Raw genomic sequence first — 72,089 nt, forward strand, 5'->3', positions numbered from 1 at the left:
TAACTTGGTGTGAAAGGATAAGGGAATTGTGGTTATGCAAGAAAATGGCTTTAGTTTTTGAATATGCAGGCTTAAGTGTACAGAGGCAAATTAGCATGATGCCTATAATTTACTTTTAATTCAAATTGAAAAATTACATAAAGAAAACTTGACAAAATATTAACAATTAATTGGATTTAGGTGGTGGTTATGTGGGTGCCCATTTTTTCTACCTTTCTGTAGGCTCCAATGTTTCATAATTAAAAGGGAAAAAACGGGGCCACAAGAGAAGGTACAATTAAACATTAATGGATCCCTTCTCCCAAGCAGTTAGCGCTGAGAGTGTGGAGTGTGCTCTCCAGGATCAGCACATATGTATTATCTTGAAAAATACATTCCCCTGAAAAAAATCCCATGAAAAAAACTTAAAAAAAAAAAAAGGTTTCTGTTTTAACACCCGTCACCCCTGCAAAACACTTTACAAAAAAATCCTTGTCTTCACTACCAGAGACATTTTCCTTTTCTTCTTATATAAGATTACCCGGTGAGGCAGCCGAGAGTGACCCACCCGCCCCCTCGCAGCTCCGAAGCAGCTTCAAGAAGGAACAGGATCCCGAGGCCTGGATGCTGGACCCTACACCGCCACCCTCATCCCAGCCCGCTGCGGGCAGCAGTTCCTCGGCCGTGGAGTAGTTTTGGATTCCAGGTGATTTTGTCTCTCTGCGCTGGCCAAGGCTTCCGCCCCAGCCCTTACTCTCCTTTCACGGAAAGGTCGCAGCCTGTGGCCCTACCGGCAGACAGGTGCAGAGGTGAGCCCAGCGTCCCAGCCATCCTCTGTCCTCGCACCGCACGTGACCAGGCCTGCTGGCCAGTCTTCTCTATCCCGGGCTACAGGAACCACATCACCGGCGCTCCTTGGGAAACGCAGGATGTGGAATGTGCTTAAGACCCCATGAATTTTGATGTTATAAAAGACTAGCCAATACACACTAAGTGGTCTCGGTGTGATCCATCACTCCGCAAAAATGGAGTGGGCAACATGTTCATTAAAAAAATTGGACAAATCTATTGATTATAAAGCATTGCATGATACATCTGCTTCTGGTAACATCTTTTTGTTGCAGAAAAAACCAGGTTCTTGTCACACCACCAGGAAAAGGCACGCAAACACTTGAAGGGTGAGGGGAAATGGAGTTTATTGGGTGGAAAGGAAAAAGGAAAAATAACTCTCAGCAAAGAGAGAAAGAGTCCTGCTAGCGGGTTTCCCGCCTCATAGATTAAATCCTAGGTCACTACATGGGAACAGGCCAGACTCCTCTCCACTGCACACTGCACAAACTTCCCGAGGCTCCACCCCGTAATCCCAGTGCGCAGGTGGGCATTATTCAGAATCAGTGAGGAAAGGGCGGCTCCAACCAGGACCTGCAGTCCAGTTTATCAGCCTTCAGGCTGTTTTAGTCTTGAAGGTGGGGTTTTACCAGGGGACCCTTGGCTGCCTCCTGTCTCTATCACTTTCACATTAGGTGCTCTGTGGTGAAAACGGTTTCAAAGGTGATGGCATTGTACATTTTGAGACACAGAAGCAGCTGAAAGATCTATTCAAAAATGAAATGGATGCTTCTAAATGATAGCAAAGTCTGTTGGATTAAGTCTTGTAAACAATGAGAAGCAGAACTCAGAGCTAAAAAGTTCACCAATGTTTACAGGAAGATTTTTGGAGAAGACATGGATGGTAGGTGCCTTAAAGATCCTTTGGCAAGTTGGGATCTGTCTTAAGTGTGATAGTAGTGGTTAATGAAAGTGGAAAACCCAGAGGTTTTGGATTTGTCAGCTTTGAAAGGCATAAAGATGCGCAGATGAGATGAACAAAAGAAGCTCAATGGAAAGTAAATTGATGTTGGTCAAGCTCAGAAAGAAGTAGAATGGCAGATGGAACTTGTGTGCAAATTTGAAAAGATCAAGCAGTATAGGATCATCAGATAACAAAGTGTTAACATTTATGCAAAAAATCTTGATGGTATTGATGAATGTCTCTGGAAAGAACTTTCTCCACTTGGTACAATCACCAATGCAAAGGTTATGAAGGATGGTTGTCATAACAAAGGGTTTGATTTGTGTATGTTTCTCCTCTCCAGAGGAAGCAACTAAAGCACTTTCAGAAATGAATGGTAGAATTGTGGGCACTGAGCCATTGTATATATATAGTGTTAACTCCATGGGAAGAAAAGCAATGAAGAGCACCAGGCTCAGCTCATTAACCAGTACAGTATGTGCAAAGAATGGCAAGTGTAAAAACTATGCTCAACCTGGGAATCAGTCCCTATCAGCCAGCACCTTCTTCAATTGACTTCATGGCAGTTATCCCACAGAGTGAGAGCCATGCTGCAAAGTATTCTCCTAGCCAAACTGCTCAACTAAGATCAAATCCTCCCTAAATTGCTCAGGGTGCCAGACCTCATCCATTGAAAAATATGTCTAAGCCACTCCTAGCTCACTACATTTAGTAGTAAGAGAACAGCTTCTTCACAGCTTCCACAAATCATGTCAACACAGCTGTTGTAACACATCGACACAGAAAATAGGAGCACATCCTGCAGTTGCCGCTATGGCTACTACAGATACTCCTGCTGTTTGTACCATTTCACAGTATAAATATGCTATGGAAGCTCACAATCCTCAATGGCATTTTCATGCACAGCCCCAGATTACCATGCAGCAGCCTGCTGTTCATGTAGAAGGTCAAGAACCTTTGACTTCCATGATGGCATCTGCTCCTCCTCAAAAGCAAAAGGAAATGAGTGAATGGCTGTTTCCTCTTCTTCAAGCCATGCCCTAGTCGTGCTGGTAAAATCATTGGCAAGTTGTTGCAGATTGGTAATTTAGAACTCCTTCATATGCTTGAATCTCCAGAGCCTCTCTATACTAAGGTTGACAAAGGTATAGCTGTACTACAAGACCACCAAGCTAAAGAGGCTGCCCAGAAAGCAGTTAATGGTGCCACTGGTGTTCCAATTGTTTAAAACTGATCAGGGACCACAGAAAGAAACTTGAGCATCACTGAAGAAAAATATCTCAATATCAAAAACCTTAAATACTATGGAAAAAATTTGTAAAGTATAAAATAAATTTAAAAAGGAAACTTTGAACTTTACATACCAAGCAAATGTCAGATCTAACAAATGCAATGATAGTCCTAGATTACTTATTGATTTGAAAAGAAAAAATCCTCCCAAAATAATAAAATATAAAAACACTGTAATGCTTTTCAGACTCTGTGATAAATAATTTTCAGCAAAGTATAAAAATTTAAAGCATTCCTTTAATTTTGTAATTCATTAGTGTGGAATAGCTAAGAATGTCACTTCTGTTTTAAGTAACAGAATTGATAACTGAGCAAGGAAAGGTAATTTGGATTATAAAATTTTGCTTTAATAAAAATTCCTTAAACAGTGAAAAAAATAGGCAAAGATACAAAAAAAATTTATAAGAAGCAACAATCTTGTATTTATTTGTTATTTTATTTTATTTTATTTTATTTTATTTTTTTGAGATGGAGTTTCGCTCTGTCACCCAGGCTGGAGTGCAGTGGTGTGATCTTGGCTCACTGCAACCTCTGCCTCCCAGGTTCAAGTGATTCTCCTGCCTCAGCCTCCCGAGTAGCCGGGACTACAGGCACCTGCCACCATGCCTGTCTAGTTTTTTGTATTTTTAGTCGAGACAGGTTTTCACCATGTTAGCCAGGATGGTCTCCTTCTCCTGACCTTCTGATCCACCCTCCTTGGCTTCCCAAAGTACTGGGATGGTGTGAGCCACTGTGCTCAGCCTTATTTGTTTAAATACTATAAACACTAATATCATACACATGGTTAACTGGTTGTAATTTTTAAATTATATTAATAAATTTTTATAAAAACTTTTTATAAATAAAAACTTATAATTTCAAATAAATAACAACATCTGCCACACTACCTTAAAATGGCGACTATTTCAGTATAATAAACATATATCACAGACACTTAGAGAAAGTTCAATAAATAAAGAATAAAAAGAATAGGTACAACAATTTTCCTCCTAATCAAAAACACAATTCCTCATTTTGAAAATTATTTCTTATCTCTCTTTTATTAAAATAAACTTTCTACTTTGAAATCTAATACTCTTGTGAATGTAAAATACTATCTTGTAAATAAATATATATATATATATATATATACATATATTTTATTTTTTTTTTTTTTGAGGCAGAGTCTTGCTCTGTCTCCCAGGCTGGAGTGCAGTGGTGTGATCTCAGCTCACTGCAACTTCTGCCTCCTGGGTTCAAGCAATTCTCCTGCCTCAGCCTTCTGAGTAGCTGGGATTACAGGTGCGTGCCACCACACCTGACAATTTTTGTATTTTTAGTAGAGACGGGGTTTCACTATGTTGGTCAGGTTGGTCTCGAACTCCTGACCTCGTGATCTGCACGCATTGGCCTCTCAAAGTGCTGGGATTACAGGCATGAGCCACAACAACCTGCCTATATTTTTATTTTTTTATAAGTGACAATGAGATGTCCTCATGATTTAAATAGTAGTCAAAACACTGGCACAGTTTAAATTTTTAGAATTTGAGTACTAGAATTACAATATTTGAAAATGGAGTCTGTACTTTGTTGTAAAACTATAAAGAGAAAATGTCACTAAAACAGGAGCTATTTTATCTTTTCCCAGAGTTATTCTCCCAGAGTGTATTTTCTAAGAGTTTTTTCCCAGATGGTTTTAGAACGTTTGGCAGTTTCGGTGATATATTCTGTAAAAGCCCTTAGTCTTAATAGGAATAACACATAGTTTTGATTGCCTTAAATTTTAATTGCTTCACTTGGCAAATTTATGTGTAAATTTCATATTCTGTGGTATTTTAATATCTTGCTTGTGGAGAAGAGGAAAAAGAGGAATGAGAGTAATATTCAGTCCTTGCATTGAGCTTTTGCCAAAGAAGTCTAAACAATTTCTAAAATGCCATTCAATAAGGCCATTTTAGAAGTGTTTATATGACTCTTATAACTTTAAAATAAAGAGTCTTGAAGTTAATTAAAACTCACTTTGCTTGTGATGGGTTCTACATAAACATGGCAGATTTAATCAGCCAGAATTAAAAAGTAATTCTATATTACTAAGGAGAAGAAACTGCCACATGACAGTAGTCTCCAAATCTTTCATTTTTGGAGTCTGCCTTTTATGCCTAGATTTTAAAATACTAATTGAAAAAAATATAGTTTACTTCCATTTGTGATTTAATTTTATTTCTAGAAATAAAAATATAGATAGTGTTTCATCTAAAAACTGCTAAACCAGACTTTCATTTTAAGGGCATGGCAGAAATAAGGAAAGACTAACTTGGTTCTATTACTTAACATATTATTTATTCAGGTAGTCACCAAGACCAGAATTTAAAATCTATTCAGTTAACCCATTTAAAGTTGATGTGTTTTACTCCTTTTTTTTTTCTTTTTGTAGTGATCTTTTTAACTGAATTACTGGACATCATGGGGAGTTCTACTCCTCCTATATGGAAACTTAGGCTATCTTACCAAGTTCAATATTCAAAGTTTTTCTTTCTGCCATTAAGTTTGTTTAATTTTATATTAAGCTCAGTTTGTATTATGATATCAAATTCAGCCTGAGGGATTACTTTAAACTTTCCTAGGGTATTTGCAGATTTAATTTGTTCTTACAGTATGTAAATACCAAGAGAGCATTCCATTTAATATTATTTTTATTAAATTAACTTTGGAGTAAAAAGTCCAAGAAAAGCCCTGTACTGAAATCACATGTTTACTAAATCCTGGATTTTCTGTACAGTCCCTACATATTTCTACTTTAAAATTCTTCTGTCTTGTGAAATAATTCATTAAAAGCAGCAGGCAGATGATGACAGGTAAACTTTTTAATGATGTTCTAATGTTGACAATTGCAGTTTTATTTTGCTTGGATCATAATGGCGTGTAAGCAGTTTAGGCCCCAGAATGCCCATAAGTAGAGCTCCATTTGGAGCTGTGATCAAGATGGCTAAAAATGCTACTGTCATCACATCCTTCACATATGGTTCCAAGTGGGGTGCGGAGACTCTTGCTGTTTCTAGAGCCAGAGGACCTAACACAGCCTACATTTAGGGGTAAAAATGGGGCATAAAGAAAAATATTAAACTGAGTTAATATATAATGTAAATGGCTCTGTCAAAATAAACAAAATCTAGTACTAGACTATTAGAAAAAAAAGTACTCAGTAATTTTCATAAGTTACTCATCAGTTCCATGTTCTTCCTAGCAAATATATGTGGAGGAAGAGTACAATAGTGACAAATCAGCATGCAAACATTTTTGGGCTGATTTTGCACTCTTGTCCTCTCAGTGTTCCTCTATTCAAATATCTCTTTTGAGTGTTGCCCTCATAACACCAGGAGTTCTAACGAAACTGGTTTTGCTTAGTTGCCTTTATCGTGTACCAGTGGTTTTTGACTACAAGAAGATAAAATAAAATATTAAGTTTTCTTATGGTTCTCTAGGATTTGTTGCCCTTCTTATCATTGTTCTCCTTATTCAGGGGGCACTGGGTTATAGCAGAACTGACAGCAGGCTTGGAATTTAGCAAACTGAGTTTGAATTCTATTTTTGCTGCAACCAAGCTAGTGACCTTGTACAAATGACTCACACTCTCTAACCTTCTACTTACTTCCGTGTAAAACGAAGAACAAAATACTTATGTTACTGGACGGTTGTGAAAATTAAATATGAGAATGTGAAGAATACCTGGCACAGAGTAGATATTCAGATAGTAGTAAGTTTCTTTCTCCTTCACTCCTCATCCCCTGCCAGGTCAGAGAATGAGTTCCTTTGAAGTTTTTGTTTTAGAATGACTACTGGGTCACAAGTTTTTTCCCTAGTTACCTTCTACCACATTATTTTTAATAACATAAAGCAAATTTCTTGCTAACTCTCTTTCCTTGTGTTTAATAACTAGGCATGAAATTGCCTTAAAATTTGGGGGAATTAAATACCAATATGTAACATATTTTCTATGGAGTTGCAAAGTGACAACATAATGGTAGAAACATTACCTCTGATATGGAAAATTATGGCAAAAGAAGTCCTCAATTTAAGATCAATTTCTATATCCTAAATCAATAATTTAAAATGGTATTATTTTTATATCATAACTTTTAATGTACTGAACATGATCCAGTGTGCTGGAGGATGCTAGGGTGAAAAAAAAAAATCATGCAGAAAACCACCTTGAAAGAATCTTACAGTTTAGAAGAGGATTTGAACATAAAAGAACTGCCAACAGAAAAAAACAAAAACAAAAACCAAACCCATTGATTTTTAAGAGATGATGACGATAATGGTGAAACTAGAAATAATATTTTTATAGTTATATGGCATTCATCATATGTCAGGTATCATTCTTAAAGCTTTCCATTTATCAATTCATTTAATTCTTATGACAACCTTATTATGTGAGAACTTTTATTAGATGATAAATGATTTCCTCCTAGTGACTGAGATTTAATATTATTTCTTTAAAAAAATCCAATTGCCAAGCTGATCTTACATTTGTAAACTAAATTATTTATTTACTCTCCTAGTAGCTTCTATTTTTCCAGTCTAATTTTTATCAGTAACTCGAAACTAAGGAACAAGAGAAAGCTGAACCTTAGCCAATTTTATTTTAGCAGCAGAGAACGGTGGAAGAGGATAAAGGTGAAAATAATTTAAAATTGAAATTTAAATATTTGTTGATCGTATTTACTTGTGACATTATTGTTATCTATTATCGCTGTTGTGACTCTACTTGTATAAATAATTAATTTTTTATGTCTTGCCAGTTCCTGGAACCAGCTTGATATTCTTTGTGTAGAAGCTAGCCTGGAGCCAGCAGACATGAATAGGCAGAAGCAGAATAATACTGCAGGACTCGAGTGAGTGGTCTCTTTCCTCATACCTGCTTTTCTTTTTTCCCTGCTTTATGAAAATTATGAAATAATGAAACAAAATTGCAAGAGTATTGTTGGAAGGAGAGAGAACAGATAAGCCTTTTGTAGATTTATTATTCCCTACAGTAGATATTAAAAATAAAAAGTTATTATTTATATTACTTGAAGGTAAGATAAAATAACAACATTGTTTGTTAACTGAGCACCACCATATGCCAGAGAGAGTGCTAAGCACTTTAAGTGGATTATCTCATTGAATCCTGACAACACTGCTAAGAAACAGATACAGTCATAGACTTCATTGTAAGATGAGAACACTGAAGGACTGAGAGACTAGAAAATAATTTTCCTGAGGTTATAGGCAAGTAACATGGTATTCAAAACAGGTAGTCTGGCCCTAAGAACCTGCTTTTCTAACATGATAATAGGGGTTTTTTTGCATGAAAATTTAGGAGCTTCTGTTTTGGAATAACAACTAAGAAAAGAGCCACAGGAAATTAAGGTATATTATGCTGCCAAGTTAAACAGTCTAACAAGAAGTAGCAATATATTTTAGTAGGAGGAGAATATCCTTGAATAACAGGGCAAAATTACAAGGTTTCCCTTTCCGTTCATTCATCCTTGCAGGCATGCAATACGTATTTGCCTCTTGCATGTCAGGCACTGTGTTAAGTGCCAGGGAGAAATAATGAAAAACAACTGCAACAACCAGACACTGTCCCTGTCCTTACATAGCCTATCAAGGGGGCGGGGGCAGGGATTTAGCCATTAACCAAATAGTATACAAATAAATGTGTAATAAAAAAATATATGTGCATTTGTGTGATGGAGTGAGTGGCAAGGTAGGAAAAGTATTTTTTAAAAAATCAATGTGTCTCTATTTTACTTTACTTTTTTTTGCGACAGGATCTCACTTTGTCACCCAAGCTGGAGTGAAGTGGCATGACCTCAGCTCACTGCAGCCTCAACCTCCCGAGTTCAAGAAATCCTCCTGCCTCAGCCCCCAAGTAGCTGTGACTACAGGTGCGTGCCACCACACCTGACTAATTTTTTTGTATTTCTTGTAGAGACAGGGGTTTTACCATGTTGCCCAGGCTGGTCTTGAACTCCTGAGCTCAAGTGATCTGTCTGCCTCAGCCTCCCGAAGTGCTAGGATTACAGGCATGAGCCACCATGCCTGGCCTGTGTCTCTACTTTTTAAAATCATAACATTTAGCTTTGTTATATTCAGCAAAATATAAAAACTCCAATTTTCAGATATATTCTTATTATATATTTTAGGAAAATAAAAAACATATTTTCATAAACTTAGGAAGTACTTATTGAAAGAATGCTTTTTGATTTCAAAATAATTGCTTTTAAAACTGAGATTTCAAAAGGTTACATTGGCTAGGCCCAGTGGGTTATGCTTGTAATCCCAGAACTTTAGGAGGCTGAGGCAGGAAGATCACTTGAACCTAGGAGTTCAAGATCAGCCTGGGCAACATAGCAAGACCTCCTCTTTACAAAAAAATCAGAAAGAAAAGGCCAGGCGCAGTAGCTCATGCCTGTAATCCCAGCACTTTGGGAGGCTGAGACAGGTGGATCACTTGAGGTCAGGAGTTTGAGACTAGCCTGGCCAACATGGTGAGACCCCATATCTACTAAAAATACAAAAATTAGCTGGGCGTGGTGGTGTGCACCTGTAATCCCAGCTACTGAGGAGGCTGAGGCAGGAGAATCGCTTGAACCTGGGAGGTGGAGGTTGCATTGAGCTGAGATCATGCCACTGCACTCCAGCCTGGACAACAGAGTAAGACTGTCTCAAAAAAAAAAAATCTGAAAAAAAGCAGTTGGGTGTGGTGGCAGGTGACTGTGATCCTAGCTACTCAGGAGGCTGATGTGAGAGGATTGTTTGAGCCCAGGAGGTTGAGGCTGCAGTGAGCCGTGATCATGCCACTGCACTCCAGTTTGGGTGACAGAGTGAGACCTGGTCTCAAAATGAAAATAAAAATAAAAATAGAAAAAGGTTACATTGAGTTTCTTTGTTTGTTTTTGTTTATTTATTTATTTATTTATTTGAGATTGAGTCTTGCTCTGTTGCCAGACTGGAGTACAGTTGTGCCATCTCAACTTACTGCAACCTCTGCCTCCTGGGTTCAAGTGATTCTCCCATCTCAGCCTCCTGAGTAGCTGGGACTGGTTACGTTAATTTTAATGAATAGTTATGATCAATCAAACATTTAAAAAGTAAGGATAATAACTCATATTTTGTGATTGGAGTAACATTTTTCATTTTAAATTTTAAAAGCATCAAAACGAAAGCATTAAGCAATAGGCTTAATATGTTCTTACCTGTACTGTAGCTTTGGGCATCCATGCTAAAGCAATAAATATTTTCTCCTTAAAACTAAAACCAGCAAAGCACATCAATAGATATGTGGTTAAAATTCGAACACATAATGCCAAACTCAGAGTAGCAACAGATATGCCTACAACAGATGAAAACAAACATAAATAACAAAATATTTGTGAAGAAGTGTTCTTTATGCCCAGGAATATGATTTCTAAAACTTTTGAAAGCATTTTAAGGCTATTGTCTCTTCATGTGTTTAATTTTTACATAAAACAATGATAATAAAAAATGAATATGATGGAGGATTCTCTGTAAAGTGCAAGACAGTATCTGATGGTGGAGGTACCATGAAAAATAAGACAGATGACATTTATACAATTCTGAACTAATAGACTTTTTTTGAATATTTTTATTATTATTAATAATAATTTACTTTTTGAGAAGGATTCTTGCTCTGTCGCCCAGGCTGGAGTGCAGTGGTACAATCTCAGCTCACTGCAACTTCCGACTCCCGGGTTCACGTGATTCTCCTGCCTCAGCCTCCTGAGTAGCTGGGATTACAGGCGTGCACTACCACACCTGGCTAATTTTTGTATTTCTAGGAGAGATGGGGTTCCCCATGTTAGCCAGGCAGGTCTTGAACTCCTAACTTCAAGAAATCTGCCCGCTTCAGCCTCCCAAAGTGCTAAGATTACAGGCATGAGCCACCACACCCAGCCAATAGTTTTAAATGAAAGTACTCAAAAAGTGCTGATCGTATCAAATATATTCCCTCAGGAAAGAAATCTTATATTTATTTCCTTAGATAACTCAGGGAAGATATTCAGGGCTGTCCTTGGTTGGTTTAAAAAAAAAAGAGCACACAGTGTAAAGGGAGAGCAATATGAAAATATGATACTGTATCAACATGTGTTTCTGAAGAAGGTCCTTGTAGCCATTCAAAGATATATTGTAAATAAAAATAAATGTATTTATAATTTTCTTAAATATTTTTGAATTTCATATTTTTTGTGCTGTAATTATTCTTACCAAAAATATTTGATTCAAGTGATGAAACAGATACTTCTGCTCCAACTAAACCAAAAAGAAGTGGTTGAAAAATATCCCATACATTTGTAATAATCTTTTGGACTTTCATCTATAGAAAAGAGAAATACATTTATAATTATTTTGGCACATAAATATATTTCAGAAAGTTAAAGTCTCCCTCACCATTTTTTTTTTTTTCACTTTTTAAGTATTTTAGAGATGGGGTCTTGCTCTGTTGCCCAGGCTGGAGTGTAGTGGCATAATCATAGCTCACTGTAGCCTTGAACTCCTGGGCTCAAGTGATCCTCTCACAGTCTCCCAAGTAGAACTACAGTTGTGTACCACCATGCTGGGCTAATTTTTAAATTGTTTATAGAGACGGGGTCTCGCTATATTGCCCAGGATGGTCTAGAACTCCTGTCTTCAAGTGGTCTCTGGCTGTGGCCTCCCAAAGCACTGGCATTATAGACATGAGCCACCATGCCTGGCCTAAAGTCACTTAGCTTTTAATAAATTTAAGACGCTTTATTTTAATAAAAATGTTAAACTTAAATAATAAAAACTGAGCACTTCAATAGTTTTACTCAAACAGGTAGAATTTGATTAAAAGAGACTCACAAAGCAATAAAATAATACTATTTGGCCATTTTGTCACAGAATAAGTGATGTCCTTAGGGTTCTAGCCATGTTTCGTATGAGTTCCAGATTTTGTCTCTAAGTTAACTGAACAGAGATAGAACTACATCATGCCTGATGAGAACATACCGAGTTCATGCAAACATTTGGGTTCTCAGAAGGGGGTTGGGAAGCCTTCCACTAACAACCATCCTGGAACTCAATCCCATTAAAGTGAATCCTGATATATATAGCATATACTACTAGGAAAAACAATTTGGAAGTCTGTAAGGCCTGCTTCCAAAGAACCCATGTTGAATACTTTAAAGTTACTTTTTCCTTAAAACAAAACCAAAATATATATTAGATTCTCATTTAGCTGCCTACCCAGCTTCCCTTTCTGGAAACGAATGCCTCCCAGTGCTACTTCCCCAGTTAAAAGGTTACAGGAAAGGCCCCTATTGGCCTACATTACTCTGGCTCTTCTCCAGGAATTTGGATGAAGAGATTAAACCCAGTCTCAGTCTGGGTTTAATTTTTTTTTAAACAGAAGATACATAAGAACTTTGATGTCTCTTCCTTGAGGCATAAACTATCTTCATAACTATTTCCCTTATGACTGTGTTTTCTGATCCCCACTTATTATAGTTTAAAAAAAGAAAAACAAAGAAAAACGATGTTACTACTCTTTACAGCATAATTATCCTATTTGTTACTTTTAATCTTTAAAACTTGTTTTAGTTCTGTTTCTTTTACCATTTAAAAAAATTCTAGCAGTTTTAATTTTATTTATTGATTTGCATTTCATTCATTTCATTTCTTTTTTAATTATGATTATATAAGAATACTAAGCAAAATGCCACTATGATTTTTGATTAGGGAACTTCTCAAGCTGATTCTAAAATTTATCTAAGAAAGAATATGTGTAGGAACAGCCAAAAAATACTTTAAAAAGAAGAATAATCTATATTAGATTTTGACACATAAAACTGCAGTGATTTAAAACAGTGGTATTGGCATAGAAATAGAGAAGTAGGATTAAATAGACTTCAGAGTTAATATATATGGGAGAATTTAGTTCATGTTAAAAAACTGAATTATTAATGAATTGGTCAATAAATAAACAATTTGGCAAAAAATGACTGTCTAGTTTATGTGCATATATCTGTATGTACATATTCATCACATGCAAGTATATATGTGTGTCTGAATATGTATATATATTATGTGTGTGTATATATACATATATACACACACACATCAGGCATGATGTAGTACTATCTCTGTTCAGTTAACTTACAAACTGTATGTGTGTATGTGTATATATATATATATAGTTTGTAAGATACACATATGTATATATGTATAACCTTACCTTACAGCATTCACAAAGATAAATTCCAGATAGATTAAAAGACTAAATGAAAAAACAAATTAAACAAACAAAAACTACCAAAATATTAAATGATAATACACAAAATAGTATATCTTTGTAATGTTTATATGTTATAATCTTCAGTGAGAAAGTCCTTCTTAAATGAGATGCAGAATCCAAAACCAAAAAAGGAAAACCCAATAGGTTTGGTCATAGGAAATTTTACTTTCATACACCAGACACCATAAACAAAGTTGAAGATAAGCAAAAATTATATCAATATATACATAACAAAGGATCAGTAGCCCTAACACTAAGAGAAACTATAAATTAGAAACAAAAAAATAAATAACCCAATAAAAATGGTCAAAGAAGATCATAGGTATTTTAAAAAGAATATATGAAGAGAAGCTGACTATACTACCAATCAGAGAAATGTAAATAAAGAATAACAACATCACATAATTGTAAGAAACTATAAGAATTGGATGGTGAGGTCATTTAATAGTAAAAAGAATAGAACTAGTGATAATATCAAGTGCTGTTGATGAGTTAAGGTATTAGATATTTTTGTGCACTGTTGGCAGAGTGTAAATAACCAAAATTTTTGGAGGGATAATTTAGCAGTGTCCATCAAAATAAAACACAGATCATTTCCAGCCAGGTGTGGTAGCTCATGCTTGTAATCCTAGCACTTTGCAATGTCAAGTTGGGAGGATCCCTTGAGCTCAGGATTTTGAGACCAGCCTGGGCAACACAGACAGAGACTCTGTCTCAAAAAAAAAAAAAAAAAATCATGTCTGGGACTCTATTCCTACAGATGTACCTGTAATCCCAACACTTTGGGAGGCCGAGGCAGGAGTATCACCTGAGGTCAGGAGGTCAAGACCTGCCTGGCCAACATGGTGAAACCCCGTCTCTACTAAAAATACAAAAATTTGCTGGGCCTGGTGGTGCGCGCCTGTAATCCCAGCTACTAGGGAGGCTGAAATAGAAGAATCACTTGAATCCAGGAGGTGGAGGTTGCAGTGAGCCAAGATTATGCTACTGCACTCCAGCCTGGGTGACAAGAGTGAAACTGTGTCTCAAAAAAAAAAAAAAAAGACATGAACAACACTGTTTATGACAGCACTGTTTGTAAATAACAAAAAGTGGAAACGATCTTAATGTCTATAAATAGAATACTGGTTACTTAAAAAAATGTAAGGGGGTTAGATATTTGACAGTGGTAGGGAATAAAGAAATCTTTTATGTTTTATTCTATATGTTTTATGCTTTTACAAGCATTTCTATTTTTATTATTTATTTGTTTGTTTATTTTTTTGTGTGTGTGTGTGATGGAGTTTTGCACTTGTTGCCCAGGCTGGAGTGCAATGGCATGATCTCGACTCACTGCAGCCTCCACCTCCTGGGTTCAAGCAATGCTCCTGCCTCAGCCTCCTGAGTAGCTGGAATTACAGGTGCCCACCACCAAGCCACCATGCCCAGCTAATTTTTGTATTTTTAGTAGAGATGGAGTTTCAACATGTTGGCCACGCTGGTCTCAAACTCCTGACCCCAGGTGATCTGTCCACCTCGACCTCCCAAAGTCCTGGGATTACAGGCATGAGCCACCGTGCCTGGCCTTTTACAAACATTCTTCATGGATTAATTGTATAATTAAAATTTCAATGAATAAAATAATTAGATTGATATAAGTAATATAATAATATTATATAAAACTTGGGAAAAAGAGAAGCCTGATGTGATTAACTGAACTTCTGATTCCATATTAGTATATTTCTACCTGCTTTTCCTAAATATTTTATTTCCTCAATTGATTCATACACTTTCTTGAGGATAGCAAACCTTTTGGAATATTTTCCAACCAGAATGAGGGGATTTCCTAAATATATGCAAAAAAATTCAGTTGTCTTAGCTTTTAAAATATAGCATATTAAAAATATTCACCTTTTCTTGGGACCATTTTGTCCCTGCAATGAAACTCAACACTAGTGTGCATAATCCTCCAGATCCATGTAAACCAATACGTTGGCTGCCTAAGACAGCAGAAACACACGTAGTCAAAACAAGGAATCCTCTCTTCAATGTAAGTTTTTTCTAGAATTAGATAGATATTTAGAAATTAGTTTATATTAAATATATAAGATTTGACATTATCTATTATATATGTTTGACCCTTTGATATTATGTCTTTAAATGTTATATTAAATGTCTAAAATTTCGATTTTCTTTCTCACCATACATTTTAGCAGACTTACTACCAAGTAACAAAATTTCCGACTAGTAACGTTTCATCTTCTGCCACATCTCTGATACTAGTATCAGTAAAATGGTTAAAGTATTACTTTAAGTGAAGAAGAAAAGAGACCCATAAAATCTCCAGTTTCATATAACATACCCAATGAATTCTTAAAAAATATTTGAATATCTCTTTGGTCAATATGTTACAGCTAAATTTGGATGGAAATTACAGAAATACAAAAGTAATGGCATGTTTTCCTTTAAGGCAGGAAATGGCTAAGTTTGAGTGTTGCCTTTGTCAAAGGATAGCAGGAGTGAATTTCAGTCAGAAAATATGAAGAAATAAATGGGAACCTATCTCCCCCTAAAATGTTTAAGGGAAAATTTGGGGGAAATTATCAAACATCAATAGGCAATTTAGTAGAGAAAGGGAAAGTATAATTCAGAGGGATACTCTGCATTAAGTATATTTTTTGACATTCCTTATTTGCCAAATCAGGAAGCAGAGACTTTAATCAAAGCCATTGACCTGTATCAATCACTGCTGTGCTCAGTTTTAAATACAGAGTAGGCATTGGAGGCTAGTTTTAGAAAAATAGGGTTAAGTATTAAATTTCATGGATCTTACCAAAGTTTAATATTTTGAAAAAAATGTCTAATACTATACTTCTATAAAATAGATTTTGTGTTCACCTGGTCTTCACTTGGAAAATATCGAACAAAAAAATCCCAAAACAATTCCTGCCAGCAGACTAATACATACGTTCCTTATAGAGGCTATGGCGTTATTAAGCATACCACCTGTAGGGGCACACAATAAAAAAAAAAATTCACAAAGAAACATTTTCACATACACTACACATCAGAAAAACAAATCTAGGTGGTTCATGAAGAAAAGTAAGCATTTTATAGAACAAATATATGCAAATGGTCTTTTTATAATGACATGTATGAAAACATGTAGATCTATTTAGTACATTAAAAATATGCTCTCAAATAATTTAATATATACACACAACTCAGAAATGTCCATTATATAAATAGGCAAGAAAACAAAGACTTAACAAGCACAAGATGCTCCCCTTACATTAGCCAATTTAAAAGACAGAGTGAGGTAGTCCGGGTGCAGTGGCTCATGTCTGTAATCCCAGCGCTTTGGGAGGCTGAGGAGGGTGGATTACTTGAGGTCAGGAGTTGAAGACCAGCCTGGCCAACATAATGAAACCCCATCTCTACTAAAAATACAAAAATTAGGTGGGCCTGGTGGCACACAACTGTGGTCCCAGGTACTCAGGAGGCTGAGGGAGGAGAATCACTTGAACCTGGGAGGCAGAGGTTGCGTGAGCTGAGATCGTGCCACCACACTCCAGCCTGGGTGAAAGATGAAGGCTACACCTCCAAAAGAAAAAAAAAAAAAGACCAAGTGAGGTACAAGAATGGAGAGAGACCGAAACACTTGTGGCACTTAGCATATGGCTGGTAAGGGCTATATTAACAATTCTTCTTTGATGTACTATATGAAAAAGAAACAAATGATTTTAACATGAAAAGAACAATGTAATAACAACATGAAAAATTTTGTTCCAGGGTCAGTCCTAGAAACACTCAAGGGTCATTTAAGATTTCAGTGTATTTAAGTTTCTGCTTTTGGTGAAGAAAAAAGGAAAAAAAATACAAAAGATTCCAGTATATTTTATATTAATTAATATTAATATATCCATACTTGTAGTTCATTGTAATAAGTAAAAAGCAAAAAACAAAAAAACAGAATGAGTCACAAAAATAGTTCAGTTAAGCTCTGGGTAGTGGATTCAATATAGTACGTAAGTATATTTTTAGATATATTTTCTACTAAATATAACAGGCAGCGCATGGTGGGCTCACACCTTTAATCCCAGCACTTTGGGAGGCCAAGGCAGAAGGATTGCTTGAGCCCAAGAGTTGAGACCAACTTGGGCAACAGAGTGAAACCCCATCTTCACAACAAAATAAGAAATTAGCCCGGTATGTGGTGTGTGCCTATAGTCCAAGTACTCAGTAGCCTGAGGGAGGAGGTCCCTTGAGCTCAGGAGTTCGAGGCTGCACTCTAGCCTGGCTGACAGAGTAAGATCCTGTCTCAAGAAAATAAAATATAATAAAAATAAAAAATAATATAAACAGAGTGATGTCAGCCAGGTGGTGGAATGGGAAGCTCCAAACCTTGATTCTCCATAAAGATACCAACTGAAAAACTACATATGGTCTAAAAGCCTTTATGGAGTTCCATAAACCATTAAGAAGTTGTAGTAGCACAGACAAGTGCAAAGCCAAGAATAGTGGCATTGAACAAATAAGAAAAGCTGTTGCATTATACTCATGATACCCCTTCCCCAAGCTCGAACAGGTTGGTTTGGCTGGGAAGCACTGAACTTGCAGCTTCTCCGTTAGCAGGGAAAGAGAAGACTGGAATGGAATAGTTTTATGAGGTTACCTGAAGCTCTCTCTCTCTCTAACTTGACGCCCAACTGGCATACTTTGGATGCATGGGAGCCACTGGGAATAAAGGAGAGGTCAGAGATGATGCAGCACCAGGGAACCTGCAGTACCACAGACAGATACCAGAGGGAGCAACAGCTCCAGAAAAAGAAACTGGCAAACCTCTACTTGGGATGTTGCAATGTATAAACCCAAAGAAGATGCATTCCCAGAAAAAGTTTGAGAGGCTGCTGGAACCTATAGCCATGCTGATTCAGGTATGAAGGTCTTCCATATGAAGCCAGCTGAGAAAAACTGGGATAAGTGGCAGTTTTTTCAAACACCCAAATCTGGGCAAAAATAAATAAAAAATAACAAGACATAAGAAGAAACAGAGAAACCCGATGACTAAATTAAAGGAGCAAAATAAATCTCCAGAAACCAACCCTAAAGGAATAGATAAATGAGTTACCTGACAAAGAATCCAAATTAACTCTCTTAATGAAGCCCAGTGACAACAGAAATAGACAACTAAGTGAAAGCAGGAAATAATTCAGAACAAAATGAAAATATTAACAGAGATAGAAACTAAAAAAAAAAAAAAAGGAACCATACAGAGACTCTGGAGCTAAGGAATGCAATAGCTCAATTGAAAAATTCACTATCGGAAATCATCAATAGACTGTGTAACTGCCCAATGGGTTCACCTCATGCCCTGCTTAGACAGAGCTGATTTATCAAGACAGGGGAATTGCAATGGAGAAAGAGTAATTCAGGTAGAGCCGGCTGTGCGGGAGATCAGAGTTTTATTATTCCTCAAATCAGTCTCCCTGAGCATTCGGGGATCAGAACTTTTAAAGATAATTTGGCAGGTAGGGGCTTGGGAAGTGGGGACTGCTTATTCATCAGGTTGGAGATGAAATCATACAGGGTTGAAGTGATGTTTTCTTGCTGTCTTCTGTTTGTGGGTGGGGTGGCAGAACTAGTTGAGCCATATTACCAGTCTGGGTGGTGTCAGCTGATTCATCCAGTGCAGGGTCTGCAAAATATCTCAAGCACTGATTTTAGGTTTTACAATAGTGATGTTATCCCCAGGAGCAATTTGGAGAGGTTCAGACTCTTGGAGCCAAGGCTGCATAACCCCTCAACTGTAATTTCTAATGTTGTAGCTAATTTGTTTATCCTGCAAAGGCAAACTGGTTCCAGGCAAGAAGGGGATCTTTTTGGGAAATGGCTATTATCAACTTTGTTTCAGAGTCAAACCATGAACTGAATATCTTCCCAAAATTAGTTCATCCTACTGCCAGGAATGAACAAGGACAGTTTAAACGCTAGAAGCAAGATGCAGTTGATTAAGTCTGATGTCTTTTGCTGTCATAATTTCTTCAGTTATAATTTTTGCAAAGGCAGTTTCAATAACATCAAGCAGAAGAAAGAATCAGTGAAATGGAAGACTAGTCATTTGAAATTATGGAGTCAGAGGAGCAAAAGGGAAAAGGAGTGAAGAGTGAAGACAGCCTAAGAGACTTACAGGATGCCATCAAGCAGACCAATGTATGCATTATGAAAGTGCCAGAAGGAGAAGAGAAAAATAAAGGGGCAGAGAGCCAGTTAAAAAAATAATGACCAAAAACTTCTCAAACTTAAAGAAGGAAATGGACATACAAATCCAAGAGGCTCAAAGAACTCCAAGTTGGATAATTTGCAAAAGACCTACAATGAGACACATTACAATCAAACTGTCAAAAGTCAAAGACAAAGAGAGAATTTTGAAAGGAACAGGATCAAAGCAACTTGTCACATACAAGGGAGATGCCATATGGTTATCAATGGAATTCTCAGCAAAAACTCTACAGGCCAGAAGAGAATGGGATGATATATTAAAAGGGCTGAAAGAAAAAAAAAAAACTGTCAGCCAAGAACTGTATAGCCAGTAAAACTGTATTTCAAAAATGAAAGACAAACAAAGAGTTCCCCAGAGAAGTAAAAGGTGAGGGAGTTGATCACCACTAGACCTACCTTACAAAACATGTTAAAGGGAGTCCTCCAAGTGGAAATGAAAAGGCATTGGATAGAAATGCAAAAGCATACAAAATATAAACTTCTTTGGTAAAGGTAAATATATGAGTGAACATAGAATCCTTTAATACCCTAATGGTGGTAAGCAAAACACTTTTTTTCCTTTACTTTTTTTTTTTGAGACAAAGTCTTGCTCTGTTGCCCAGGCTGGAGTGCAGTGGTTTGATCACGGCTCACTGCAGCCTTGCAGTCCTGGGCTAAAGTAATCCTCCCACCTCAGCCTCCCGAGTGGCTGGGACTACAGACATGCACCACCACACTCAGATAATATTTTTAAATTTTTAGCAGAGATAAGGCCTTGCTGGTCTCAAACTCCTAGGATCAAGTGATCCTCCCATTTGGCCTCTCAAAGTGCTGGGACTACAGGTATGAGACACCACACCCAGCCTGTAATTCACTTTTAATTGAAGCATAGAATTTAAAAGGTAAAAGCATAATATTACTGTATTAAATGATGTGAATAAACAATATAAAATATATAGTGTGACATTGATAACAAAGTGAGAAGGAGGTGTAAAGACGTAGAGTTTTTGTATGTGATTAAAGTTAAGTTGTTGTCAATTTAAAATAGATTATTATAACTATAAGATGTTTTCATGTAATTCTACAGTAACCACAAAGAAAAGACCTACAGAAGATACACAAATAAAAATGAGAAAGGAACCAAAGCAAGTCCCTACCAAAAAAAGAAATCAGTGAAACATAAAGGGAGGCAGAAAGAGAGGAAAAGTGGAAAAAAATATCTGCAAGACATGTATAAAACAATGAACAAAATGACAATAGTAAGCCCCTCCCTATCAGTAACTACTTTAAATGCAAATAGGCTAATTTTCCAATCAAAAGACAGAGAATTGGCCGAATGGATTAAAAAAATCTAAATATATACTATATGCAAGAGACTTATGTTAGATCTAAATATGCACAAAGGTTGAAAGTGAAAAGATGGAAAAAGATATTCAATGCCTTTGGTAACCAAAAGAGAACAAGGATGGCCATACTTAGACAAAATAGAGTTTAAGTCAAATAATAGCACAAGAGACAAGGATATTACATAATAATAAAACGGCCAATTGACCAAGAAGATATAGCAATTATAAATGTATATGCAACTAACAGTACAGCATCTAAATGTATGAAGCTAACATAGACAGAATTGAGGGGTAACATAGATAACAACATCATAATAACAGAAAACTTCAATATTCCACTTTCAATTATGGATACAATAACCAGACAGATCAACTGGAAAACACAGAACTTGAACAACATTGTAGACCAATTGGACCTGTCTGACATATACAGAACACTTCACCCAATAATAGCAAAATATGCTTTCTTCTCAAGTACATACCAAGACTTTTCCAGCATAGATGGCATGCTAGTCCACAAACAAGTTTTTAAAAATTTAAGAAAACTGAACTCATACCAAATATCTTTTCTGACCACATTAAATGAAATTACAAATTCATAGCAGAAGGAAAAAGGAAAAGTAATAAATATGTGGAAATTACAAAAATATACTCTCTTAACCAATTGGCCTGTGTGGTTAATATTAATTGTCAATTTGATTGAGGGATGCTTAGATGCCTGATGAAGCACTGTGTGTGGGTATATCTGTGAGGGTGCTGCCACAGGAGAATGATGGATGAGTTAGTGGACTGAGAGAGAAAAACCCATCCTCACTGTGGGTAGGCATCATGCAATTGGTTGCAAGTGTGACTAGAACAAAAAGGCAGAAGAATGGGAACATTCAGCTTGCTTGGATTTCTTTTTTATGCACTTTCTCTCCCTTCCAGAGCAGTAAGCCTTTTTCTCCTCTTGCCCTTGCACATCAAACTCTAGGTTCTTTGGCCTTTGGACCCTGGAACTTACATCAGCAGCCTTTTGGGAGCTCTCAGGCCTTGGGCCTCAGACTAGTGGCTGCACTGTCAGCTTCCCTGGTTTTGAGACTTTCAGATTTGGACTGAGCCATGTCACTGGCTTCCTTGGGAGCCATGCTGTAGGCTTCTCTCATTTTCCAGCTTATAGATGGCCTATTGTGGGACTTTGCCTTTGTAATTATGTGAGCCAATTCTCCTTAATAAATTATATTTCATATATATGTAAATATATTCTCTTTTAGATGCATGTATATGTATCTATATCTATTATCTATATCTATATCTATATCTATATTTCCTATTAGATCTGACCCTCTGGAGAACTCTGATTAATACATAGTCAAAGAATAAGTCACAAGGAAAATTGGAAAATGTCTTGAGACAAATAAAAATGGAAACACAACATTCCAAAGCTTGTGGGATGCAGCAAAATTAATATGAAGAGGACAGTTTATATATCTAACTACCTACCTTAAAAAAGAAGATCTAAAATCAGCAACTTAGCTTTACACCTCAAGAAACTGGAAAAAGAAGAACTCAACCCAATGTTAGCAAAAGGAAGGAAATAATAAAGTCTAGAGCAGAAGGCCGGGTGCAGTGGCTCACGACTGTAATCCGAGCACTTTGGGAGGCCGAGTCAGGTGGATCACCTGACGTTGGGAGTTCGAGACAAGCCTCAGCAACATGGAGAAACCTGTCTCTACTAAAAAATACAAAATTAGCCGGGCATGGTGGTGCATGCCTGTAATCCCAGCTACTCTGGAGGCTGAGGCGGGAGAGTCACTTGAACTGGGAGGCGGAGGTTGCAGCGAGCGGCGATCACGCCTTTGCACTACAGCCTGGGCAATAAGAGCGAAACTCCTTCTCAAAAAAAAAAAGGCTAGAGAATAGAAAAAAAACCCAATGAAACTAGTAGTTGTTTCAAAGTTCAACAAAACTGACAAATCATTATCTAGAATATTTAAGAAAAAAAATAAAGAAGACTCAACTTCTTTTAGGATCAAAGAGAAGACACTGCAACAGATATTACAGAAATAAAAAGGATTCTAAGAGTCTACTATGAATGATTATATACTGACAAGTTGGATAACCTAGGAGAAATGAACAGATTCCTAGTAACATGCAAGTTACGAAGACTAAGTCACAAAATAAAAAATCTTAATAAACCTATAACTAGTAACTGAATCAGGAATCAAAAACCTCCCAGCAAACCAAATACCTGATAAGGGGTTAATATCTAAAATATTTACAGAACAACAACTCAATAACAAAACAACCTAAATGGGAAATGGTCAGTTGACTTTGCTATGGTCCAAATGTTCTCCCAATATTCATATGCTGGAGCCTAATATTCAATGTGATAATATTAAGAGGTGGGGCATTTTGGAGATGATTAGTTCATGAAGTCATAGCCCTCAGAAATGGGACTAGGGCCTTTATAAAAGAGGCTTAAGGGAGTTTGTTTTCCCTTTTGAACATGTGAGGACACAGAGAAGGTGCTATGTATAGTGAATATAGTGACCTCACCAGTCACTGAGTCTGTTGTAGCCTAAATCTTGGACTTCTCACACTCCAGAACGCAATAAATAAATTTCTGTTGTTTATAAATTACCAGCCTAAGGTGTTTTGTTATAGCAGCAGGAGTGGACTAAGATAGACTTGAATAGACATTTTTTCCAAAAAAAAAATACAAATGGCCAACTAGCATATCAACCCAACACTACATGGAAGCTGCCAAGGCTTGGGGATTGAACTCTGAAGCAATAGCCTGAGCTGCACGTTGGCTCCTTTTAACCATGGCTGGGACACAGGACACCAAGTCCCAAGACTGCACAGAGCAGCAAAGTTCTGGGCCTGGCCCACAAAACCATTTTTTCCCTCCTAGGCCTCCAACTCTGTGACGGGAGGGGCTGTCATGAAGAACTCTGACATGCCCTGGAGACAATTTCCCCATTATCTTGTCAATCAACATTTGGCTCCTTGTTACTTCTGCAAATTTCTGCAGTCAGCTTGAATTTCTCCCCAGAAAATGGGTTTTCTTTTCTATCACATCATCAGGCTGCAAATCTTCCAAACTTTTATGCTCAGCTCCCTTTTAAACATAAGTTCTAATTCAAAACCATATTTTTGTGAATGCATAAAACTGCACACTTTTAAGAGCACTCAGGTCATAAATTGAACACTTTGCTGCTTACAAATTTCTTCTACCAGATGTCCTGGATGAGTTCCAAGATGGCCAAATAGGAACAGTTCCGGTCTGCAGCTCCCAGCATGATCGACAGAGAAGATGGGTGATTTCTGCACTTCCAACTGAGGTAACTGGTTCATCTCATTGGGACTGGTTGGAGAGTGGGTGCAGGCCCACAGAGGGTGAGCTGAAGCAGGATGGGGCGTCGCCTCACCTGGGAAGCACAAGGGGTTGGGGGATTTCCCTTACCTAGCCAAGGGAAGCTGTGACAGACTACCTGGAAAAACAGGGCACTCCCGCCCAAATACTGCACTTTTCCCAAGGTCTTAGCAACTAGCAGACAAGGTGATTCTCTCCTGTGCCTGGCTCAGTGGGTCCCACACCCATGGAGCCTTGCTCACTGCTAGCGAAACAGTCTGAAATCCATCTGCGAGGTGGCAGCCTGGCTGGGGGAGGGGCGTCCACCATTGCTGAGGCTTAAGTAGGTAAACAAAGCGGCCAGGGAAGCCTGAACTGGGTGGAGCCCACCACAGCTTGACAAGGCCCGTTGCCTCTAGACTCCACGTCTGTGGGTGGGGATAGCTGAACAAAAGGCAGCAACTTCTGCAGACTTAAATATCCCTGTCTGACAGCTCTGAAGAGAGCAGTGGTTTTCCCAGCATGGCGTTTGAGTTCTGAGAATGGACAGACTGCCTCCTCAAGTGGGTCCCTGACCCCTGTGTAGCCTAACTGGGACACACCTCCCAGTAGGAGCTGACAGACACCTCATATAGGCGGCTGCCCCTCTTGGACGAAGCTTCCAGACGAAGGATCAGGCAGCAATATTTGCTGTTCTGCAATATTTGCTGTTTTGCAGCCTCCACTGGTGATACCGAGGCAAACAGTGTCTGGAGTGGAACTCCAGCAAACTCCAACAGATCTGCAGCTGAGGGTCCTGACTGTTAGAAGGAAAACTAAAAAACAGAAAGGAATAGTGTCAACATTAACAAAAGATCATCTACACCAAAACCCCATCTGTAGGTCAACAATATCAAAGACCAAAGGTAGATAAAACCAAAAGGATGGGGATAAACCAGAGCACAAAAGCTGAAAATACTAAAAATCAGAGCACCTCTTCTCCTCCAAAGGATCACAGCTCCTTGTCAGCAATGGAACAAAGCTGGACGGAGAATGACTTTGACGAGTTGACAGAAGTAGGCTTCAGAAGGTTGGTAATAACAAACGTCTCCAAGCTAAAGGAGGATGTTGGAACCCATTGCAAGGAAGCTAAAAACCTTGAAAAAAGATTAGACGAATGGCTTACAAGAATAAACAGTGTAGAGAGGACCTTAAGTGACCCAATGGAGCTGAAAACCATGGCACGAGAACTTTGTGACGCATGCACAAGCTTCAATAGCCAATTCAATCAAGTGGAAGAAAGGGTATCAGTGATTGAAGATCAAATAAATGAAATAAAGTGAGAAGACAAGGTTAGAGAAACAAGAGTAAAAAGAAATGAAGAAAGCCTCCAAGAAATATGGGACCATGTGCAAAGACCAAATATATATTTGATTGGTGTACCAGAAAGTGATGAGGAGAATGGAACCAAGTTGGAAAACACTCTTCAGGATATTATCCAGGAGAACTTCCCCAACCTAGCAAGGCAGGCCAACATTCAACTTCAGGAAATACAGAGAACAACACAAAGATACTCTTTGAGAGGAGTGATTCCAAGACACATAATTGTCAGATTCACCAAGGTTGAAGTGTAGGAAAAAGTGTTAAGGGCAGCCAGAGAGAAAGGTCAGGTTAGCCACAAAGGGAAGCCCATCAGACTAACAGCTGATCTCTTGGCGGAAACCCTACAATCCAGAAGAGAGTGGGGGCCAATATTCAACATTCTTAAAGAAAATAATTTTCAATCCAGAGTTTCATATCCAGCCAAACTAAGATTCATAAGTGAAAGAGAAAATAAAATTCTTTACTGACAAGCAAATGTTGAGAGATTTTGTCACCACCAGGCCTGCCTTACAAGAGCTCCTGAGGGAAGCACTAAACATGGAAAGAAACACCCGGTAACAGCCAGTGCAAAAACATGCCAAGTTGTAAAGACCATCAATGCTAGGAAGAAACTGCATCAATTAACAGGCATATAACCAGCGAATATCATAATGACAGGATCAAATTCACACATAACAATATTAACTGTAAACGTAAATGGGCTAAATGCCCCAATTAAAGGACACAGACTGGCAAATGGGATAAAGAGTCAAGATCCATCAGTGTGCTGTATTCAGGAGACCCATCTCATGCGCAAAATCACACATAGGCTCAAAATAAAGGGATGGAGGAAGATCTACCAAGAAAATGGAAAACAAAAAAAGGCAGGGGTTGCAATCCTTGTCTCTGATAAAACAAACTTTAAACCAACAAAGATCAAAAGAGACAAAGAAGGCCATTACATAATGGTAAAAGGATCAATGCAACAAGAAGAGCTAACTATCCTAAATATATATGCACCCAATACAAGAGCACCCAGATTCATAAAGCAAGTCCTTAGAGACCTACAAAGAGACTTAGACTCCCACACAATAATAATGGGAGACTTTAACACCCAACTGTCAGTATTAGAAAGATCAAGACAGAAGGTTAACAAAGATATACTGGACCTGAACTCAGCTCTGCAACAAATAGACCCAATAGACATCCACAGAACTCTCCACCCCAAATCAACAGAGTATACATTCTTCTCAGCACCACATCTCACTTATTCTAAATTTGACCACATAATTGGAAGTAAAGCACTCCTCACCAAATGTAAAAGAACAGAAATCACAACAAACTGTCTCTCAGACCACAGTGCAATCAAATTCGAACTTAGGATTAAGAAGCTCACTCAAAACTGAACAACTACATGGAAACTGAACAATTTGCTCCTGACTAACTACTGGGTAAATAAAAAAATGAAGGCAGAAATAAAGATGTTCTTTGAAACCAATGAGAACAAAGACACAATGTACCAGAATCTCTGGGACACATTTAAAGCAGTGTGTAGGGGGAAATTTATAGCACTAAATGTCCAGAAGAGAAAGCAGGAAAGATCTAAAATTGACCCCCTAACATCACAATTAAAAGAACTAGAGAAGCAAGAGCAAACACATTCAAAAGCTGAGAGAAGGCAAAAAATAAGATCAGAGCAGAGCTGAAGGAGACAGAGACACAAAAAAACCCTTCAAAAAAGCAATGAATCCAGGAGCTGGTTTTTTGAAAAGATCAACAAAATTGATAGACTGTTAGCAAGACTAATAAAGAAGAAAAGAGAGAGGAATCAAATAGATGCAATAAAAATGATAAAGGGGATATCACCACTGAGCCCAGGGAAATAAAAACTACCATCAGAGAATACTATAAACACCTCTACACAAATAAACTTGAACATCTAGAAGAAATGGATAAATTCTGGGACACATACACCCTTGCAAGACTAAACCAGGAAGAAGTTGAATCTCTGAATAGTTCAATAACAGGCTCTGAAATTGAGGCAATAATTAATAGCCTACCAACCAAAAAAAAGTCCAGGACCAGATGGATTCACAGCTGAGTTCTACCAGAGGTACAAAGAGGAGATGGTACCATTCTTTCTGAAACTTTTCCAATCAATAGAAAAAGACAGAATCCTCCCTAATTCATTTTATGAGGCCAACATCATCCTGATACCAAAGCCTGACAGAGACACAACAACAAAAAGAGAGAATTTTAGACCAATATCCCTGATGAACATTGATGCAAATATCCTCAATAAGATACTAACAAACTGAATCCAGCAGCACATCAAAAAGCTTATCCACCATGATCAAGTTGGCATCCCTAGCGTGCAAGACTGGTTCAACATATGCAAATCAATAAATGTAATCCAGCATATAAACAGAACCAAAGACAAAAAACACATGATTATCTTAACAGATGCAGAAAAAGCCTTTGACAAAATTCAACAGCCCTTCATGCTAAGAACTCTCAATAAACTAGGTATTGATGGGACGTATCTCAAATAATAAGAGCTATTTATGACAAACCCACAGCCAATATCATACTGAATGGACAATAACTGGAAGCATTCCCTTTGAAACCTGGCACAAGACAAGGATTCCCTCTCTCACCACTCCTATTCAACATAGTCTTGGAAGTTCTGGCCAGGGCAATCAGGCAAGAGAATGAAATAAAGGGTATTCAATTAGGAAAAGAGGAAGTCAAATTGTGCCTGTCTGCAGATGACATGATTGTATATTTACAAAACCCCATCATCGCAGCCCAAAATCTCCTTAAGCTGATAAGCAACTTCAGCAAAGTCTCAGGATACAAAATCAATGTGCAAAAATCACAAGCATTCCTATACACCAATAACAGACAAACAGAGAGCCAAATCATGAGTGAACTCCCATTCACAATTGCTTCAAAGAGAATAAAATACCTAGGAATCCAACTTACAAGGGACGTGAAGGACCTCTTCAAGGAGAACTACAAACCACTGCTCAGCAAAATAAAAGAGGACACAAACAAATGGAAGAACATTCCATGCTCATGGATAGGAAGAATCAATATCATGAAAATGACCATACAGCCAAAGGTAATTTATAGATTCAATGCCTTCCCCATCAAGATACCAATGACTTTCTTCACAGAATTGGAAAAAACAACTTTAAAGTTCATATGGAACCAAAAAAGAACCTGCATTGCCAAGTCAATCCTAAGCAAAAAGAACAAAGCTGGAGGCATCACACTACCTGACTTCAAACTACACTACAAGGCTACAGTCACCAAAACAGCATGGTACTGGTGCCAAAACAGAGATACAGACCAATGAAACAGAATAGAGCCCTCGGAAATAATACCACACATCTACAACCATCTGATCTTTGACATAAACAAGAAATGGGGAAAGGATTCCCTATTTAATAAACGGTGCTGGGAAAACTGGCTAGCCATATGTGGAAAGCTGAAACTGGATCCCTTCCTTACACCTTATATAAAAATTAATTCAAGATGGATTAAAGACTTAAATGTCAAACCTAAAACCATAAAAACCCTAGAAGAATACCTAGGCAATACCATTCAGGACATAGTCATGGGCAAGGAATTCATGACTAAAACACCAATAGCAATGGCAACAAAAGCCAAAATTGACAAATGAGATCTAATTAAATTCAAGAGCTTCTGCACAGCAAAAGAAACTACCATCAGAGTGAACAGACAACCTACAGAATGGGAGAAAATTTTTACAATCTACCCATCTGACAAAGGGCTAATATCCAGAATCTACAAAGAACTTAAACAAATTTATATGAAAAAATCAAACTACCCCATCAAAAAGTGGACAAAGGGTATGAACAGACACTTCTCAAAAGAAGACATCTATGCAGCCAACAGACACATGAAAAAATGCTCATCATCACTGGCCATCAGAGAAATGCAAATCAAAACCACAGTGAGATACCATCTCACACCAATTAGAATGGCGATCATTAAAAGGTCAGGAAACAACAGGTGCTGGAGAGGATATGGAGAAATAGGAACACTTTTACACTGTTGGTGGGAGTGTAAACTAGTTCAATCATTGTAGAAGACAGTGTGGCAATTCCTCAAGGATCTAGAACTAGAAATACCATTTCACCCAGCCATCCTATTACTGGGCATACACCCAAAGGATTGTAAATCATGCTGCTATAAAGACACATGCACACGTATGTTTATTGCGGCACTATTCACAATAGCAAAGACTTGGAGCCAACCTAAATGTCCATCAATGATAGACTGGATTAAGAAAATGTGGCACATATACACCATGGAATACTATGCAGCCATAAAAAGGATGAGTTCATGTCCTTTGTAAGGACATGGATGAAGCTAGAAACCATCATTCTGAGAAAACTATTGCAAGGACAGAAAACTAAACACCACATGTTCTCACTCATAGGTGGGAATTGAACAATGAGAACATTTGGACACAGGGTGGGGAACATCACATGCTGGGGCCTGTCATGGAGTGGGGTGAGGGGGGGATAGCATTAGGAGATATATCTAATGTAAATGACGAGTTAATGGGTGCAGCACACCAACATGACACATATATACATATGTAACAAACCGGCACATTGTGCACATGTACCCTAGAACTTAAAGTATAGTAATAGAAAAACTATGATACTCTCCTACATACCATATCTGTACAAAAATTATAAATTTTAGATAACCATCCAGAGATATTTCTCTAATTCTTGGAAAAAATATCAACATTGAAAACATCAAAAAAATTAAACAGTTCTTTTTTCGTCCAAAAAACAAAAAAAGAACAATAGGTAATCCTCCCTAACTCATTTTATGAGGCCAGCATCATCCTGATACCAAAGTCTGGCAGAGATACAACAAAAAAAGATAATTTTAGACCAATATCCTTGATGAACATCGATGCAAAAATCCTCAATAAAATACTGGCAAACCAAATCCAGCAACACATCAAAAAGCTTATCCACCACGATCAAGTGGGCTTCATCCCTGGGATGCAAGGCTGGTTCAACATATGCAAATCAATAAACGTAATCCATTACATAAACAGAACCAAAGACAAAAACCACATGATTATCTCAATAGATGCAGAAAAGACCTTCGACAAAATTCAACACTCCTTCATGCTAAAAACTCTCAATAAATTAGGTATTGATGGGACGTATCTCAAAATAATAAGAGCTATTTATTACAAACCCACAGCCAATATCATACTGAATGGGCAAAAACTGGAAGCATTCCTTTTGAAAACTGGCGCAAGAGAAGGATGCCCTCTCTCACCATTCTTATTCAACATGGTGTTGGAAGTTCTGACCACTGGAATCAGGCAGGAGAAAGAAATAAATGGTATTCAGTTAGGAAAAGATGAAGTCAAATTGTCCCTGTTTGCAGATGACATGTTTGCATATTTAGAAAACCCCACCGTCTCAGCCCAAAATCTCCTTAAGCTGATAAGCAACTTCAGCAAAGTCTCAGGATACAAAATCAATGTGCAAAAATCACAAGCATTCCTATACACCATTAATAGACAAACAGAGAGCCAAATCATGAGTGAACTCCCATTCACAATTGCTACAAAGAGAATAAAATACCTAGGAATCCAACTTACAAGGGACGAGAAGGACCTCTTCCAAGAGAACTACAAACCACTGCTTAACGAATTAAAAGAGGACACAAACAAATGCAAGAGTATTCCACGCTCATGGATAGGAAGAATCAATATCATGAAAATGGCCATACTGCACAAAGTAATTTATAGATTCAATACCATCCCCATCAAGCTACTAATGACTTTCTTCACAGAATTGGAAAAAAAACTACTTTAAATTTCATATGGAACCAAAGAAGAGCCTGCATTGCCAAGATAATCCTAAGCAAAAAGAACAAAGCTGGAGGCATCACACTACCTGACTTCAAACTATACTACAAGGCTACAGTAACCAAAACAGCATGGTACTGGTGCCAAAACAGATATATAGACCAATGGAACAGAACAGAGGCCTCAGAAATAAGACCACACACAACTACAGCCATCTGATCTTTGACAAACCTGACAAAAACAAGAAATGGGGAAAGGATTGCCTATTTAATAAATGATGCTGGGAAAACTGGCTAGCCATATGTAGAAAGCTGAAACTGGATACCTTCCTTACATCTTATACAAAAATTAATTCAAGATGGATTAAAGACTTAAATGTTAGACCTAAAACCATAAAAACCCTAGAAGAAAACCTAGGAAATACCATTCAGGCCATAGGCATGAGCAAGGACTTCATGACTAAAACACGAAAAGCAATGGCAACAAAAGCCAAAATTGACAAATGGGATCTAATTAAACTAAAGAGCTTCTACACGGCAAAAGAAACTGCTATCAGAGTGAACCAGGCAACATACAGAATGGGAGATAAATTGCAATCTACCCATTTGACAAAGAAAGAATTCAAACAAATTTACAAGAAAAAAACAACCCCATCAAAAAGTGGGCAAAGATATGAATAGACACTTCTCCAAAGAAGACATCTATGCAGCTAACAGACACAAGAAAAAAAGGTCATCATCACTGGTCATCAGAGAAATGCAAATCAAAACCACAATGAGATACCATCTCACCCCAGTTAGAATGACAATCATTAAAAAGTCAGGAAACAACAGATGCTGGAGAGGATATGGAGAAATAGGAAAGCTTTTACACTGTTGGTGGGAGTGTAAACTAGTTCAACCATTGTGAAAGACATTGTGGTGATTCCTCCAGGATCTAGAACTAGAATTACCATTTGACCCAGCAATCCCATTACTGGGTATATACCCAAAGGATTATAAATCAAGCTACTATAAAGACACATGCACATGTATGTTTATTGCGGCACTATTCACAATAGCAAAGACTTGGAACCAACCCAAACGTCCATTAATGATGGACTGGATTAAGACATGTGACACATATACACCATGGAATACTATGCAGCCATAAAAAATGATGAGTTTATATCCTTTGCAGGGAGATAGATGAAGCTGGAAACCATCATTCTCAGCAAAACTATCACAAGGACAGAAAACCAAACACCGCATGTTCTCACTCATAGATGGGAATTGAACAATGAGATCACTTGGACACAGGGCTGAGAACATCACACACTGGGGCCTGTTGGGGGGTGGTGGGCTGGGGGAGGGAGAGCATTAGGAGAAATACCTAATGTAAATGATGAGTTGATGGGTGCAGCAAACCAACATGGCACATGTATACCTATGTATCAAACCTGCACGTTGTGCACATGTACCCTAGAACTTAAGGTATAACAACAACAACAACAGTTTCTTCTACCAGATGTCCTCAGTCATCTCTCTCAATTTCAAAGTTCCATAAATCTGTAGGGCAGGGGCAAAATGCCACCAGTCTCTTTGCTAAAGCATAGCAAGAGTGACCTTTACTTCAGTTCCCAACAAGTTGTTCATCTCCATCTCGGACCTCCTCAGCCTGGACTTCACTGTCCAAGTCACTATCAGCGGTTTGGTCAAAGCCATTCAACAAGTCTCTAGGCAGTTCCAAACTTTCCCACATCTTCTGGTCTTCTTCTGAGTCCTCCCAACTGTTCCAAACTCTGCACATTACACACTTCCAAAGTCACTTCCACATTCTCAGGTATCTTATAGCAATATTCCATTACCTCAGTATCAAAATCTGTATTAGTCATGGTTCTTTAGAGGGATAGAACTAATAGTATATATATATATGAAAGGGAGTTTATTAAAGAGAATTGAATCACACCATCACAAAGTGAAGTCCTACAACAGGCCGTCTGCAAGTTGAGGAGCAAGGAATCTAGTATTGGCTCAGTCCGAGAACCAACACCTCAAAAGTAGGGAAACCGACAGGCCAGCTTTGAGTCTCTGGATGAAGGCCTGAGAACCCCTGGAAAACAACTGGAGTAAGTCCAAGAGTCCAAAAGCCAAAGAACCTGGAGTCTGATATTTGAGTGCAGGAAGCATCCAGCATGGGAGAAAGATGAGGGCCAGAAGGCTCAGCAAGTCAGCTTCTCCTAACCTTCTTCTGCCTGCTTTATTCTAGCCATGCTGGCAGCTGATTGTATGGTGCCCACCCACATTGAGGGTGGATCTGCCTTTCCCAGTCCACTAAATAAATGTTAATCTCCTTTGGCAACACCCTCACAGACACAACCGGGAACAATACTTTGGATCCTTCAATCCAATCAAGTTGACACTTACTTCATATTAACCTTCACAATGTAATATTCATCCCATTTGTAATTTTTCTTTAATATACAAGCTCCTTGAGAACATGCACCATTTGATCTTGTCTCTCTGTTGTGTTGGGCGGCAGTGGAGAAGAGAAGAGTTAAATGTGTGGGTGTGGAATGAGACTGTCAGATCTGCATCTTGGCTCCCCTACTTATTGGATCTCTGTCCTTGAGTAAATTACTTAACATCTTTCTCAGTTTCCTTACCTGTAAATGAGTGGTGACATATATGGAACGTAGAACAAGAGCCAAGCAAGTATTCAGTAAAAGCTGATGTTGTTGCCTACCGTTTATTCTCAGTGTTTGGCATAGTAGCCGGCAAAAGGAAGAGGATTTTTTTTTCTTTTTTTCAGACAGTCTCCCCCTGTCAACCAGGCTGGAGGGCAGTGGTGTGATCTTGGCTCACTGCAACCTCTGCCTCTTGGGTTCAAGCGATTCTTCTGCCTCAGCCCCCTGAGTAGCTGTGATTACAGGCCTGTGCCACCACACCCAGCTAACATTTTGTATTTTTAGTAGAGATGGAGCTTTGCTATGTTGGCCAGGCTGGTCTTGAACTCATGTCCTCAAGTGATCCCCCCGCTTTGGCCTCCCAAAGTGTTGGGATTATAGGCGTGAGCCATTGGGCCCAGCCTGGAAATATTTTTTTGAAACATAACTGATAACAATATTTTTTGAAAGAATGACAGATACCAATCATGAAGGAAAAGATTTTCACAATTGACAATAAAAAACTTTAAGCTCTGAATGGTAAAAAGTGAGAAAATTAAAAGCCAAATTACAAATTGAAAAAACTAAAGTATATAAAACAAAGGTTTTCATTCTCAATTTGATGCAGAATCTTGACAAATCAAAAAGAACAAAAGGTGAACCCACCTAAAAGAAATAGGCAAAAAACTTTCAAGAAAAGCAGTTTACAAAATGCCAATGACTAATAAACATGGATATTTAACATCACTAGTATTCAAAGTACTTCATTTATAGAGATCCCTCCTTCACCTATCAAATTAGCAAAGATGAAAAAGGCTAGTAATACCAAGTTTTGAAGAGAGGTGAGAGGAAATGACAAGTTTATGTACCTTGGTAGGACATGATATTGTGGCAATATGTTTCAGAATACTCATAAATGTATATACCTTTTAGATCAACAATTACACTTTTAGGCTTAAGAAAATATGAAAATTAGGTACAAATATTTCTCTATATGTTCAACTAAGTATTATTTTTTTAATTAAAAAAAAATTTTTTGAGACAGAGTCTCGCTCTGTTGCCCAGGCTGGATAGCTCACTACAGCCTCTGCCTCCTGGGTTCAAGTGATTCTTCTGCTTCATGCTCCTGAGTAGCTGGGATTACAGATGCCCACCACCATGCCCGGCTAAGTTTTGTATTTTTAGTGGAGACGGGGTTTCACCATGTTGGTTGGCCAGGCTGGTCTTGAACTCCTGACCTCAAGTGATCCACCCTTCTTGGCCTCCCAAAGTGCTGGGGTTATAGGTGTGAGCCACCCATGCCCGGCCAATTTTTTAATTTAAAAAATATTTTTATAGCAGCCCAACTAAGTATTATTTTAATAGTAAATATTGGAGTTAACTTTAATTTTGAACAGGATAAGTAATCATGATGCAGCACATTGAATACTCTTTCATTAAGCTAAACAACTATTAAAAATGATTTACAAATACATTTACTGAAAAGAAACATGTTTGTGATATACAGTTAAGTGTAAAACAATTCAGGTTATAAGAACATATTAGGCCGGGTGCGATGGCTCATGCCTGTAATCCCAGCACTTTGGGAGGCCGAGGCAGGCGGATCACGAGGTCAGGAGATCAAGACCATCCTTGCTAACACGGTGAAACCCTGGCTCTACTAAAAATACAAAAAAAAATTAGCCGGGCGTGGTGGCGGGCGCGTGTAGTCCCAACTACTTGGGAGGTTGAGGCAGGAGAATGGCATGAACCCGGGAGGCAGAGCATGCAGTGAGCCGAGATTGTGCCACTGCACTCCAACCTGGGTGATAGAGCAAGACTCCTCCTCAAAAAAAAAAAAATAAAAGAACATATTGGTCAATATTCACTGATTTTTATAAGAATATTTGACAGAGAGAGGGGGAAGGGAAGGGAAGGGGGAGGAGAGGGGAAGGGAAGGGAAGGAAAGAAGGGAAGAAGGGAAGGGAAGGGAATATGGGTGGATTTATATCAAAAGGTTCAGAAGGAAATGATTCTTTTCTTCTGGATGTGACTATTGCAGATTTTATTTTTAACTTTTCCTCTTTTTCTTATTTATTTATATTTTCTTATTTTAAGAGAAACTATAAAACTATATATATTACTTTTCAACTTAAAAATAGTTTAGCGCTTCAATAATACAGAAGACTCAAACATTACAGATAATTAAAGCATTACTAAATGTGGAAATGTTTAGTTTCACAATTTCTGTAGTGATATTCAAGACCAGATATCACCTTGGGAATCAGAACTGGTGCAGGATCTTGTCCTAACACTACCAAAAAAGCATATGGCTGTCCCAGCTCTGTATGTTTATGTTGTCTTATAATAGAGCAACCAGTTGTTTATTAGGATGGCCAAAAAGGCACATTTCAAAAATGCCTATTGAAATATTAGTAGTACAAATAATACTGCTGCTTAATTTTTTCTAATTAGAACTGATAAAATTCAAAAGCAACATAAGCAGACAAATAGTAATAATATGGTTTATCAAATTAATTGTCACATGATTATTAAAGTGAGATCATGTGTGTTAAGTAGTGGTATCTTAAGCCACTGAAATATCTTCCTTGGTCTGGAATGAGCTTTCTATGGAGATTAAAAAGATGTTAAATTGAACAGTCTTGGTTATTAAATGAAGAAGCAAAGCCAGAAACCCTGTTTAAAGAACTAACAAAAAAGGTCATGAATGATCTGGTGGTTGTTATATTTTCTTGTTTACCCGAGGAGAAGACTATGCTCAAGCATGTATTGAATCCAGTGATAGCCAGAATGTCATCCATACTGCTAGCAGCCATTAGTAAGGTTGGAATGTCTTCCTCAACACCATATCCATTTTCTTGCGACACCATTGTGTAAAGGACAACAACAGCAGGAGAGACAGCACCTAGAACAAAACTGAAAGAAAGAATGAAAATTAATTTAAAAGCATCTTTTTAATCAAGTAGTGTTTTTTAAGTACAACTAGTTTATAATAAATTTATAACAAACATTGTTTAGAAGAATTTCAAATTTGAGTGAATGCAATTTAATGGTGATAAAACTTTTCATGCATTGTTTAGTGCTGGCTAAAATTTTATACAGACGTGGTTTAAAATGTTGGGCTGAGCACAGGTTGCAGCCTTTCCCTCTATTCCTAAATCCTTTGAAGTGAAGATGTAAAGGTAATAGAAAAATTCATAACCTAACTAGAAAGCAAAAGGTGAATCATCAATGGACAAGAAACTAAGTATATGCCAGAAAGAAAAGAGACAGACAATTTAGGATTGAAAAAAGGAAACCATAAACCAAAATGTGTGTAAATAAGATTGCCTCAAAAGATACATGTGCTTCTAAAAGTGGTCCAAGCCCTGAAATGACAGATGCTGGGAGCAGGAGAGACCTCTGGGGAAACCAAATAGTTGATTATTTGGAGTACCACTGTAAGAATGGTCAGACAAATCTACCTTCCACACATTTCCTACCTCTTGAGTAAATAAGTAAGTAAGGAAGGAAGGAACAGAGTTGTCTGCCCAAAAAAACAAGTGTGGCCACCTAAGTTACAAAGGCAAATGAGAACATTTCTGGAGTGGTTGATGACACCCATGAGAAATGGGGAGGCTCCTGCTCAGAATACCTTCTATTGGCATATCTTATCCAGAATTTCACCTCATCTCTTCTACATTTACTTTATAAAGCGTGAAGTATATCCTGTGTAGAAATGCTTTTGGTGCTCCTGCCAGAATCCATTTACCAGGTCAATGAACACATCTCCCAGTGATTCTTGTTGGCTGCTAATATCTGCAGGTTTCTAGAACCCTTGTCCTGCTGACAAGCACCTACCTGGGAATACTAGGAAGGTTGTGTACCCCTCTACTTTCCCTCCAGACAGCATCTGCCAATGACGGACTGATGTGAGATTTGCTTCTGGCTGTACAACTCTATGGCGCAGTTTATGCTACAGATTTCCCTGTGCGCTCAAGAAGAGACTAGACTTCTCTAAGACCACATACTGGTCTAGTTCAGTGGTTCCTGAACTCTGCTGCACATTGTAATCACCTGTTGTATTATTTTTCTCATTTTGCTTAACAAGTCATCCCCAAACATAGCAGCTTAAAACAACAAATATTTATTGTCTTATGAGTTCTGTGGGTCAGGAATCTGGGCATGGCTTAGTTGTATGCCTTGACTTAAGATTTCCCATGAGGTAGGGTGGGGTGGAGAAGATCTGCTTCCAAGTTTACTCATGTAGCCATTGCAGGCTTCAGTTTTTTCCAGTGGGGTTTTCTCCACAGGGCTGCCTCAGGACATGGCAGCTGGCTTCCCCAGGAATAAGTGATCAAAGAGAATTTAATCCACAACATCAATTAAAAACACAAAGTATCTAAGAACAAAACTGTGAAGACAGTCTATACTTTTATAAAAATTGTGAATATAATAATATAATAATTAAGATAATACCTGAATACTTAGAGAGACATTTCACAAGTGTGAAATAAAAAGCCCCAATTTTACCATCGCCCAACACCACGCCTGGCTAGTTTTTGTGTTTTTAGTAGATACGGTGTTTCACCATTTTGGCCAGGCTGGTCTTGATCTCCTGACCTCAAGTGATATGCCTGCCTTGGCCTCCCAAAGTGCTGGGATTATAGGTGTCAGCCACCACGCCCAGCCAAAGCCTCAATAATATAAAGATGTAATCTCTCCCCCAAATGAATTAATCAGAGATACACCAATCAAAATCATTGCAGGGATTTTTACTGAGCTTGACAAGCTGATTATAAAATTCATTTGGAAGAATAAGATCTTAGAATGAAAGATCAAGTAAACTTAAGAGAACAAGATACTGTTTTTGTAAAGGTAAAATAGTTAAAACTAAATAATAGTGACATATAAATAGACAAAATAAATTGGAAGAAAAGAGAATACAAAGTGTGGAAACAAATCCATGGGATTTGTTACATCATACAATTGGTATTTTAAATCAGTGGGAGAAAGAAAGAAATCTTTCACAAATGGTGTTGAGATAACTATTTATGTGGAAAGGAATATAGATAGATCCTTACACATAATAAATGTTAAAAGCTCAAAAGGAAAAGTAGTAATAAGAAAATGTTGTGGGCTAGGCGTGATGGCTCACACCTGTAATCCCAGCACTTTGGGAGGCTGAGGTGGACAGATCAGGAATCTGAGACCAGCCTGGCCAACATGGTGAAACCAATAGCTGGGTGCAGTGGTGCATGCCTGTAGTCCCAGCTACTTGGGAGGTTGAGGCAGAAGAATCACTTGAACCTGGGAGGTGGAAGTTGCAGTGAGCTGAGATCATGCCACTGCACTACAGCCTGGGTGACAGCAAGACTCTGAACAACAAAAAAAAGATGTAGAATAATATATTTGTGATCATGAGGTAAAAAGGACCTTTTGAATGATACATACAAAGGCATTAGACATAAAAAGAGATTTTGATACATTCAATTATATTAAAGTAGTACTTCAAAAGCAACTTCAAAAGTACTATAATAAAGTGCTACTTCAAAAGCAATTCTGCTCTTTCTCCCCCTTTTTCTCTTTTTCATTTTCAAAGTCAAGTGAACGGTGTTGTGTATTGGCAATTCTGTCTGTTGAAAATAACAAAATACACTTCTTAGAGTGAAAAAAAAATCATCACAAACAAAATTAAATATCTACTGATATTTGCAATACATATAATTTACAAATGCACATAACAGATATAATTAATAAAGAAGACCAACTCAACAAAAAAATAGACAAAAGATATGAACAGGCTAGTTACAGATAAGGAAAAGCTGAAGGACAACACATATATAAAAGATATTCAAGCTTGTGAATAATCACAGAAATGCAAATTAAAATAACAAAAATATGCCATTTTTTCAATTATCAGACTGGAAAACATTATAAAATTTAATAATATCAAGGATTTGCAAGGATTTTCAAGAACAACAGGTATGCTCATAAGCTATTGGTATTAGGGCAAATTAAAGTGGCCATACCGAAAGGATTTTCGCAGTATACATCAAACTAAAAATGCATGTAACCCAGGTAACTATTCTAGACAAACTTATATTTATGTAAAATGAGACAAATAAAATGCTATTTTTGTGATAACATTGTAAATAAAATCTGCTGTTGACATACAATGTAATCTTATACAACTAAAAGGAATAAACTACATGTGTATCCATCTTGAGATGGATAAACCTCAAGACTATTGTTGAGTGAAAAGAACAAATTGTAAAGTAAAATTTTCTTGGGTATGATTACGTAAAAATGTGCAAAATAATACTCTTTTTTTCTCTGGGTTCACAAATACATTTGTTAGAAGTCCAGAACATTATTTTTAAAGATCTAGAATGATAACATAAAACTCATGAAGATGCTGCCACTCTGTCTGCAGCAGCACATGAGTGCACCCCACAACACCATTGCCCCGGCTGGCACGTGCAAGTATGCAGAACACCCCATCCCACTCCTGCCGGCGCTGCACCCCTGCCAACACATGCATACCTGCTGTGTGCTGCTGCTGCTGGCACATATGTGTGAGATCACTACAATGAAGCACTTTGGCTGGCACACCCCATCAGAGTGTTGTTGCCAGTGGACTGGGAACACCTCAGTGCTTAACATTGAAGGGCCAGACAACAAATCTGTGAGTATGGTACCAGCCTTGCAAAGTTAGAGCACGCCGTTCAGGAGTGCTGAGCTGAGCCTTTGCCCCCTGAAATCTTCCAGAAATGAAGCCATTTGATTGAAACTACCTTGTGCCACAGTCAAACCCTCAAGGGCATTAAAGAATATAAAAAAGGAAAAAGCTCCATCCAAAGGACAGTGATTCAAAACATTAAAGGAACCTTAGCCCACACAGATGTGAAAGAACCAGTGCAAGAACTCTGGCAATGTAAAAAGCCAGAATGTCTTCCTGTCTTCAAGCAATCATACTAACTCTTCAACAATGGTTGTTAACCAGGATTAAATGACAGACATAGAATTCAGAATCTGGATAGAAACAAAGATCATTGAGATTCAGAAGAAAGTCAAAATCCAATCCAAATAATTTAAGGAATCCAATAAGATGACATAAGAGCTGAAAGATGAAATAGGCATTTTAAGAAAGAACCAAACTAAACTGATAGAGCTGAAAAATGCACCTCAAGAATTTCATAAAACAATAACAAATACTAACAGCAGAACGGACCAAGCTGAGGAAAGAATCTCAGATCTCAAAGACCACTTCTTTGAATCAACTCAGTCAGACGAAAATAAAGAACAAAAAAGAATGAACAAAACCTCTGAGAAATCTGAGATTATGTAAAGAGACCAAACATATGACTCAAGGCATCACTCAAAGAAAGGGAGAAAGAACAAGCAAGTTGGAAAACATATTTGAGGATACTGCCCACAAAAATTTCCCAAATCTTGCTAGAGAAGTCACCATTTAAATCCAGGAAATGCAGAGAATCCTGTGAGATACTATACAAGATGACCATCCCCAAGACAGACAGACATCAGATTCTCCAAGGTCAACATGAAATAAAAAAATATGAAAGGCAGCTAAAGTGAAGGGGCAGGTCACATACAAAGGGAATCCCATCAGGCTAACAGTGGAACTATAAGATACTCTACAATCCAAAAGAAATTGGGGGCCTATATTCAGCATTCTTTTTTTTTTTTTTTTGAGACGGAATCTCACTCTGTTGCCCAGGCTGGAGTGCACTGGTGCTATCTCGGCTCACTGCAACCTCCACTTCCCGGGTTCAAGCAATTCTTCTCCCTCAGCCTCCCAAGTAGCTGGGACTACAGGTGCGCACCACAACACCCGGCAATTTTTTGTAATTTTAGTAGAGACAGGATTTCACCATATTGGCCAGGGTGGTCTCAAATTCCTGACCTCGTGATCTGCCCACCTCGGCCTCTCAAAGTGCTGGGATTACAGGTGTGAGCCACCATGCCCGGCCTTCAGCATTCTTAAAAAAAAAAAATACTTGGCCGGGTGTGGTGGCTCATGCCTGTAATCCCAGCACTTTGGGAGGCTGAGAGGGGTGGAACACAAGGTCAAGAGATCAAGACCATCCTGGCCAACATGGTGAAACCTCATCTCTAATAAAAATACAAAAATTAGCTGGGCATGGTGGTGCGTGTCTGTAGTCCCAGCTACTCGGGAGGCTGAGACAAGAGAATCACTTAACCCAGGAGGTGGAGGTTGCAGTGAGCCGAGATAGCACCACTGCACTCCAGTCTGGGGACAGAGCAAGACTCTGTCACAAAAAAAAAAAAAAAAAAAAAAAAAAAATTCAACCAAGAACTTAATATCCAGCCAAACTAAACATATGTGAACGAGAAGTAAGATCCTTTTCAGACAAACAAATGCTGACGGAATCTGTTACCACCAGACATGCCTTACAAGAGGTCCTTAAGGGAGTGCTAAGCGTGGAAGTGAAAGACTGTTAATGGCCACCACAAAAATACATTTAAGTACATAGACCATTGACGTTGTAAAGCCTGCATAATAACAATCAAGTCTGCATAATAACCAGCTAACAACATAATGGCAGGACCAAAGCTATAAATACCAATATTAACTGTGAATGTAAACAGTATAAATGCCCCGCTTAAAACTCACAGAATGGCAAGTTGGTTAAAGAAGCAAAGCCCAACCGTATCTGTTGTCAAGAGACCCAGCTCATATGCAACAATACCCATTGGCTTGAAGTAAAAGGATGGAAAAAAATCTACCAAGCAAATGCAAAACAAAAAAAGGTAAGCATTGTTATTCTAATTCAGACAAAATAGACTTTAAACCAACAACAATCAAAAAGACAAAGAAGGGCACTACGTAATGATAAAGGGTTCAATTCAACAAGAAGACTTAACTGTCTGAAACATAAATGTGCTCAAAACTGGAGCATTCATATTAGTAAAACAAGTTCATAGAGACCTATAGAGAGAATTAGATAACCACAGAATAATAGTGGGAGACTTCAACATCTCACTGACAGTACTAGACAGATCATAGAGACAGAAAATGAACAAAGATATTCAGGACTTGAAGTCAACACTTGGCTAAATGGACCTAACAGCCATCTACAGAACACTCCACCCAACAACAACAGAATATATCTTCCTCTCATCTGTACATGGCATATATTGTAAAATTGATCACACTATCAGTCTAAAATTATTTTCAATAAATTAAAAGAAACCCCTGAAATCATGCCAACCACACTCTTGGACCACTCAGTGTAACAAAAATAGAAGTCAACACTAAGAAGAACTCTCAAAACCATACAATTACATGGAAATTAAACAACCTGTGCCTGAATGACTTTTGGGTAAACAGTGAAATTAAGGCAGAAACCAATAAATTCTTTGAAACTGATTAAAACAAAGATACAACATTCTAGGCTCTCTAAGACACAGGCAAAGCATTGTTAAGGGAAAAGTTTATCGTGCTAAATGCCCATATTGAAAAGTTAGAAGGATCTTAAATTAACAACCTAATATCATACCTAAAGGAAATAGAAAAACAAGAGGAAAAGAAACCCAAAGCTAGCAGAAGAAAATAAATAACCAAAATCCGAGCAGAATGGAATGAAACTGAGTCATGAAAAGCCATACAAAAGATAAATGAAACTAAAAGCTGGTTCTTCAAAAGAATAAATAAATTTGATAGGTCACTAGCTAGACCAATAAGGAAAAAAAAAAGAGAAGATACAAAAAACACAATCAGAAATGGTAAAGTGGACATTACCGCCAACCACACAGAAATATAAAAAACTCTCACAGACTATGATGAACATGTTTATGCAAACAAAGTAGAACACCTACAAGAAATGGGTAAATTTCTGGAAACATACAACCTCCCAAGATTGAACTAGGAAGAAATTGAAATCCTGAACAAACCAAAAACGAGTTTTGAAACTGAATGAGTAATAAAAAGTCTCTGAGCCAAAAAAAAAAAGCAAGCCCAGGACCCAACAGATTCACAGACAAATTCTACCGGAAGTGTAAAGAAGAGCTGGTACCAATGCTACTGAAATTATTCTGAAAAAAATGAGGAGGAAGGATCCCTCCCTAACTCATTTTATGAGGTCAGCATCATTCAGATATGAAAACCTGGCAGAGACACAACAAAAAAGAAAACTTCAGGACAGTTATCACTGATGATCATAGATGCAAAAATCCTCAACAAAATACAAGCCAACTGAATCCAGCAGCATATCAAAAAGCTAGTCTACTATGATCAAGTAAGCTTTATCCCTGGGATGCAAGTTTGGTTCAAGATATACAAACCAATAAATGTGATTCATCATAAAATAGAACTAAAAATAAAAACATCCCTTCATGATATAAACCCTCAACAAATGAGTTTCTGAAGGAGCATACCTCAAAATAATTGGAGCCATTTATGACAAACCCACAGCCAACTTCATACTGAATGGGAAAAAGCTGGAATATTCCCTTTGAGAACTGGAACAAGACAAGGATGCCCACTCTCACTACTCCTATTCAACATAGTGCTGGATGTCCTAACCAGTGCAATTAGGCAAGAGAAAGAAACACAGACATCTAAATAGGAAGAATGGAAGTCAAACTATGCCTCTTCATAGGTGAAACAGTTTTATACCAAGAAAACCCCATAGTAGCCTCTCGAGAGCTCCCAGATCTGATAAATGACTTCAGCAAAGTTTCAGGATACAAAAATCAATGTACAAAAATCTGTAGCATTTCTATACACCAACAACATCCAAGCTGACAGCCAAATCAAGAATGCAATCCCATTCAGAGTAGCCACAAAAAAACCACAAAATACCTTGGAATACAGCTAAGCAGGGAGGTGAAAAATCTATAAAATGAAAATTACAAACGAGTGCTCAAAGAATCAGAGACAACAGAAACAAAAGGAAAACATTCCATGATCACAGATAGGAAGAAGCAATATTGTTAAAATGGCCATACTGTCTAAGGCTATTTACAGAGTCAATGCTATTCCTATCATAACACCAATGACATTTTTCACAGGATTAAAAAAAAGCATTCTAAAATTCATTTGGAGCCAAAAAAAAAAAAAAAAAAAAAAAAAGCCCAAATAGCCAAAGCAATCCTAAGCAAAAAGAACAAAGTCGAAAGCGTCACACTACCTGACTTCGAACTGTACTACAATGCTACAGTAAGCAAAACAGCATGGTTATGCTCAGCAAAAGAAATAATCAGCAGAGTAAAAAGACAACCTACAGAGTGGGAGAAAATCTTTACAAACTATGCATCCAGCAAAGTACTAATATCCAGAATCTATAAGGAACTCAAAAACAGACATAGACCAGTGGAACAGGTTACAGAACACAGAAATAAAGCTGCACAGCTATAGCCATCTACTCTTCAACAAACTTGACAAAAACAAGCAATGGGGAAGGGAATCCCTACTTGGAAATTGTGCTGGGATAACTGGTTAGCCGTATGCAGAAAATTGAAACTGGACTCCATACATTTCACCGTTTACAAAAATCAACTCAAGGTAGATTAAAGACTTAAATGTAAAACCCAAAACTATAAAAACCCTGGAAGATAGCCTAAGAAATACCATTCTGGACACAGGCCATTCTGGACATATCCTAGGAAATTTCAATTCTGGAAAACACTTTATGACAAAGATGCCAAAAGCAATTACAACAAAAACAAAAATTCACAAATGGGACCTAATTAAACTAAAGGGCTTCTGCACAGCAAAAGAAATCATTAACAAACAACCTATGGAATGGGAGAAAATATTTGCAAACCATGCATTCGACAAAAGTCTAATATCCAGAATCCAAAAAGAACTTAGAAAAATCAACAAGCAAAAATCTAACAACCCCATTAAATGGGCAAAGGACAGGAAAAGACACTTCTCAAAAGAAGACAAACAGGTAGTCAACAAGTATACGGAAAAATATTCAACATCACTAATCATTAGAGAAATGCAAAACAAAAGTGCAATGAGATACAACCTCACAGGAGGCAGAATGGCTATTATTAAAAAGTCAAAAAGTAATAGATGCGGGCAAGCTTGGGGAGCTACTCCCAGGTTTTTGGAAGGCTGAGGCATGAGAATTGCTTGAACCTGGGAGGCAGAGGTTGCAGTGAGCTGAGATTGGGCCATTGCAGTCTAGCCTGGGCAACAGAGCAAGACTCCATCTCAAAAAAAAAAAAAAATACAGAAAAAGAAAAAAAGAAAAACCCACAGTCAACATTATACTGAATGGGGAAAAGATGAAAGCATTCCCCCGAGAACTGGAACAAGACAAGGTTGCCCACTTTCACCACTTCTATTCAACATAGTACTGGAAGTCCTAGCCAGAGCAATCAGACAAGAGAAAGAAATAAAGGGCATCTAAATCAGTAAAGAGGAAGTCAAACTGTTGCTGTTCCTGATGATATGATCATATAATGAGAAAACCCTAAAGACTCATCCAAAAAGCTCCCAGATCTGATAAATGAATTCAGTAACGTTTCAGGATACAACATCAATGTACACAAATCAGTAGCACTGGTATACACCGACAGTGACTGAGCTGAGAATTAAATCAAGATCTCAACCCCTTTTACAACAGCTACAAAAAAAAAACAAAACAAACAAACAAACAAAACCAAAGAAAAAACCCCAAGCAAACCAACTTAGGAATATACCTAACCAAGGAGGTGAAAGACCTCTACAGTGAAAACTACAAAACACTGCAGAAAGAAATCATAGATGACACAAACAAATAGAAACACATCACATGCTCATGGATAGGTAGAATCAATATTGTGAAAATGACCATACTGCCAAAAGCAATCTACATCATCATTCTTCCCCGAACTAGAAAAAGCAATCCTAAAATTCATGTGGAACCCAAAAATAGCATGCATAACGAAAGCAAGACTAAGCAAAAAGAACATATGTGGATGCATCACATTGCTTGACTTCAAGCTATACTATAAGTCTATAGTCACCAAAGCAGCATAATACTGGTATAAAAATAGGCACATAGACTAATGGAACCGAATGGAGAACCGAGAAATAAAGCGAAATACTTAAGCCAACTGATCTTTAACAAAGGAAACAAAAACATAAAGTTGGGAAAGGACACCATATTCAACAAATGGTGCTGGGATAATTGGCAAGCCATATGTAGAAGAATGAAACTGCATCCTCATCTCTCACCTTACACAAAAATCAACTCAAGATGGATCAAAGACTTAAATCTAACACCTAAAACTATAAAAATTCTAGAAGGTAACATTGGAAATACCCTTCTAGATATTTGCTTAGGCAAAGATTTCATGACCAAGAACCCAAAAGCAAAGGCAACAAAAACAAAGATAAATAGATGGGACTTAATTAAACTAAGAAGCTTCTACACAGCAAAAGAAATAATCAGCAGAGTAAAAAGACAACCTACAGAGTGGGAGAAAATCTTTACAAACTATGCATCCAACAAAGTACTAATATCCAGAATCTATAAGGAACTCAAACAAATCAGCAAGAAAAAAACAAATTATCCTATCAAAAAGTGTGCTAAGGACATGAATAGACACTTCCCAAAAGCAGATATAAATGGCCAAGAAACATGAAAAAATCCTCAATATCACTAATTATCAAGGAAATGCAAACAAAACCACAATGCGATACCATCTCACTCCTCCAAGAATAGCCATAATCAAAAAATTAAAAAAAAATAGATGTTGCCATGGGTGTGGTAAAAAGGGAACACTTTTACACTGCTGGGGGGAATGTAAACTAATATAACCACTATGGAAAAGAGCATGAAGATTTCTTAAAGAATTAAAAGTAGATCTACCATTTGATCTAGCAATCCCACTACTGGGTAGCTACCCAGAGGAAAAGAAGTCATTATATGAAAAAAAACACTTGCACACACGTTTATTGCAGCACAATTTGCAATTGTGAAAGATATGGAACTAGCTCAAATGCCTATCAATCAATGAATGCATAGAGAAAATGTGGTGTATATATATATGTGTGTATATAGACACATATATGTGTATGTGTGTATATATATATACACACACAGACCAGGGACGGAATACTACTCAGCTATAAAAAGGAATGAAATAATGGCATTCACAGCAGCCTGGAAGGAGTCAGACACCATTATTCTAAGTGAAGTAATTCAGGAATGAAAAAACCAAACATTGTATGTTCTGACTTATAAGTGGGAGTTATGCTATGAGGATGCAAAAGCATAAGAATGATACAATGGACTTTGGGGACTTAGGGGGAAGAGTAGGAGGAGGGTGAGGGATAAAAGACTACACCTCGGGTGCAGTGTACACTGCTCTGGTGATGGGTGCACCAAAATCTCAGAAATTACCACTAAAATATTTTCCATGTAAACAAACACCACCTGTTCCTTAAAAACTAATGAAAAAAATAAAAAAGACATGAGATCAACCTAAATGCCCATCAATGGTGAACTGGATAAAGAAAATGTGGCACATATACACCATAGAATAATACACAGCCATAAGAAAGAACGAGATCATGTCCTTTGGAGCAACGTGGATGGAGTTGAGGCCATTATGCAAAGTGAATTAACACAGGAACAGGAAACCAAATATCCCATATTCTCACTTATAAGTGGGAGCTAAACACTGAGTACACATGGACAGAAAGAAGGGAACAATCGTCACTAGGTGAATTTGAGGGTGGAGGCTGGAAGGAGGGGGAGAATAGAAAAACTACCTATTGGGTATTATGCTTACAACCTGGGTGACAAAATAATCTGCATACCAAACCCCTGTGACATGCAATTTCTCCATATAACAAGCCTGCTCATGTACCACTTGAGCCAAAATAAAAATTGGAGAAGAAAAAAACTCCTAAGGGTTGTCATTTTGGGTAGAGTTATGGGCATTATGATTTGAAGCCATAGTTTAAGGTCATTCCTCCTTTATTTATAAAGTTCTAATTTTTAAAATAAAAGTGCATTTGAGTATTTTATCATAAACATTAATTTAAAAATTCACTGGATTTTGTAGTAACTATGTAATGGATGAACTTTGCTATGAGTGTCATTGGAATGGATAAGCAGAGACAAAAGTTGATGAATTAAGAAGTGAAAAGGAGTTAGGATCTAGAGACAGTAGTTATAGACTTATTTTGAGGAATTCAAACATGAGACAAATGGATGGTAGATAAAGATGGATGGGGCACTGGATATACAGCAAGAGTTTTTGTTTGCTTTCTTTAAAATGGGAGAGTTTATATTTATACACCTATGTCTATATAAAATGTTTATCATATATATATACACACATACATATATATGAAATGTGCAACTGTATTTACATATAGCTATGAGGAAGAGGCCATTAGATAGATTAAAACATACAGATATGTTATAATACAGACGAAAAGGAATAAATTGATCACGTGAATTTTCTTGATGATAAACATTTAGGGGCTATGAATGTTTGCTAAAAAAATTTCGTGCAATTTGGGACATGCTCTGCTTTTAATCAACTGCTTTCCAAGGATTTTAACACTGTGAAATGAATTTTAATAGAGCTTTTCTATACAATATTCTGAATATTTTAACAGTTTTAACCAAGCATCCTTAATTGAATATTTTCACAAGAAAAAATGAGAAAGAAATTACACTAATAGAATTGCCAATTGACAGGGAAATTTCATAATGAAGTGGGAAAAAACAGCAGCTGCACTTGCCTCCATAAGGCGTGGACCTACAGCCAATCTGAAACAAACCACCTTCAAATGCCTCAAAGCCTGAAACAGAAAGCAGTCACATTTGATACATTTACAATGGCCAACAAGAAAATTATTTTAACAAATGTTGGACTATAAAGTCTTTTTTCATAAGAAGCTTTCACTAAACAAAATCTCATTTCAACAGATTGTCCCACTGGACTTTGAACTCTATTATATTTTATATGTCATCATAGGTTGGATTATAAACAATTTCATCTTTTATAAAATATTACTGTATTTTAATTATTAAAAGATCAATTTTACTGTGATTAAATAGCTAAAGCTACCTTCCTGAACTTTCCTAATACGTAGTATAATAATAGTGTCCTATTAGTGTTTTCCCATTAACTTTTTGATATGAACTGTTTGATTAACTTAATAAGTATAAATACAATACTAACATGCCAAAGAAAATAGCTTAAAAACTGCATAATTCATTTTAAAAGGGAGAACTTTTCAATTTTCTCCTTGGTTCATACTTTCTACTGGAGAATATAATCTCATTGGCTATAATTATTTATGCTCTTGAGCTATTTCTATTAAACCACATTTGCCACATTTATTTGAGTGGCTGTCATATTCATGAATAGTCATCTTCTTATAGATGGGATTTATGATCCCTAGAATGTAATATTTTAAGAAATGCTTTAAAAGATTAGATTTTACAATAATGCAAAGATAATCAGGAAAATAATCCTGTAGAGAAAACGTCATAAAAAATTACTGAAATCCTTCATCTCCCTAAGAAAAGAAAAAGAATTGTATAAGGTTTTTCTTATAAAACCTTTGTTTGTTTTGTTTTGTTTTTTGAGACGGAGTCTCACTCTGTCCCCCAGGCTGGATTGCAGTGGCACTATCTCAGCTCACTGCAACCTCTGTCACTCAGGTTCAAGCGATTCTCTTGCCTCAGCCTCCCGAGTAGCTGGGATTACCAGGTAAATGCCACCATGCCCGGCTAATTTTTGTAGATTACAGGCATGAGCCATCATGCCCGGCCTTTTTTTCTTTATCTTAGGTTTGTTTACAGACTCCACTTGGAACAGGTAAATAAAATATGTGCTTCTTTTTCTTTCTCACCATCCTCTAATATTTGAAATAACCTTACTCGATTTGTAATTGTAAAATCTACCTGTGGATCGAGTCCAAGCCCAACTCGTATTAGAATAATGTTAAGGGCAATGCTTCTTAAAATTGAAGACCATGCGTTAGGAACATGGACATGTTCATTGATGAATGGAACATTCCTAATTGTAAAACCAGCCAGTAACATCCCTTAAAAGAAAGAAAATAAACATACATGACAGTTCATTTTTCTGAGAAAGAAAACAGAAATGTTTACTTTATTTTCTAATGCACTATGTCTCTCATTATTTTGGTAAAGGACAGGTTACAAGCAAGTAGAGAAGGCAGCATGAATAAAGGAATGGTGATAAGAAACAATACACCTAAATGGGGTTCAACAAGTAATTTAGTGTTGCTGGAACATACAGGACAAGGAAAGGAGGGAGGAGAATGAGCTTGGTGGGCCAGATCATAGAAAGGTCTCCCCCCACTTTGGCAAAGTAAGGCACCATGGGAAGGTTTTAGGCAGGAAGTAACATAATGAGTCTTGCGATTTTTATATGAGGGTCTTGGTGAATTAGTTAGGGATAAAACTGGAGACAGAGACCAAATTGAAGGCTCTGCCACAGTCCACGCAAAAGTTGGAAACAAATAGCCTAAGCTAGAGCAAAAGAGAAAGTTTGGAGAGGAGGAAAATGATTCAATAAATACTGAGAAGGTGTTGCAAGAAAACTGTGGATACAGAAGGGACAGCAGAGATAAGATGTAGAGATTATCTCTACTGACAGTGTACTGAATATATATTTATTTTTGGGGACAGGGTCTCATTATTTTGCCCAAGCTGAGTGCAGTGATGCAAACATGGCTCACTGTAGGCTTAACCTCCTGAGCTCAAGTGATCCTCTTGCCTTAGCCTCCTGAGTAGCTGAGACCCAGAAAAATTTTTAATATTTTGTAAAGACAAGGTCTGCTATGTTGCCCAGGCTGGTTTTGAACTCCTGGGCTCAGGTGATCCTCCTGCCTTGGCCTCCCAAAGTGCTGGGATTATGGGCATGAGCCACCATGCCTGGCCCACTGTACTGAATATTTAGATATATTTGAATACAGTAAGTTCTCACTTAACATCGTCGATAGGTGATTGGAAATGGCAACTTTGAGTAAGATGGTATATAACAAAACCAATTTTAGCATAGGCTAAATGATATAAACAAGAGTCAATTTCCTATAGCATATTTCTGGTCACAAAACATCACCAAACTTCTAAATAAAGATCCAAAACACTTCTAGTATTAAACAATGAAATAAATGTGAGCTCTACATACATTTTACAAAGTTTTATAAAAACAAATAAGATAATTCTTTACTTAATTTTTGGTGAATCCACGAGTGATGGTGGTTATAGCAGTGATGGTTAAAATCAAAGAATAAATGTTTACAAAGTGAAAATTTTAAGGAGCACCTCCTCCCACTATGCAGTTCAAAAACAAACACAAATATGGTAGGCTGGCTGAGAGTTTTCATATCACATTGTTTATTGTCTTGCATTTGTATGGTTATCATATACTTAACAAAATTTTATTTTACAATAATTTATATTCATTCATTTATTCATTGTACAATCCACTAGTTCAGGGTCATTGTACAATCCACTAGAATGCTAGTTCAGGGTCAAAGGTGACTGAAACTCAATCCAAAAAAATCAAGGAGGGACTCCCTCCCTAACACATTCTATGAATCTAGTATCACAATTGTACCCAAATCAGGCAAAGCCATACACACACACACACACACACACACACAACTGGTCAATATCCCTGATGAACATAGATGCAAAAATTCTCAACTAGCAAAATGAATTCAATAGTACATCAAAAAGATAATATAGTTAAGTGGGTTTTACTCCAGAAATACAAGGATGGTTCAACATGTGAATCATTCTTCCATAAAGACATATACACACATATGTTCATTGTGGCACTATTCACAATAAAAAGACATGGAATCAACTTAAATGACTAAATAAAGAAAATGTGGTACATATACACCATGGAATACTATGCAGTCATAAAAAAGAATGGCATCATGTCCTTTGCAGCAACATGGATAGAGCTGAACACCATTATCCTAAGTGAAATAACTCAGAAACAGAAAAATCAAATACCACATGTTCTCACTTATATGTGGGAGCTAAACAATGGGTACATATGGACATAAAGATGTAAATAATAGACACTGGGGAGTCCAAAAGGAGAGAGCGTTGGAGGGTTAAGGTTGAAAAATTACCTATTGGGTATAGTATTCACTGTTTGCTGATGGGTTCACTAGAGCCCAAATCTCACCATTATGCAATATATCCATGTACCAAACCTGCACATGTACTCCATTTATCTAAAATTTTTAAAGATTCTATTAAACAATAAAGCAACAGGAATAATGTACTAAGGATATTAAATTTACTTTAAAAATAAATTTTGGATAAAACTTGTGTGTGTATATATGTAGACAGAGAGAGAAATAAATGCCCCTATAAAGGAGCTGTACACACACACACACACATGAAGAAACTATATAAAACATACTACATTGAAATATTTCTGAATTATAACTAATTCAACAAGAAAATGTTCAAAATTTGCATATAGTCAATAATAAAGAAAAGAGAGCTAATTATATACTTACCAAGAAGAGGTGGAAGTGGAGGCACTAAAGGTATTCTAATGAGTTGTAAAATTTTTCCCCCACTAATGGCACTATAAAAAATAATTAACAATCCAAATAAATTTCCACCAGGGAGAGCTTCAGAGCCTAAGATTGACCAGGTCATACACCATATCACAAACAGTGTAACTCCTGAAATACAAAGAAGTGTACAGCTATATATCTACATACACATAGATGTATACAAACAAAGGATCAATTCTCTTTTATCATATATACTAATAGCCAGTTCTATAAAATGATACATGGTATAGATCAACATTGCTTACTAGTTTGGTGAAAGAGATATCTGCTTAACATATATTCCAAATAACCTGTCAATTTATGAAGTAGGTTTTAAACAAAGTGTTTTCACTTTAAAAATATTTAAAAACTATATGTGGGCCAGGTGCAGTGGCTCACGCCTTAATCCCAGCACTTTGGGGGGCTGAGGCAGGCTGGATCACATGAGGTCAGGAGTTTGAGACCAGCCTGGCCAACACAGTGAAATCCCGTTTCTACTAAAAACACAAAAATTAGCCATGCGTGGTGGTGCATGCCTGTAATCCCAGCTACATGGGAGGCTGAGTCAGGAGAATTGCTTGAACCCAGGAGGTGGAGGTTGCAGTGAGCCAAGATTGTGCCACTGCACTCCAGCCTGGGTGACAGAGTGAGACTCAGTCTCAATAAAAAAATTAAAAAAATTAAAAAAAAACCTATATGTGAACTCTTGAAAATGCTAACTTATAATATATGATAGTTAAAAACATCATGGCAATATGATGAGATTTACTTCATTTTATATTTTAAAATAGCTTTTTCATCAGGATGGAAAATAAGAGGATGATTGGCTGTGATAAGAATTCACAACCTTATTGAAGATCACAGTGTCAAGGTGCCAAATCTTTTAACAGGAACCTGCTAAATCTTTTTATTGAAAGGATAATTCAACTGATATTTGGCATAAATGTATTATAGGAGGTAATGGCTGGAAGAAATGAACCTAGATTTTGTGGGAATAAATATAAAGTATCTTAGATTATGTGTAGGAGGTAGAGGTAGATTAAGATGAGTAGGTATAAGTTACTAGACATCTTGTTTCTGGCAACTAGGTGCTACTCACTGAGGAATCCACAGGTTTCTGTAAAGGACAGACAATAACATGGTAAATTTCCATTTGCTAATTAAATGGCTACCTTTATTTGCCATGAATCATAATTGCTAATGCTTTTAATATTCTTAAAACAGCTTACATGAATTTTTTAGCTATGATCCCTTTCTGGCTGTATAGAATTTGCCAGGGTAGAAGAGGAGGATTTTGACTCACTCCAGGCAGAAAGTTAGAACAAAGTTTCTTTCCTCCTCCCGTCTGATTATTGTCATCCTGCAAAACTGGAAGCCTTGGAGGGCTAAACTCTTACTAAAATAATGGACCAGGCTGGGCATGGTGGCTCACGCCTGTAATCCCAGCACTTTGGGAGGCCGAGGCGGGTGGATCACCCGAGGTCAGGAGTTCAAGATGAGCCTGACCAACACGGTGAAACGCTGTCTCTATTAAAAATACAGACAATTAGCCTGGCCTGGTTGTGTATGCCTGTAATCCCAGCTACTTGGGAGGCTGAGGTAGGAGAATTGCTTGAACCCAGGAGGCGGACATTGTAGTGAGCTGAGATGGCGCCACTTCCCTCCAGCCTGGGTAACAAGAGCAAAACTCCATCTCAAGAAAAAAAAAACAAAACAAAACAAAAAAATAAAATAAAAAACACGGACCAGAAAATGTCATCCTACTGACAAATTGAGAAGACAAGGCAGTTTGTCTTAGCTGGTCTCTGTGCGGCCAAGTCTTTTTTGAGAATTCATATGTAAAACTGGCCTCATCCAACTTATGCGTAGGGCTCAAATTATATTACGTGCACAGGTTAGGGATCCCAAAGTTCTAAACCTACCATAAAAGTGTCCCTGCATAGAAGTATCCCTAGAACACTTAGTAGATGCTAATTCAAAAAATCTCTAATAGACACTCCTGATCCCAGACTGCATAAAGTCTCAAAGGTAAAGCCAAGTGAATCTGAACTTAAAATAAGAAGAAATATTCCATGAGCAAAAGTTAACAGATACAACAAAGAATGGGATTAGATGTCTAAAAACCTCAGCTAATAGAACCACTAGATAGACACTATAAAATATGTATTTTCAAAGAGACTAGAGACAATTTTTAAAAATTGGAGACATGAGAAGAAGAAATTACTTCATGTCCAAAACACCAAAAGCAATGGCAACAAAAGCCAAAATTGACAAATGGGATCTATTTAAACTAAAGAGCTTCTGCACAGCAAAAGAAACTACCATCAGAGTGAACAGGCAACCTACAACATGGGAGAAAATTTTCGCAACCTACTCATCTGACAAAGGGCTAATATCCAGAATCTACAATGAACTCAAACAAATTTACAAGAAAAAAACAAACAACCCCATCAAAAAGTGGGCAAAGGACATGAACAGACACTTCTCAAAAGAAGACATTTATGCAGCCAAAAAACACATGAAAAAATGCTCATCATCACTGGCCATCAGAGAAATGCAAATCAAAACCACTATGAGATATTATCTCACACCAGTTAGAATGGCAATCATTAAAAAGTCAGGAAACAACAGGTGCTGGAGAGGATGTGGAGAAATAGGAACACTTTTACACTGTTGGTGGGACTGTAAACTAGTTCAACCATTGTGGAAGTCAGTGTGGCGATTCCTCAGGGATCTAGAACTGGAAATACCATTTGACCCAGCCATCCCATTGCTGGGTATATACCCAAATGACTACAAATCATGCTGCTATAAAGACACATGCACACGTATGTTTATTGCGGCATTATTCACAATAGCAAAGACTTGGAACCAACCCAAATGTCCAACAATGATAGACTGGATTAAGAAAATGTGGCACATAGCATATCTACAACTATCTGATCTTTGACAAACTTGAGAAAAACAAGCAATGGGGAAAGGATTCCCTATTTAATAAATGGTGCTGGGAAAACTGGCTAGCCATATGTAGAAAGCTGAAACTGGATCCCTTCCTTACACCTTATACAAAAATCAATTCAAGATGGATTAAATATTTAAACGTTAGACCTAAAGCCATAAAAACCCTAGAAGAAAACCTAGGCATTACCATTCAGGACATAGGCGTGGGCAAGGACTTCATGTCCAAAACACCAAAAGCAATGGCAACAAAAGCCAAAATTGACAAATGGGATCTAATTAAACTAAAGAGCTTCTGCACAGCAAAAGAAACTACCATCAGAGTGAACAGGCAACCTACAACATGGGAGAAAATTTTCCCAACCTACTCATCTGACAAAGGGCTAATATCCAGAATCTACAATGAACTCAAACAAATTTACAAGAAAAAAACAACCCCATCAAAAAGTGGGCGAAGGACATGAACAGACACTTCTCAAAAGAAGACATTTATGCAGCCAAAAAACACATGAAAAAATGCTCATCATCACTGGCCATCAGAGAAATGCAAATCAAAACCACTATGAGATATCATCTCACACCAGTTAGAATGGCAATCATTAAAAAGTCAGGAAACAACAGGTGCTGGAGAGGATGTGGAGAAATGGGAACACTTTTACACTGTTGGTGGGACTGTAAACTAGTTCAACCATTGTGGAAGTCAGTGTGGCGATTCCTCAGGGATCTAGAACTAGAAATACCATTTGACCCAGCCATCCCATTACTGGGTATATACCCAAATGACTATAAATCATGCTGCTATAAAGACACATGCACACGTATGTTTATTGCAGCATTATTCACAATAGCAAAGACTTGGAACCAACCCAAATGTCCAACAATGATAGACTGGATTAAGAAAATGTGGCACATATACACCATGGAATACTATGCAGCCATAAAAAATGATGAGTTCATGTCCTTTGTAGGGACATGGATTAAATTGGAAACCATCATTCTCAGTAAACTATCGCAAGAACAAAAAACCAAACACCGCATATTCTCACTCATAGGTGGGAATTGAACAATGAGATCACAAGGACACAGGAAGGGGAATATCACACTCTGGGGACGGTGGTGGGGTCGGGGGAGGGGGGAGGGATAGCAGTGGGAGATATACCTAATGATAGATGACACGTTGGTGGGTGCAGCGCACCAGCATGGCACATGTATACATATGTAACTAACCTGCACAATGTGCACATGTACCCTAAAACTTAAAGTATAATAAAAAAAAAAAATTAAAAAAAAAAAAAAAGAAAATGTGGCACATATACAACATGGAATACTATGCAGCCATAAAAAATGATGAGTTCATGTCCTTTGTAGGGACATGGATGAAACTGGAAACCATCATTCTCAGTAAACTATCACAAGAACAAAAAACCAAACACCGCATATTCTCACTCATAGGTGGGAATTGAACAATGAGATCACATGGACACAGGAAGGGGAATATCACACTCTGGGGACTGTTGTGGGGTGGGGGGAGGGATAGTATTGGGAGATATACCTAATGCTAGATGACGAGTTAGTGGGTGCAGCGCACCAGCATGGCACATATATACATATGTAACTAACCTGCACAATGTACACATGTACCCTAAAACTTAAAGTATAATAAAAAAAAAGAAAGTATTGTAAAATAATTAAATAGAACACCTAGAAAAAACTTTAAAATTTACTCAACTGAAAAAAAACCCACTAAGTACACAAATAGCAATCTAGACAAAGCTGAAGAGAGAACACAGCAAAGTAGTAGATATGAGGAAATTATTTAAGAGCATAGCACACACAAAAAAAAACGAGGTGGAAAATGAGAGATTTAGATTATGGAAAAGATCTAAAACACAACTAATGGTAGTTTCAGAAACATAATTGAAAGAATGAAGAAGATGTAATATTTGAGAAGAAAACTGGCTTCAAATTTTACAGAATTGATTAGGGTTTTTATTGATTTGGACACAGGAAGTCAAATGAGTTCTAATCACGATTAAGTAAAAATAGATACTTAGATAAAATGTTGAGAAACTATAGACTACCAAAGGCAAAAATAAAATCTTAAATAATCTAGACAGAGAAAGAGAGATTAATCATAATTGAATAAACAATAGAGCAGATTCTCAATTCTTATCAGCAACAATAGAAGATGGAAGATAATTAAATAAAGTCTTCAAAGTACAGAGATAAATAAAACATTCAATGTTGAATTCTGCAGTCAGTTAACTTTCACTCGAACAAAAGACAAATGAAAGATATTGTCAAACAAACACATTTAAGAACATATGCCATTTTTTACCAGGGAAAAATCTACTGAAAGATATGCTTTAGAAATATGACATAGAACCAAAAAAGATGGAACAATGTGCAAAGAAATTGGTAAAATGTAGGTTAGTCTAAACAGGTATTTGTTGTGTAACACATTACTAACGAAAATTGTTAATCAGAGGATATAAAAATAAGGTTGGGAGGTGACATGAAAAGGTTGGCAATTTATTTCCACACCAAAACTCCCCCCAGAAATTGCAGAAATACCAAAAACAATCATTTCAGGACCCTGAAAACTCATCAAAGGCAGTTATCAAATTTAAGAAGCATTTATTCTTGAAAAAAGTGTTAGGGTTTTGGGTAGGTTTGGTAAAAGTCTGAGCCCTTCCTGACTGGGGTTGCTCCCTGATATGGTTTGGCTTTGTGTCCCCATGCAAATCTCATCTTGAATTGTACTCCCATAATTCCTATGTGTTGTGGGAGGGACCTGGTGGGAGATAATTAAATTATGGGGGTGGCTCCCCCCCCATACTGTTCTCGTGGTAGTGGATAAGTCTCACAAGATCTGATGGCTTTATCAGGAGTTTCTGCTTTTGCATCTTCCTCATTTTCTCTTGCCGCCACCATGTAAGAAGTGCCTTTCACCTCCCGCCATGATTCTGAGGTCTCCTCAGCCACCTGGAACTATAAGTCCAATTAAACCTCTTTTTCTTCCCAGTCCTGGGTATGTCTTTAACAGCAGAATGAAAACGGACTAATACACTCCCATCTCTCTTCTCACCCCCAACCTCAGTTGGGAAAAACTAGTTTGACCAGTTTGAAGCTGGATGTAAAACCCAGCAGCTTTCCTGTTAGGGCTGGGGGCACGGGTGGATTTGGTATGGAGTAGAGGGAAGAAATCAATGGTTTTGCCAGTTAAATACAGCAGAGTGGTTTGGGAATGAACAGAGAGAATTGCAGATTTGCTAGTCTGAGGTTGCAGTTTCAATTGGGGAGGTGGAAGACAAGACAAAAATTTAAATGAGAGATCCTGAGGGTCAATAGGTGCAGCAAACCACCATGGCACATGTATACCTGTGTAACAAACCTGAATGTTCTGCACATGTATCCTGGAACTCAAAGTAAAATTAAAAAAGAAAGAAAGAAAGAGAGAAAGAAACAAAGGAAGAAAGAGGAAGAAAGAAAGAGAGAGAAAGAGAGAAAGAAAGAAGAAAGAAAGAAAGAAAGAAAGAAAGAAAGAAAGAAAGAAAGAAAGAAGAAAGAAAGAAAGAAAGAAAGAAAGAAAGAAAGAAAGAAAGAAAGAAAGAAAGAAAGAAAAGAAAAGAAAAGAAAAGAAAGACCCACATGCAAGGCTAGACTTTTCCAGTTCCAAGTTCCAATTCTCTCACTGAGAAGAGTGGCTCACTCTGCCTAAACTGTTTATACAAACAATGTGGTTTACTCTGAACAGCTGCTCTTCCTCTGGGAGTCTGGAATTCTGGCACATGTGAAGGAGAGTAACTTCCATAAAATCCTGAGTACTGAGTCTCTAATGAGACTCTGGTCCTGGTAGATGACATTGCACATGTGCTGTCAAAATTTCATGCTGGGAAAGAGAAACACATCCTTGTAACTCCACAGGAGATGATTCCGAAAGTTTGAGAAAAGTTCTCCACACATATGGCCAATTGGAAAAGTATGGAAGTGCAGGAAAGACTCAAGAGAGTATGACAAAAAGTAAAAATGAAGTAAGACTTGAGTATTAATTGCAACTTTGAATGCATTCACCCACCCACCCATAGATTATTTGGCAGAGAGTGAAAGCCTTACTAGCTTTAATATAATGTCTCTCCAAAATCAAGCTATGCAACAGACACAAAGGAAATCCCTAGAAAGACAGGCTAAAACAACAATAACAACAACAACACAATATAAAAGACATCAATGCTGAAAAACACTGGGCAGAAGGATTACACAGCACAAGTATAAGCCAATTACCAAAACAGAACAACAACAAAGACAATAACAAATAAAAACCAAATCCAGATTTGCTATAATGTGTAATTAAAGAGTTTAGTTTTCAATTAAAAATTATCAGACATGTAAGGAAACAGGAAAATATGGCTCATACTCTGGAAAAAAAAGCAGTGAATAGAAACTGTCTCAATTCAGATATTGGATTTAGAAAGAAAGTTTTCAAAGTATATATTATAAATATGTTCAAATTAAAAATATGATAATGTGCTGTCTAGTAGAGAATGTGAATAAGGAGACAGAATATGTTTAAAAATAGAATCTAGAATTGAAAAGTACAACAGTTAAAGTGAAAAAATCACTAGCGAGGTTCAATAGCATATTTGACCTTGTGAAAGAAAGTATCAGTGACCTTGAAGATAGACCAATAGAGGTTAATCAATCTGAAGAACAAAAAGAAAAAAGAATGAAGGATAATAAACAGATCCTCAGAAACTTATGGGATACCATCAAGAGCACTAACATATGCATAATGGGGATTCCAGGAGAAGAGAGAGATAAGAGGGCAGAAAAATATTTGAAAACATAATGTCTGAAAACTTGAAAAATGCTATGTAAAACATTAATCTTCAGATATAAGAAGGCAAACAAATCTCGAGTAGGATAAACACAAAGAGATTCACACCTAGAGCCATCCTTGTCAAATTGGTGAAAACCAAGGATAATAAGAAAATCATGAAAGTAGCAAGAGATGACTTATCACATACAGGGGAACAATAATATTATCAATACTGGCATTTTTATCTGAAAAAAATGGAGGCCTTATGAGGCGACATTTCAAAAGTGGAGGGAAAAATTACTGTCAATTAAGAATTCTGTATCCAGTTAAATGATCCTTCAAAAATGGAGCTGAAATAAAGACATTTCCAGATAAATAAAAATAAAAAGAACTTATCCTTGCTAAAGAAACACTAAAGAAAATGATTTTAAGATAAAAGAATATGACACCACATGGCAACTTGAACCTATAAGGAATAAACGGCATGGGAAATGGTAAATAAATTTGTAAGTATAAAAGATTGTATGTGTGTGTGTGTGTGTATTCTGATTTCATCTCTTTTTTTAAAAAAGCATCTGATTATTATAGGCAATAACTATAACAATACTGCTGAGTTCATAGCATATAAGAGATACATTGGATCAAAGTTGCTATATAACACTGGAATTAAGTAAAAATTATTAAACCAAAGTAGATTGTAAAAAGTGAAGATGATTGATTATTATAATCCCCAAAGGTACTTGGGAGGCTGAGATAGAAGTATTGCTTGAGGCTAGGAGTTTGAGACTAGCCCAAGCAACACAATGAAACTCTGTTGATATAGTTTGGATATGTGTCCCTGCCCAAATCTCATGTTGAATTGTAATCCCCAAAATTGGAGATAGGTCCTGCTGGGAGGTGAATGGATCATGGGGGCAGATTTCTCATGAATCATTAGCACCGGCTAATTTGGTATTTTTAGTAGAGACAGAGTTTCTCCATGTTGGTCAGGCTGGTCTTGAACACCTGACCTCAGGTGATCCACCCGCCTCAGCCTCCCAAAGTCCTGGGATTACAGGCATGATCCATTATGACTGGCCTAATCTTTACTTTCTAAAAATTATATTAAAATTGATATTTCTCTATTATCTAATCATAAATTATATCAAATATGCTGTTTTGAATTTTATTTTTCCCTTTAAACATAAAGACACACATTCAGTTCATTGTGCTAGATAAATTACCAGTGCGATCACAAATTAAGAAATGCAATTCAAAGAATTTTGCATACAAGGAGTCCTGAAAGTGTTAATAACTTTTGATGCAAAGATAATTTTATGAAAGTAATAGAAGACTAAAAAAGGTACAAAATAACTATTATGTAAGTATTTTCCTTTTTCTGAATCACCCATGATTACTTTTTCCACCAAGCAAAAACTAACTGCATACTTCAGACCTGTCTCAAATCTCCCCAGCCTCTTTTCCTAAACCTCCCCAGCCTCTCAGGACAGACAGGCTGCTCCTGTATTTTGTGCATTCTGCTATTTTTAGCAAGAGGCCTATTTTGTCAGTGTTGTCTGAATAGTATTTGCCAACTCTCAGACTTTCAGTCACTTATTTGTTTATTTATTTATTTATTTGTCTCCTTTTCTTGTATTTCTCTTTTCCTTTTCTTTCCTTTCTTTTTCCCTTTCCTCCTCCCTTCCTTTGCTTACTTATTTTTTTTCCCTTTAATTCCCATTCACTATTTCCATGACTGTCAAATAGTAGGTTGATCCTTTAAAATATTCCTTTTTTAAAATTTATTGTACTTTAAGTTCTGGGATACATGTGCAGAACGTGCAGGTTTGTTACATAGGTATACACGTGCCATGTGGTTTGCTGCACCCATCTACAATATATCTTAAAATGAATAAAAGTGGAAACACACAGGAGACAGGGTGTATGGGGTGAGTGGGTTGCCAAGTGGATGGTGGCAGGGTGCTCCAGGGTGGCCAGTGGGGCTAAGTGTTGTGTATTCCAAGCATGGTGGGGTTCCTGCCTTCCTGTGTGGCAGACTGTGGCATCAGGTAACAGCCACTCAGTGCCCACCCTGGCTCCTCCATTGCCTTGTTCTCAGCCCCTGACATCCAGCCCACACCTGGAGATTGAGCTGCACCCACTGCTCTGGGTCTCAGCCCTGTGATCACCTCAGTAGATATTCCGAGCTTGGCTATACAGGCAACACTGAGCCATAGTTTACTATTCTTTCATGCATTTCTATCAGAGAGTCAGCAAAGGTAGTTGACAAAGCCCAAGGGAGAATGTTGAGGGGAGTTGATGACCTGGACTTTTTCATACAGGATGAAGCCATTGATAAATCTATGTATGCTACAAAGTGGTCAATATGACATGGAATCACTGAAGACTGGGATATTATGGAAAGGTTCATGGAGCAAGTGGTTTTTAAATGTCTTTGAGCAGAATCTGAGGACCATTATTTTTTAATGACAGAACTTCCACTGAATACACTAGAAAATACAGAGCATTTTTGCAGAAATTATGTTCGAATTATTTAATGTACCAGGATTCTACATTGCAGTTCAGGAGGTACTAGCCCTGGAAGTATCTTGGACATCTCAACAAGTGGGTGAATATATGTTAATGAGTATAGTCATTGACAAAGGAGATGGAGTCACCCTTGTTCTCCCAGTTGTAGAAGGTTATGTAATTGGGAGCTGCATCAATCACATCCTGATTGTAGGTGATACTGTGTATTTCATTCAACAGCTGCTAAGGGAGAGGGAGGTAGGAATCCCTCTTGAGCAGTCACTGGAGAACACAAAAGCCATTAAGGAGAAATACTGTTACATTTGCCCTGATATAGTCAAGGAATTTGCTAAGTATGATGTGGATCCCTGGAAGTGGATCAAACAGTACACAGGTATCAATGTGATCAACCAGGAGAAGTTCATAATAGACGTTGGTTACAAAAGGTTCCTGCAACCTGAAATATTTTTTTACCCAGAGTTTGCCAACCCAGACTTTATGGAATCCATCTTGAATGTTGTTGATGAATACAAAACTGTCCCATTGATGTGCATTGTCCACTGTATAAGAATGTTGTTCTTTCAAGGGGTTTGACCATATTCAGGGATTTGAATCTCAACTACAGAGAGATTTGAAGAGTGGTACATGCCAGATTAAAACTCAATAAGGAGCTCAGTGGCAGGAGAATCAAACCTAAGCTTACAAAGGTTCGGGTGGTAATCAATCACATGCAGCACTATGCCTTATGGTTTGGAAGCTTAATGCTAGCCTCAACTCTGGAGTTATTTCAGGTCTGTCACACCAAGAAGGACTATAAAGAATATGGCCCCAGCGTCTGCCACCAGAGCCTTCTCTTTGGAATAATGTCTTAGTGTCTGCCTTGAAAGCATCATTTAATAGTGTCATGTTGGGGAACAAGTGTCCTTCAGAACCCAGAGAAGACTACCATTTCTAAATGACATTTGGTGTTGATGTCTGAGCAGCATGCTTGCACCACCTAGTGCATGAGGCACAGGGCAGAGTCATTTCAGTAAAAGCCATTTCTTTATGTGTTGACTGTTGTATGCCCACTCCTCCTTCTCTCACTCCCTTTCTTCATGCTTCCCCAGTTTCCCTCCTCCTTTTCACTTGAACTTTTTTGTTGACAAATACCATTCTGAAGGAATTCAAATGTGACTCTGAAAATTGTTAAGAGGAAAAAAAATTTCAAAAATGGCCCAAAATAGTTCTCCCCCAGGAAAGAATGCAGTGGTATAAATCCTTTTCCCCCAGCTTATTTTTATAAATAAAATGTTATAAACTTAAAATACAAAAAAAAATAACATAGCAATATTTACAGGATGCAGTTAAAGCAGTGTATAGAGGACAATGTATAGCTTTAAAAACAGAAAGAAAAAATAATCTAAAATTGATAATTAAAACTTCCATCTTAAGACTCTAGAAGAAGATGAGTAAACCAAGCCGAAAGTAAGTAGGATGAATGAAATAAAAATGTCACAGTGGAAAACGATAAATACAGAACAGGATAACATTAAAAACAACCAAAGAAACCCAAAATTGCTTATTTCAGAAAGTCAAGAGATAAATAATATTTAGTTAAATTGACCAAGAAAAAAGAAAGAAGACACTAATTCCCAAAATCAAGAATCAAAGAGAAATATCACCACAGACCCTACCCTTAAAAGGATGTTAAGAAAATAGCATAATAACTTTAAGGCAAAAAATTTGACAACTTAGATAAAATAGAACAATTCCTAGAAAGACACAAATTACCAAAACTGACTCAAGGAAAAAGAAAAAAAAACAAATACCAATATCAAGTAAAGAAATTGCATCAGTAATTTCAAATCTTCCTATAGAGAAAAAATATACTTCACTGGTGAATTCTATCAAACTATTAAGGGAGGAAATAATACCAATGTTACAAAAACTTTATTCAGCAAATAGAGGATGAAGGAAACTTCCCAACTAACTTTATTTCATTTGATATCAATATTACCCTGATATCAAAACAAGACAAAGACATTACAAGAAAACACAGCTATATACCAATATCCCTTGTGAACATAGACATAAAAATTCTTAACCAAATATTAGCAAATGTAATTGAGCAACATATGAAAAGGATTTTATACCATAATCAAATGAAGTTTATCTCAGGAATGTGAGGTTGACTTAACATCCAAAAATCAATGTAATAAACTATATTAACAGAATAAAGGACAAAACCATATGATCACCTCAATAGATGCAGAAAAGAATTTGACAGAATTCAACACTCATATATTAAAAAAACTCATCAACTTATCAATAGAAGGGAACTTCTTCAAATGATCAAGGCATCTACCAGAAGCCTATAGACAACATACTTAATGGTAAGAATGCGCTTCCCTCTAGATTAGGAAACATGCAAAGATATCTGTGTTTAGCACTTCTATTTAACAATGCACCACAGGTCTTAGTTTGTGCAATAGTCAAGGAAAAAAGGTATGGAAAAAAGACAATTCTTTTTATTGTTAGCCTTGTATGCAGAAAATCCTAAGGAACACACCCACACACACACCCACATACCACACCCCCTCCCAGACTTACTAGAACTAAGAGGGGGGCTTAGTAAGTTTGTAGAGTATATGATCAATATACAAAAATCGGTTATATATATAGTAGCAACAAACAATACAAAGATGAAATAAAGAAAACAATTCCAATCACAATAGCATCAAAAATAAATGTCTTAGTTTGTTTTATGTTGTTATAATAGAATACCTGAGACTGTATAAAGAGGTTTATTTAGCTCATGTTTCTCCAGACTGGGAAGTTCAAGAAGCATGGCACCAGTATCTGCTTAGCTTCTGGTGAGGGCTTTAGCAGTGCATCACAACATGGCAGAAGACCAAAGAGGAAGTGGGAATGTGCCAAGAGGCCAAACACAAGGTACAACCTTGTACAATGGGTTGCTTTATAACAATCCATTCTCAGGGCAACTTATCTATTCCCACAAGAACCAATCCAGTTTCATGAGAGCAAGAACTCACTCACTATATGAGGACTGCACCAAGCTGCTCAAAATGGCAGAGCCCCCATGACCCAAGCATCTCCCATTAAGCCCTGCCTCTTAAAGGTTCCAACATGATTTTTGACAGAAACACGGAAACCATGGCATTCCACACTTGGAACCCCAAACTCATGTCCCTCTTACACTACAAAATGTAATTATTCAATCTCAGTGGTCCCCAAAGTCTTAATGTATTCCAGTAACAATTCAAAGGTCAAAGTCCAAAGTCTCATATAAGACTCAAGGCAAGTTCCTTCTAGCTATGAGCCTGTAAAATAAAATAAAAAAAAATTAAAAAAAATAAGTTATTTACTTCCAAGATACAATGGTGGAATAGTCATATGGCAGACAGTCCCATTCCAAAAGGGAGAAATAGGCCAAAAGAAGAAAGAGGTAACAGGCCTCGAGCAAGTTCAAAACTCAGCAGGGCAGACACTAAATCTTAAAGCTCCAGAATAATTCTCCACTCCATGTGCTACCTCCTGGGCACAGTGGGGAGTTTTTATCCCTAAAGCCTTGGGCAGCCCCACCTCCATTGCTTTGTTGGGCATAGCCACATGGCTACTCTCACTGGTTGGAGTTGGATACCTGGGCCTTTCCAGGCTGAGGTTGCATGGTGGCAATGGCTCTATAGTTCTGGAGTCCCAGTGGTGGTCCACTTCATGGATTCACTAGGCATTGCCCTGGTACAGACTCTTTGTGGCAGCTCCAACCCTACATTTCTGCTCAGCATTGCCCTGGGGGAGGTACACTGCAGTGGCTCTGGCCCTGCAACAAGTCTCCACCTGAGCTCCCAGTCTTTTCAGTACATTCCTTAAAATCTAGGTGGCAGCCACCATGCCTCCACTTCTCTTGTATTCTGCACATCTGCAAAACTAGTACCACATGGTTGTAAAAGCCATCAAGGCTTACCGCTTGCACCCTCCAGAGTGTTGTCATGAGCTGTATCTGAGGCTGCTTGATCCATGACTGTGTGCCACCAAGGTTTATGGTTTGTATCTTGTGGAATGGCAGCCTGAGCCACACCTGAGTATGATTGTGCAATGGCTGGGGTGGCTGCTGAGGGCTGTGCCAGAAATTGGGGAGCAGGATCTCAAAACAGCACAGGGCAGTGATGCATGGGTTCTGTCTCTTAAAACCATTCTGTCCTCCTAGACCTCTGGAGAGGCAACCTCAAAAATTTCTGAAATGTCTTCAGGGCCTTTAAAAAATTGTCTCAATAATTGTCAACTGGCTTTCTTCTCTCAGTGCTAATCTCTTTAGTATTGGTTGTTCTGCTGCACCCTTGGATTCCTCGCCTGAAAATGCTCTTTCATTCTCTTCCGCATGGCCAGGCTATTAATTTTCAAATTTTTGTGTTTGCTTCCCTTGTCATTTTGCATTTCACTGAATGTAGTAAGGAGTAACTACATAGCTGCTCTATATTTTGCTTAGAAATTTCTTCTGCCAGGTACCCTAGTTCATCAACCTTAAGTTTGGCCTTCCACAAAACCTTAGGGCAAAAAGCCTTAGAAACAACACAGCCAAATTTTTGCTATGGTCTAACAAGGATGACTTGGTCTCCAGTTCCTAATACCTTGTTCCTCATTTCTATCTGAGATCTCATTAGAATGCCTTTGCTGTCCATCTTTTATCAGCATTGTGGTAATCACTACTTAACCAATCTCTAAGAAATTCTAAACTTTCTCTCATCTTTTTGTTGTCTTTTGAGCCCTCACTGAAATTACCCTTAATGCTCTGTTTATGGCAATACAGTCTTTTTCTAGTCTGCTCCTTCAAACTTTTCCAACTTCTGCCCATTACCCAGTTCCAATGATGCTTCTGCATTTTTGAGAATCTAAATAGCAACATCCCACTCTCAGTACCAATTTTCTGTCTTAGTCCGTTTTGTGTTGCTATAACAGAATACCGGAGACTGAGTAATTTATAAAGAGGTATATTTGGCTTGCAGTTCTGCAGGCTGGAAAGAATGACACTGGCATCTGCTTGGGTTCTGGTGAAAGCTTTAGTGTTGTGTCACAACATGGTAGAAGAAGGTCAAAGGGGAGTAGGCATGTACCAGGAGGCCAAGCATGAAGCGTGACCTCACCATATGGCAACTCATTCTCATGGTAACTAATCCATTCCTGAGAGAACTAATCTCATAAGAGTGAGAACTCACTCACCAGTGTAAGAATAGTACCAAGCTGCCCACAAAGGAAGAACTCCCAAGACCCAAACACTTCCCATTAGGCCCCACCTCTTAAGCGTTCCAACAAGAGTTTTGGTAGAGACACTCAAACTATAGCAATAATAATTAGGAATAAATTTAACAAAATAAGTGTGAAACCTTTGCACTGAAAACTAAAAAACATCACTCAGATAAATGCCTAAATAAATGGAGAGATATATCATGTTAATGGATTAGATGACTCAATATTGTTAGATGTCAATTGATCTACAAATTAACTGCAATTCCTGCCAAAAGTCTAGAAAGATTATTGGAAAAATTGACAAGCTGATTCTAAAATTATATAGAAATACAAAAATACCTAGAATAGCCAAAACAATCTTGCTAAGTAAGAATGAAGTTAGAGTACTTAATACTGCCTTATTTTAAAATTCAGTGTAAAGCAACAGTAGTCAAGACAGTGTAGAATCCACATTAAGAGAGATAGATAGATCAATGGAACTAAGTGGAGTTCAGAATCCAACCCACATAAATAGTCAATTAATTTTCATCAAAGATGCTAAGACAATTCTATAGGAAAAAGATGTTCTTTCAACAAATGATTCTATAAGAACTGGTTATTCATTTACAAAAACTAAACCTAGATCCTTAGGTCATATACGAAAATTAACTAAAATGGATCATAGACCTAATTGTATGAGCTAAAACTGTAAAACTTCTAGGAAAAAAAAATAGGAGAAAATATTTATGACCTTGGACTAAGAAAAGGTTTCTTAGATATAATATCAAAAACATGTTCCATAAAAGAAAAACAGATAAATTGGACTTCACCAAAATGATGAAATCTTTGCTTTTCAAATATTTCTTAAATAAATGAAAAGAGAGGATCATTCCAAGATGGCTGAATAGGAACAGCTCCTGTCTGCAGCTCTCAGCATAATTGACGTAGAAGACAGGTGATTTCTGTATTTCCAACTGAGGTACCTGGTTCATCTCACTGAGATGGGTCAGACAGTGGGTGCAGCCCACAGAGGGTGAGCTGAAGCAGGGCAGGGCGTCGCCTCATCTAGGAAGCAGCACAAGTGGTCGGGGGATTTCCCTTTCCTAGCCAAGGGAAGCTGTGGCAGACGGTACCTGGAAAATCCGGACACTCCCACCCTAATACTGTGCTTTTCCAATGGTCTTAGCAAACGGCACACCAGGAGATTATATCCCATGCCTGGCTCAGCGGGCCCCATGCCCACACAGCCTTGCTTACTGCTAGTGCAGCCATCCGAGATCGAACTGCAAGGTGGCAGCCTGGGCTGGGGGAGGGTCGTCCACCATTGCTGAGGCTTGAGTAGGTAAACAAAGCAGCTGGGAAGCCTGAACTGGGTGGAGCTCACTGCAGCTCAATGAGGCCTGGCAGCCTCTGTAGACTCCACCTCTGGGGGCAGGGTATAGCTGAATAAAAGCAGCAGAAACTTCTGCAGATTTAAACATCCCTGTCTGACAGCTCTGAAGAGAGCAGTGGTTCTCCAGCATGGAGTTTGAACTCTGAGAATGGACAGAGCTGCCAGTAGGGACTTACTGACACCTCATACAGCCAGGTGTCCCTCTGAGATGAAGCTTCCAGAAGAAGGATCAGGCAGCAATATTTGCTGTTCTGCAGCCTCCACTGGTGACACTCAGGCAAACAGGGTCTGGAGTGGACCTCCAGCAAACTCCAACAGACCTGCAGCTGAGGGTCCTGATTGTTAGAAGGAAAACTAGCAAACAGAAAGGAACAGCATCAACAAAAAGGACATCCACACCAAAACCACATCTGTAGGTCATCATCATTAAAGACCAAAGGTAGATAAAACCACAAAGATGGGGGGAAACCAGAGCAGACAAGCTGAAAATTCAAAAAACCAGAGTGCCGCTTCTCTTCCAAAGGATTGCAGCTCCTTGCCAGCAATGGAACAAAGCTGGATAGAGAATGACTTTGATGAGTTGACAGAAGTAGGTTTTAGAAGGTCAGTAATAACAAACCTCTCTGAGCTAAAGGAGGATGTTCGAACCCATTGCAAGGAAGCTAAAAACCTTGAACAAAGATTAGATGAATGGCTAACTAGAATAAACAGCATAGAGAAAACCTTAAATGACCTGACGGAGCTGAAAACCATGGCACGAGAACTACATGATGCATGCACAAGCTTCTGTAGCCGATTCAATCAAGTGGAAGAAAGGGTATCAGTGATGGAAGATCAAATGAATGAAATGAAGTGAGAAGCGAAGTTTAGAGAAAAAGAGTAAAAAGAAACGAACAAAGCCTCCAAGAAATATGGGACTATGTGAAAAGACCAAATCTAAGTTTGATTGGTGCACTTGAAAGTGATGGGGAGAATGTTTTAGACATGAAATCCTTGCCCATGCCTATGTATTGCCTAGGTTTTCTTCTAGGGCTTTTATGATTTTAGGTCTAACATGTTAGTCTTTAATCCATCTTGAATTAATTTTTGTATAAGGTGTAAGGAAGGGATCCAGTTTCAGCTTTCTACATATGGGTGGCCAGTTTTCCCTGCACCATTTATTAAATAGGGAATCCTTTCCCCATTGCTTGTTTTTGTCAGGTTTGTCAAAGATCAGATAGTTGTAAATATGCGGCATTATTTCTGAGGGCTCTGTTCTGTTCCATTGATCTATATCTCTGTTTTGGTACCAGTACCATGATGTTTTGGTTACTATAGCCTTGTAGTATAGTTTGAAGTCAGGTAGCGTGATGCCTCCAGCTTTGTTCTTTTGGCTTAGGATTGACTTGGCAATGTGGGCTCTTTTTTGGTTCCATATGAACTTTAAAGTAGTTTTTTTCCAGTATTGATTCTTCCAACCCATGAGCATGGAATGTTCTTCCATTTG

General features: G+C 37.6%; 3 pseudogenes, besides 1 other annotated feature; 2 read left to right on the forward strand and 1 right to left on the reverse strand.

Annotated features, from left to right (window-relative positions):
- PABPC1P9 (poly(A) binding protein cytoplasmic 1 pseudogene 9) lies at nt 1,491-3,431 on the forward strand (annotated as a pseudogene).
- On the reverse strand, nt 5,716-53,836 carry SLC9B1P4 (solute carrier family 9 member B1 pseudogene 4; annotated as a pseudogene).
- Nucleotides 49,795-49,995: a silencer, noted in NCBI's record as "peak4435 fragment used in MPRA reporter construct". NCBI's record gives its function as "represses an SCP1 promoter by STARR-seq MPRAs in K562 erythroleukemia cells {active_cell/tissue: K562}" and the evidence as "EXISTENCE:reporter gene assay evidence [ECO:0000049][PMID:32103011]".
- On the forward strand, nt 63,455-65,297 carry ACTR3BP6 (ACTR3B pseudogene 6; annotated as a pseudogene).

Source organism: Homo sapiens, chromosome 22 (assembly GCF_000001405.40).
Source record: "Homo sapiens chromosome 22, GRCh38.p14 Primary Assembly".
NCBI classification, from domain to species: domain Eukaryota; kingdom Metazoa; phylum Chordata; class Mammalia; order Primates; family Hominidae; genus Homo; species Homo sapiens.